The sequence below is a fragment of the Hetaerina americana genome, unplaced genomic scaffold, assembly GCF_022747635.1.
Source record: "Hetaerina americana unplaced genomic scaffold, ioHetAmer1.1.p SCAF_149, whole genome shotgun sequence".
In the NCBI taxonomy this organism is placed as follows: Eukaryota; Metazoa; Arthropoda; class Insecta; order Odonata; family Calopterygidae; genus Hetaerina; species Hetaerina americana.
In genome coordinates, this window is record NW_027286614.1 from 75001 (window position 1) to 132500 (window position 57500).

At 43.1% G+C, this 57500-nt stretch overlaps 2 long non-coding RNA genes across 2 annotated transcripts; one reads left to right on the forward strand and one right to left on the reverse strand.

The window, feature by feature from the left end:
* Positions 1 to 11352: 11352 nt before the first annotated feature.
* LOC139686708 (uncharacterized) lies at positions 11353 to 15782 on the reverse strand. Its single transcript, XR_011700541.1, has 3 exons — positions 15682 to 15782; positions 15468 to 15593; positions 11353 to 11404 (listed from the first exon to the last, which is right to left on the reverse strand). It is a non-coding gene; the product is annotated as an uncharacterized lncRNA (long non-coding RNA).
* A 2029-nt stretch (positions 15783 to 17811) lies between these two features.
* Positions 17812 to 33642, forward strand: LOC139686707 (uncharacterized). Its single transcript, XR_011700540.1, has 3 exons — positions 17812 to 17847; positions 18700 to 18928; positions 33602 to 33642. It is a non-coding gene; the product is annotated as an uncharacterized lncRNA (long non-coding RNA).
* The last annotated feature ends 23858 nt before the right edge of the window (positions 33643 to 57500 follow it).

Genomic DNA, 57500 nt, shown 5'->3' on the forward strand with positions numbered 1-57500 from the left:
GTGCTCTTCGGAACCTCTCTGTGTCAATAGCGAGGGTACACACCCAGTGTACTCTCGTGATTGCCCGAAGATGAAAGAAGAGAGGAAAGTCATGGAGATAAAAACACTGGAAAAAATCCCATATGCGGAAGCGAGGAGAAAATACAGGGCGCTAATCGCCCCAACTTTCTCCCGGTCCTTTGCTTCCGTTGCAACCACGCCATGTGTAAAGTGTACCATCGCCACGCAGACAGAGATCCCGAAAGAATCATCAATTGACTACACGCAAGTGCCTAAACCCAAAAGGGTGAAGGATGGAAAGAGTAAGGTGGACAAGGAGCCACCTACTCATGTGGGCCCTTCAAAGAAGAGCCCACAAAAAACCACCAAGGGGAACACGCGAAAAGGGCGCGAGAATACACCCTCTCCGCCGCCTCCAGTCAAGCCAAAGAAGCCGGAGGTAATTGAAGTGGACCAGAGTATCTCTGATACAGAGGTCTTCGCAAGCGAGTGGAAGAGGAAACATCGCTTCAAGCGATAACCTCAATAGAGTTGGTCATCTCCCTTTTTAATCAACGTATTTATTTATTTATTCATTTTAATTTAGAACTTTAAATGTTTTCCATATTGCAGTGGAACTGCAATGGCTTTTACCGGCACAAGGAGGAGCTGGCCATTTTAATCCAAGACTTAAAACCTTCTTGTATTTGTCTCCAAGAGACCCATTTTAAGGCTGAAGATAATGGTATTCTGAAGGGGTTCACTGTTTTTAGAATGGATAACCTAAGTGGCCAACGAGCCCAAGGTGTAGCAGACGTTGCGACCCGAGAGGCCCTTTACACCTCCCGAGTCCAACTGAACTCTCCATTCCAAGCCGTTGCTGTCACGGTCCACACCCCTGAGAGGATGACGTTATGTAACGTATATCTGCCAGAGGGTGCACCGGTGACCCGCCTGAACCTTGAAGCCATTGTCCGCCAGCTTCCTCGGCCGTTCATCTTGATGGGAGATTTTAATGACCATGATCCTCCCTGTGGAGGGCCAGAAATTTAAAGTAATAGGAGAGGTCGAATCTTATCCAACTTAATTGAGGATTTTAACCTGTTTTTATTAAATAGCGGCGAAAAAACCCGCTTTAACAGCTTCAAAGGGGAATTCTCAGCAATAGATCTTTGTTTATGCTCGAGAAGTCTAGCCCCAAAGCTGAAAATGTCCACCCACAACGATCTCTGTGGGAGTGACCATTTTCCTCTTCTTCTCGTTAAAGAAGACTCTTCGCCCAACATTTCAAAACCTCCGGAAAAGTGTCGTAATAACCCTGCGGACTTGCCACTTATCAAGCGTACGTTTACATATAAACATGACGCTAGTTTCGACGCGTTGCACAACGTCGAGAAGCTGAGTTCCACGCTCTTGGCGGCAGCTACCAAACGTATCCCTCGTATGTCCGGGAATCTTAACCGAACTCCTGTCCCTTGGTGGAACGGGGAATGCGACAGTGCGATCCGGGCAAGGAAAAAAGCGCTGAATATTTTTAAAAAATACCCCACGGACCCTAATCTGGCATCGTACCGCCGCCTGAGAGCGCCAGCTCGAAGGGCCGTCAAGGAGGCCAAGAGGGCTTCCTGGATAGAATTTGTCTCTACCATCAACCATCGCACGCCACTTGGTCAGGTATGGGGCAAAGTTAAGAAAATCTCCGGGTCCAAGGGCTCATTTTTCATCTCGCCACTGCTTGTTGCTGGCCGGGTGGTTACTTCACCTGCCGAAATAAGCAACATATTTGCCAGTCAGTTCGCGGCCAATAGCAGTGACGAGGGCTATGCCGCGGACTTTGCAAACATAAAGAGGCGATGCGAGAGAGTCCCTCTCAATTTTGGTGCAGGTCCTACATCTCAATATTACAATGAGCCTTTCACGCCCTGGGAGCTTAAATCTTCCATCGAAGACTTCCATAACACCTCGCCAGGGTAGGACGAAATCCACAACGCATTTCTCCGGAACATTCCGGAAACTGCAATTGGGGAGGTCCTAAATACCCTCAACCAACTTCGGAACGAGGGCAGTTTTCCAAATGCCTGGCGAGAGTCCATCGTGATACCAATCCCAAAACAGGGCAAGGACAAAAATGACCCGAATAATTACCGTCCCATATCTCTCACCAGCTGCGTGTGCAAGGTGATGGAACGGATGGTAAACCGACGTCTCATGTGGTGCTTGTAGAGTTGACACCTGCTCTCCGACGCTCAGTGCGGCTTTCGGCGTGGTAGGTCCACGACTGACCATCTGGGACGCACTGAGAACTTCCTCCAGGAAGCCTTTCTCCACCGTCAATACGTCATAGCAGTCTTCTTCGACCTGGAGAAGGCCTATGATAGTGTGTGGCGATAGAGAATCCTCAAGACGTTGCACAAGTGGGGATTTAGAGGCAACATATTTATCAGAAATTTTTTAACCAACCGCCTTTTTAAAGTAAGGACTGGGAAGCACTTTTCCCGATCTTTTACACAGGAGAACGGGGTACCCCAGGGTTCAGTACTGAGCGTGACGTTATTTGCCATTGCCATCAACGACGTGGTGGAATGCATCAATGCCCGTGTGATGGCATCGCTCTATGTGGACGACCTAGCCATATTTTGCCGGTCGACACGACTGCCAAACGCTTCCAGGCAAGCTTCGCGGTTACCACGTTACCCCGACCCTAACCCTTTTGGGTGGGATTCTTCCATTTGTGGAGTCCGTCCGCTTTCTCAGCATGATCCTGGACCAAAAGCTGAACTGGCTGGAGCATATCCGCGTGCTACGTGCGAGGTGTCGCCAAACCCTCAACGTTTTAAAGTTTTTAACTCACTCCACTTGGGGAGCAGACCGCACCACCATGCTTTTATTGTGCAGAGGCTTGGTGCGATCCAAACTGGACTATGTTTCCATAGTGTATTCCTCAGGACGAGAGTCTTACTTGAGACCACTTACATTTGTGCACAATGCTGGGATACGGTTGGCCACCGGGGCATTTAGAACAAGCCCAGTCCCAAGCTTACTTGCAGACGCAGGGGAGCCTCCGTTGGAAACCCGCAGGATGATTTTAATGGGCAACTATGCCTGTAAAATTTTATCAGAGACAAACCACCCTTGTTTTAACATAGTTTTTAACCAACGGCTTTTAGAATTATTTAACAGGCGGAGAAGGGCAACTAGGCCCTTTGCCGTTCGTTTTAATGATTGTATTAATGAGGTAAATTTTACATTTCCTCAAGTATGCCCCGTCTCCTATGCTAAGTATCCGCCTTGGTTAACACCAATGCCGGATATTAAACTCATTGCCAGTGCACGGCGCAAAGCCAAAACGACCGATTCCGAATACCAGCAGCTCTTCAGTGCCGTCCTCGGCTCACTTCCTGACTTTGTCCCCGTCTGCACCGACGAGTCAAAGTCAGAGTTCTCATGTTCCTATGCGGTCGTGTCCCACTACCATGGAGTCGTGAGGAAAAAACTGCAAACTTCTTGCAGCATTTTCACAGCCGAGCTGTCTGCCATAAGGACGGCCCTAGGAGAAATAAAAGAAAGCAATGGCTCTTTCCTCATCTGCACAGACTCGTTGAGCGCCCTAAAATCTTTATCGGTCTTTGCACCTGTGCACCCGATAGTCCAGGAGATCCATTATACCCTGTTGTCCCTTCAGAGAAAGGGGAACAGGGTCTCCTTTATATGGACTCCTGGTCACGTCGGCATAAGAGATAACGAAAAAGCTGACCAGGCAGCGAAGGATGCCCTTCGAAAACCCGAGACCGACTCCACCTTGGTTCCAATGGAGGACGTAAAGGCTGCCTTGCGGAACTCGGTCCTGCATCAGTGGAAGGAGGCTTGGCAGTCTCTACAAAATAATAAACTCAGGGCAATAAAACCGGTCGTTTCACCATGGCCCTCTTCCATCCGGAAAATTCGGAGGGAAGAGGTCATGATTACGCGCCTGAGAATAGGACACTCTGCCCTCACTCATTCGTACCTCTTTGCGGAGGTAAAAGAACAGCCCCGCTGCAATGAGTGTTTCCAACCCCTGACGATAAAACATATCCTGACGGAATGTACAACATACCAAAGGGCCAGAGACATGTTGAAGATAAGGGGAGACTTAAAAAAAAATTTAGGGGATGACTCTGGGTCTATAAACCGAGTCTTAAGTTTTTTTAAGGTCAACTGGTGTAATGTGGCAGCTTTAGCTTTGGAGCTCATAATTTTAATGCTTTTGATTTTAGCAATTTTTTTTTTGTTTATTTTACTTATTTATATATTTATTCGTATTTATTTGTTTACTTATTCCTTGTTTAAAAGGAACATAAGTTTTACGTTATGACAGTGGTGCAAAATGACCATAGCTGTCGTGGCACCCTACAAACCCTTAAAACTACTACTACAACTATGTGTAATATTTACCTTTAATTTACCTGTAATATTTACCTTTAATTAATTTACATTTAATTTTTATGTGTAATATTACCTTTAATAGATATTTTATCTTGTGCTGCATCTTCAACATATGGTAGCAGTGCACAATGTAATAGCTCTATGTAATGGTTATTTGGCCCTTGAGGCTCTCTTTTCCACGTGGGTTTTTCCAAGGAAATATGGGAATACAAAGCTGATAACCTCTTGGATGGTATTGGAGTCATGTGCCATAATATTGTTTTTAAAAATTATTCTGTCATGTTTTCATATTCAACTTTTCATGGTAATTTTAGCAGTCAAAGTAGTTTAATAAGTATTTAAAAAGAAAGCTTGTCCTTTAAATTTTGATTACTGAGATAGCATATTCTTTTCTCATATGTGCCTATCCTTACGTTGTACCATAATTCACATGTAATTCTTTTTCATCGTAGAGTCAGGAAATGGAAAATAAGGATCCATCTCAGAAGATTTTAATGCTATGAGGCAAAAATTGACATACCTCTTGTACGGCATTGCTGTAAAAATATGCAAAAAATTGTGAGGTCCATTTTTTAATAAATCATTGGTGGTTTCAAATTGTACTTGGGTTTCTCTCATCGTTAAATAAATTGTGAAGTTCAATGGAGAGATTTTTCTGTCTTTCGAAAATCGCCAAAAACACATCCTAAATTCGGGGCTTCGTTTTCCAAAGAATATTTAATAAATAATACAAAAGCACTGAATGGAAGATAGTTTAATTTAACATTAAAGTGTGAACACCAATTAAAGTCAACAAATTTGAAAAAAAATTCAACTCCCAAGATAATGTCAGAGCGTGGTAAACTGACTTCAGCGTCATCTATCCGCTACATTCATCATTGAATAACAGCTACCCTTACGTGCGACTATCAGTGGCTATTAGACGTATTCGGGTACTACTCCCCCTCCTGATTTAGGAGGGGGTTATCAGTCTGGATCCGTTAGATCTATTCATCGCTCATAGATGTCTCCCGGAAGTAGGGCCAGAGCTGGGTCGACTCCTCACACAGTCATACCTGTACCTCGATCGGTAGTCACGACGGGCGGTGGTAACACTTGGAAGAAGCTTGTTGTGTAGGTGAAGGCTACACAGTTGGTGCTATAGTGCGTACTATTATAGTTTTAGTAAATTCGGCATGTGGTGCATCTGATTGGAATACTTCCTAGAAGCTAGGAAGACGCTTGTTGTGTTTAACTGGCATAAATAGTCCATTGTCACGTAAAATAACATGTATGATTGAAAACTTGCTTTGAGTGCTTTAAACCCCTGACAATAAAACATATCATGACGGAATGTCGAAAATACCAAAGGACCAGAGACATGTTTAATATAAGGAAGACTTCAGTAATATTTTACGGGATGACTCTGGGTTTATAAATCGAGTCTTACTTTTTTTAAGGGCAACTGGTTTAACGAGATAGCTTTAGCTTTGGAGCTCATTATTTTAATGCCTTTTGATTTTAACAATTTTTTATTTATTTACTGATTTATATATTTATTCGTATTTATTTCCTTATTCCTAATTAAAAAGGAACATAAGTTTTAGGTTATGACAGTGGTGCAAAATGACCATAGCTGTCGACGCACCCTACAAACACTTAAAACTACTACTACGATAAAGCAAACGTTATTTGCAGTGAGAGCCACTACTATCCTGGGCCAATCCAAAAGGAAATTAAATTGACAAAAAAATCCAGACAACTACAACCAAGAGGACTGGAATGCTAGCCAATAGCTGGAAGAGGCTTACAGGATTGACACCAAGATACCTGCTCCACCAATCAGAGCCAACCTAGGGCTGCCAGTCCCTTAAATGGAAGAAGAGACAGCCAAAGTCTCAATCTCACCCAAATAAAACTTCTGACCTGAAGACACCAGCAGCATGATTGGAGAAACTGTTCTCGCCAATAGACACCCAAACATGGAGAAACATCAAAAAACCTTAACCTTTGTACATAAACGCCACATAACCTCAGTTTTCATATAGAAAGTGTTGGATCAATCAATTACATAATATAATCAAGGTGCACTTGGAAATGAATTAAGGGATTTTCTTGTAACCTCCTTTAGTGCTAACTAAATGTAGTTTTGCCAACAATAGTGGAAGAACGATTACATCCATATGCTTTGTTCTATTTTTCAAATATTGTCAATGTCTAAATATGTGTTGCATATTCCTATTTCTAAACACCTGAAGTATGTATTTTGCTGCTGAGATTCTGTGCCCAACCAGTTACATGAAAAGTATAAGACTAGCAAAAATGGTAATAGAACTGGAACATTTATAAAGGAATGGACATTTTGCACTAGCAGTTGCTATGCATTCTAATCATTTGCTAAAACTAGCTAATACATTTTCTAATTACCTATAAGTCATCAATTATTGAATTATAACTGAATTCATAATTCATGAATTGATCACAAACCTGGCAATAAATGTAAAAATTCAAAAATATTATATTAAATTTTTGGCCATGCTTTTCCTTATTTAACCTATTTGACTGCTTTTTTTTCCATTGAATTCCAAAATTTTAGTCTTTACATTAATTTCCAGCCCTTTAATTTAATTTCCTAAATCTTCTAATCCATGTACATTCCATGTAATTTTAATTCCTTCTCTAATAATGCAGATTTCCTCGAATTATTCGTAGTCTACATGTTCAACAAGCTGGGGGGTTGAGTATTTATGTTAATATTCTATGTTCTAAACTGCACTCTGTGATGTAGATTTTCAGTCCCAGCATAACACAAGGGTCTCTAGAGGTATTAAAACTCTTGTATCATTCTAATTTTTTTCTCCATGACATCATATCGAATAGTGCTCTGGAGATCATCTGTGTGCATTATGCACAAAGTTTTCTTAATTAAAAAAAAAAAGGTATCACCTGTTCTTGGTGGTTGTTTTTTAAAAAATTAAATGTTCTTACAATTCCATCAATTTATATATTTGCCATGTCTGTCTGCATCAAAAATAATATCCACCTCTTTCACAAAAATAGTGATATTCACTCTTATTCAACTGGAAATCATCACAACATCCACAAAAGTTACCATAAATCAGCAATTTCATTTTAAAGCCCAATGGCAATGGGTGTAAGGTTTTTTAAAAAAGTTACCACAGTCATTGAAACCTGTTGATAAATTATGCAATTTCAAATCGAAACTCAGGAAACTCCTGCTAATTAAGTTATCATTCATAGAATTAATCTTTAAATGGCAAGCAGTTATAATTCATCATGTTTTTATTACACACTTTAATGTATATGTTCTTTTTTAAGCATATCCATAGGGTACCTGTATTTTGTACTTTTCTTTGTATTTGACGACTCCTACACCTACAAGATATGCATGGTCAGTGGAAAATAAAATATTAATAATATTGTAATATTTTCCATTTTAATTTCACCAGTTCCAGTTTTCCATTTTGTTGACATGCTGTTGTTTCTCATTTGAATTTTAAACTAATTTACACTTTGTTATCATTCCGTTTATTATTGATATATTTGAGCTTTTTGATACTGACTTTTTATATTACATGGGATTTTCCTCCTTTTATTGAAAATCACTGCCCATGTTGATAGGCTAAGGGGTAAGTGTTATTTCCATCAGAGGGCTCACTTGAAGCTGCCTACACGTAAGGCATTGCCTATCCAAACGTTTACATATTTTTAAGTGCAGTTCTTGCTCATTTGAATTAAATACTTATGTCCACTTAATGAGAAAAACAAATTTGCACTTTTCCACAGATTTATTGATAACATACAACACATTTCAGTTCATAGAACCATCTTAGATACAAGGTTGAATGTTACCAATAAATCTGTTGAAAAGTACAAATTTGTTTTTCTCATAATGACCAACTTCCACTACATCTCACCTGAATCTGTTTAAAGTCCACTTTGTTATTATTTTGCTTATTGTTCTGTTATTTTAAGGTGTACGCTTGCTGATGTTTACACTATTTTTCTTGAGCAGTGCTTTGTTTCTGATAACTGCCTTTGCTGATATAGGGAGGTGTAATGGCTACTTCCTATGGTATTAAAAACAGTCTTTATAATTCATGATAGATAACAGTTCACTTCCTGAGAGGGTAGTCATTAATTTACAAATAGAAATATTATAGATGCAAATCAAAGTCGGCACTTCATCTAAGAAGATTTAAATTTAACTTATGATTAATGTGGATGAAATGATGTTCTTCATTATATGAAGCTCGTAAAGCCCAAAAATGTACTCAATTTTAAAATTGCAATGGACATAGCGCAGGAATAACTCCTCTATTACATGATATTCTCTGTTAAATTACCAGCAAACTGTTCAACTACCTTCACCATAAAAACTTGAATTATAGTCATATGCTGGCTGTGATAGTTAGATTGTCATAAACATTGATATTACTTTCCTACAGTCATATCATTAAAATTTGGTCCAATCATTAACTTTTTATACACAGAACAGGAGTTTCCTTAAATGCTTCAAGCTTCTGCTGGTTATATCTGCTTAAGTGTTTAGCAATCAGATAATCTTGTCACCTGGTGCTTCTGTTGCCAACGGAAATAATGAAATTATATTTTCCCATGGTAAGTTGCTAAAATAATGTTCTACCATTACACTTTTTGGAAAGAGAGCATTAGACTAACTACTCAAAAAATTTTCTTATATAATTTTTTTACGTCTTTAGCAATCAGCTACTCAAATCATCTAACAATACTGGAGTCAGTGATATGCTCATAGCAATAATTATTCGCTAATAGTGTAACAGGAATTTTTTTCCGAAATACAAAACGAGTTATGAGTTCCATAAATTTGTGGAACTCATAGCAACGACCATTTTCCATTTCATTGTGAAATGTCAATGCACCCGGTAAATATAGGCTCAAAAGTATTGTACCTTTATCAAGAAGGTAGATCAAAAATTTGGCTGCCTGTTAATTGGTGATGCGTGGAATATTTGCCTGAGGCAGTAAATGATCATGTTCTATCAAGTTTCCCATTATATAATACACAGAAAATACAAATTATTCAAAGATGGTGTTTGAATGATGGTGCTTTATTCAAATGATAAGCTAGTAAAAAGGAACGGCCAGCCAAAGCTCCTGAACATAATTGGGCACCTGAAACAGTAAATATCTGCCAAGAGCTGCTTTACTTGAATGCAGAAAGTGGTCACAAAATGAAAAAGGGCGGCTACACATCCATGCAAAATAAGCAATTCTTCGGAAGAGAAATGTAATTACTTTATTTCCTCATATGTTCAAAGAGAGGATTGGTGGGACACTTGGTTGGTATTCGGCAACTAAGTACACCACTGGCAAAATATCATCCTGATTAGGAGCAGTAACAAGAAACAAAGCAATAGCTCCGCTCTCATACAGAGGGGCAAAGTAATTTTGAAGTGCTCTGAAATTGATTTAAAAGAAGCAGTATACAGAGAAAAAAAGAATAATAAAAATTTATATCAAATTTGGCAGAATTTCATACCTAACCATAATTGTAGAATGCTCATGGTGGTATAAATAAAAAAAAATTTGGTATCATATCTACATTTATGAAGTAAGACACTTTCACTGTCTTGTCATCTGAGGTTGACAATGTGTAGTCCAGCTCGTTGTCAGATGTCACTTCTTTTCTTTCATCTTGATAGAAAAAAATTCTTTTTTACAAAGACGAGACAGTCAAAAAGGAAGTTCAAAAAGACCCATGGCAACTGATGACCTTTTTACTTCTACAATTTATCTAATTTCATTTTATGCTACTATCTTTTTGAAATGGTTTACTTTTCGTCTAAGAAGAAAATAAAATCAATAAGGAAGATCAAAATAATAACTTACCTTCAATTTCCATTCATTTTAGTGAAGTATTTATATTGGCACTTAGTAATGACATAAGCTTTTGAATGTATATTCTTACTAAAAAGTTTTTAATGTATAAACTTGTATTGTGTAACCCTAGAATAACACTTTATTCACTATTTCATGTATTTACACAGTGATGCAATGGATCTATTGGCAGGTCTTGGATCAATTGAAAGTTCCCTAAACAGCTATGCAATATAAAAAATCAAGATGATATTTCAGATCCAATCAACATATTCCTCTAATTAAAAGTTCAAACCTGATTCAAAACATAAATATAGGATATGTAGCATGTCTTTCTCTGTCCAACCCATGCTTCCACATCCAATATTTTACTTTCCTATACCAGTTGAATTACTCAACAGTTTTGAGATATTAAACAGGTGAGTAAACTACATAGACTGATTGATGAAGTCTTCCAATATGGAACCCCTGGCCTGGGGGAAGACCCAAGAAACCTTCATCAAGCAAATACGCCAGGAAAGCACCAGATTTTACTAGATAGACGGATGTTTTCAGATAAAACTTTTTTTTTAACAATGACATTTTATAGTTCATGGCAGAGAACATCTTGTTCTATAATTGAGGATACAATAGGAGCACTACATAAGTTTTACTACACTCATGGTGAAATTAGTAAGCAAGCAAGTACATCAACATGATTGATAAGTTTTATTACTGTACTTGGCTGCTGGACCAGGAAAAATTCACCAAATTTGCCAACATGTGAAAATCCCATTTTGAAAGGCAAATTCTGGGAGAAAAAGTTTTACTATCCACCTGAGAGAAGAGCCAGGTAAAAATAACATGACAATATGTGAATTCCCTCCCCGGACTACAACCTTGACGTGGTGGAAGGGCTTGTGCGTTCCGATGACCCCTAGAGCTGTGCTGGCGGGAGTAATAATTATTGCTCCTGGTAGGGTCACCCATGCCAGATAGGTCGAAGGTTAGGAGCCAGACGAAAGGTAGTCCACGCAGCGTCTGTTCCTCAGTGAGGCGGCTGCAATGGCGTCTGACCCCAGTGGGGCGGCCAGTAAGTGATGGTGTCACGTTAAAAACACTATTGAGGAAGGCAACGGGAAACCACCTCAATTATCATTCCCTAGAAAAATATGATGGACAATAGAGATATTTTGAGTCCTGGCAACCACGGGGCTCGGCCCAATCGGCCGTGTGTCGTGCCCGGCAGCGGGGGAGGCAAGGCTTCCGCGGTCGTCATCCCACGAAACCCTTGCAAGGGAAAACCAGCAGCAGCAGGACAGAAGACGCAGGAGAAGAAGACAAAATTAGTTAGAATAGGAACGTGGAATGTTAGGACAATGATGAGGACAGGGAAATTGGAGAATGTTAAGCGAGAGATGGAAAGGGGAAATATAGATATTTTAGGTCTATGCGAGGTGAGATGGAAAGATAGCGGGGATTACTGGAGTGATAAGTATAGAATAATAACCAGCGGCGGGGACGAGAGCCAACGAGGGGTTGCCATAGTATTAAATGAAGAGGTAGGAAGAAGCGTAGTCAACATAGAGCAGGTAACGGATAGAATACTACTAGTGGAGATAAAAGCAGAACCGACGAACTTAGTTATTATTCAGGTATACATGCCACCGAGCAACCATAAGGAAGAAGAGGTCGATAGGATATACGATCAGTTGGAGAACATGATCGCGTGTGTTCCTGCAGGGAAACATTTGATAGTGATGGGGGATTGGAATGCGACGGTAGGTGAAGGAAGAGATGGTGATGAGGTGGGGGACTACGGTTTAGGCACGAGGAATGACCGCGGGGAGAAAGCAGTTGAGTTCTGCAGGAGACAGGGGTTAGTCATCACCAACACGTGGTTTAGACACCACAAAAGACGCAGGTATACATGGAAAATGCCAGGTGACTCAGGAAGATATCAGCTAGATTATATCCTGGTTAGACACAGGTTTAGGAATAGTGTGATAAATTCCCACAGCTTCCCGGGAGCGGATGCGGACTCAGACCACAATTTAGTTGTTATGAAATGTAGCGTACGTTTCAAAAAGATAAGGCAGGGGCGGCGAGTTAGAAAATGGAATGTAGAAGCATTAAATGGGTTGAAAAGGAAGGAATACAAACAGGCGGTGGAGAAAATCATGGAGGATGGTAAAGAGCTAAGTACTATCGAAGAAAAATGGGAAATGATCAAGAAGGGGTTGTCTAAAGCCGCAAAAGACACTATTGGAACCGTTAACGCTAAAAGGACTAGGAAACCATGGATCACGGATGAGATGATTACAAAGATGGATGAGCGGCGAAAATGGAAGAATGTAAATACAGAGTTAGGCAAAATGAAGTACAAAGAATTAAACAATAAATTGAGGCGGGCAACAAATAAAGCAAAAGAAGCCTGGTGGAAGACGCAGTGCGAGGATATGGAGAGTCTCCAGAGGAAGGGTGAAATCGGTGCGCTGTACAGCAAAGTTAAATCGTTATCGGGAAGTAAGAAAGGAAGAGCTATGCTAACAGTTAGAGATAGGGCGGGTAAGGTAATAGTTGACGCAGGAAAGATCCAAGAGAGATGGCAGGAGTATATAGAAGAACTGTATAGTAAAGAACTCAGACCAACAAAGTTAGACATTGAAAAAGAAAATGACGTAGAGGAAGACAGCTTAGGTCCAGGCATACTAGACAATGAGATAGAAAGGGCATTAAGGGAGATGAAACTAAATAAGGCCGTGGGGGTAGATAACATTCCCGTGGAACTTTTAAAATGCTTAGGAAAATGTGGGAGGAAGAGGCTATATGGGCTGATCCGTAGTATTTATGAGGAGGGAATCTGGCCGGAAGACTTTGTGAGATCAGTTTTAGTTCCTATTCCGAAAAAGGTAAAGGCCACGTCATGTGAGGACTATAGGACAATTAGTTTGATATCCCACGCAGCTAAAGTTGTTCTCAGGATCATAAACAAAAGGATAGAGAGTAGGGCAAATGATTACTTAGGGGATGATCAGTTTGGGTTTAGGAAGGGGAGAGGTACGCGTGATGCCATTGCAGTAATGAGATTATTAATCGAGAGGAATTTAGAACACAACCAGGAGGTATTTGCCTGTTTCGTAGATTTCGAAAAAGCGTTTGATAGAGTGAATTGGGAAAAACTAATGAGTATATTGCAGAAAATAGGAATAGATTGGAGGGAAAGGAGGCTAATCCGCAACCTGTACATGTCTCAGACTGCTCAGGTGCGGGTGGGAAATGGGGAGTCAGAATGGGCAGTGTTAGGAAGGGGTGTAAGGCAGGGTTGCCCATTATCACCATTGCTGTTCAACCTGTATGCAGAGGAAATGATCAAAGAGGCATGGGAAGGACTCGAGGTAGGAATGAAAGTGGGCGGGGAATTCGTAAAATCAGTTAGGTTTGCTGATGACCAAGCTTTAGTTTGTCAGTCAGCCAAGGGGCTGCAAGCATTGCTGAGTAAATTGGAAATTCAGTGCGACAAGTATGGGATGAGAATCAACATTAGTAAAACAAAGGTTATGCGATTTTCTAGAAAGAAAAAGGCCAAGCTTAACATTAAAATAGGAGGGCAAAAACTAGAGCAGGTAGAACAGTTTACGTATCTCGGTAGTGTTTTGGACCAACACGGACAAAGTAGTAGGGACGTAAGGAGAAGAATTGCGCTAGGCAAAGAGGCTTTCACAAGGAGGAGGGAGTTGATGACAGGGACTTTGAGTAAGGATGTTAAGAAAAGACTCGTAAAAACTTTGATATGGAGCGTAGCTATGTACGGCGCGGAAACGTGGTCGTTGAAGCAGGAGGATAGACGTAGATTGGAGGCTTTTGAAATGTGGGTGTGGAGAAGAATGGAGAAGGTGAAATGGACAGAGAAGAAAACAAATGAGGAAGTACTTGGTATGGTGGGCGAAGAGAGGGGTTTGTTGGGAGCAATCCTATGGAGGCAGGGAAAGTGGATGAAGGGGGTGTTGACCGGCAGTGGGATGTTGAAGACTGTGATAGAGGGTAGAATGTTGGGCAAAAGAGGAAAGGGAAGGAACAGGATAGGGATGTTGGACGGGATGAAGGGAGGAAGAAAGTACTCAGAGATGAAGAGGGACCTGATATAGAGTAGGATGATGGATTTTTTTGTTTTGTTAGGAATAATAAAATGCCTGTTTGGTAGTTGTGTCCATCCAAAAACCTACCTTAACCGGTAGATTACCTTAAAAAAAAAAAAATATGTGAATTAGTGAATTATGCCAATATTAATATTTGGACTAGGACTAATCAGAATCGATCCTTTGAGTAAAATTTATGGCAACAATTTGCATAATCATTCAATAGGCATTAAACAAATTTTGTTTCTTGGAGATTAAAGAATTTCAATGTCATCAGTGCATATTTCAGTTGAATTGCTATCTGAATATTTGGGTACAAGTGCATGAATTTATATTATTTTTGGGTGTTCAAGTTCATTATTGCAGCAACACATGTAATGGCCATTTAGATGGTTGGCATAAAATCTTTACTTGATTCTAGGGCATTTCCATAAGTTGAGAATTTTTCCTTCTTCCAGTTAGAAATTCAAATGGTTCAGCAGAGGACTATAACTGACTCTTAATGAACAATGCCTCATAATTTGTCTGCAACATATAACTTTCATTTATCTAAAGCAATCTGTTCTGATAAACTTTTCAGAATGTTCGGATATTTTTGGAACAAACAATGGAGTAACACAAACTTCACAATCAAAGAAATACTTAATTTGAAAGAGTAAATCATTTTTGGTAAGTTTCAAATACATATCGCTATAACATGCAATTGTATTAGTTAGGATGAATCTATTTTGGGTTCAGGTTCTTTGCAAATGATCTTCTCCCTTCTCTTGAGCTAATATGAGCATTATTCAATTGAGGATATTGCATCTTATTGCAATGTAGTTTATCTTTTCCCAGATTTCATAGCGCCTATATTCATTTGAATGTGACCACTTTCTTCGCACATGTATTTTCATTAATTTTTAGCCTATCAATCCGGATAACTGTATCTCAATTACCATAACTAGCATTTATGTTTAAAATAATTATATTTGTGATGTGCTTCACATTCAATTAAATTCTGAAATCAAATCACATTTCACCGTCATTTTCAGTAGGGCCCACAGAGATGTTACATATATAATGTTTGAAATGCACATGGCTTACCTAAAATAGACAGAACATCCAGGCTAGTCACTTTAGACCTATGGGTAGACAAGAGGTATGGATCACCGCCTCTTACTTTTCACGATTTGATTTCCCCATTCAGCAATCCTACTACAATGGAATTACCTGGAAGTGTCAGTTTCATCAGCTAGCACAGTGGGTACATCTTCTTACTCCAGTTATGTCAAAGTCAAAGAGTAAATCATTATCTCACCGACAAGTTTTAAGCATGTAACACAACAAGTCTTGTGCTCTGAAAGTATGTCATTGTAGTACTGGAAACAATTGAGAACTTTCCAATGCAACCACGTTAGGTATAGGTCCTTCCAGTTTATCTGGCCATCATTTTCGCGGTTCGGTCGCCAATACGGATACTTCTTTACAGCATATTCCAGCAAGGGATCTCGTGATATTTCTTTGTCACATAAACTTTTCCAATGTGATTGTTTCTGTAATATTTGGTTAATCGTTTTTTAGTATTGTTTAATACAAATAAATAGAGAATCCTAATGCCAAAAATGAATCGTGCGTGAAAGAAACTTTTTCTCGTACAACCCGACAATATTGTACCTCGAAATATTTACATATTACGTTACAATACTAAGGATTATATTACCTCATCAAATAATGAAGCCACATCATTCCACTTCTTGCATACAGCCTTAGCGCGAATCAAGGAACGGCCATCCATACGACATATAGTATATACTCGAGAATTTCTATGGGCAAATTATCCATTTCTGTGAAGCCGATTTGCAGAATCAAGAAGCGTAATTTAAGCAGAAAAGCCTAACAAACGAAATTGTGGATATACAAGGAAACATAAAATTATTCCTTTTGGTAGCTTCCGTGTTAAGGATTTAAATAATTACTAGAAACATTAAAATTAATTGCGTTGCATTGGCATTATTCCGCTAGTAAACACACATGAAAATGTCCTTGGCCCAACCATAGGAATAACATCGAAGATTAAATCGCCTTTCAATTATTTGGAATAATCGCGAACAGTGCGCGTTGTTTCAAATCGTAATGTTGCAAATTGCTCTCTTAAATCACTTTATGGGGGGAATTTTGACTGCGTTGGCAAGAGGACGAGATTTAAATTTTATTTCATATTAACTGTACCACTCGATCTGAGTACATGTCGTATTTATTATGTTTTTCGTTTATTAGCCTCTTGGCCCGAATCAAGTGTAACGTGACCTGACGACTTAAATGCTGATTTTTAATGTAATTTAAGCCTCTTAACTGACCCCAAATTTTGAATTTGCATCCGAGATTTTTTCAAGAAATAAACTGCAGAAACCGTCGTGCAACTACCGTGGAAAAAAAATACTTGTGAAAGTGTACAGTATGCATAGTCGAAAACATAGGATTTCTGCCTTCAGAATTTATCCATTAATTATTGATATGATGTTCACATAAATATATAACATCAGTCATTGTTCTTAATATGAAAATGCATGCTCTAACTCTTCAAATGTAATGGTGTTGATGGAGCTTTTGGCTGCGGTTTGTTTATATGGACAGTGCACGCTGAGAAACAGCAAATTTATTTAGAGATGAACTACGAATGTCCACAATGCAGGTATAATTTTCATAAAGTGTTTTATTTCATGGCGCACGCGTCCTTGTTGTATTAGTGGTGACATGCCATTGTTGGTCTTGCATCCCCAAAAACACAGGTAATTAAAACCTACTACAGGTACGAAAACCTATTACTAATTATACATGTAGTAGTATGAATTAATGGTGGGAAGATAATTTGGTATGCTTCTACAATGAGAAAACTACATTCATCATTTTTAATCCACTTAAAAAAAATTATAGCCCACAAGGAATTTTTGTAAAAATAAACATATAGCTGTTAAGTCTATATTTTAATTATTTATCTGTCGGTTTATAACTGTACTTGTGGTTTCTTCATCGTTCAGTACAATGTAAAGGACAATGCTGAGGTTTTTCTCTCTGGCTAACGTAACTCAAATCACATCCTAATGTCAGGGCTTCGTTTTGGTGAAAAAAATTAACAAATAATTACTATACTATGGAGGACGGTGTATACTTTTAAAAATATACTCAAGCCCGAAGCTGGAGCTAAAGCGTGGTAAATTAACGCCAGCGTTATCAACAACCACATGGTTACTACATCTTAGTTTTATTTAATAACAGCTCCGCCTTCGGGAGATTATCATTGGTTATGAGACATTGGTTGAGCACCCACTCGCCATATTTATGAGGGGGGGGGGCTGTCTACATCCCTTGGCTCTGATTCCTCGTTCCTAGATGGCACTAAATAAGCACGAAGTTGGGTCGACCGTCGATCAGGGTACGTCTCGATTGGCAGCCTTGGCGTGAGGTGTTTGATGAAGGTGACACAGTAAGTGCAATAGTGCGTATTATAATAGTTTTCCAAAATTTGGGGAGTAGTGCATATGAGTGAATTAATTCTTTTATCCTTTGGAAGAAGCATGCTGTGTTTAACTGGCAGAAATAGTCCATTGTCACGTAATATAGTATGTATAATTAAAAACTTCGATTTTCCTGCACGAAACTGAGGACACAATTTTGGAATATTTTGGCACCTCGATTTCTCTGAAACTACCGTCAGTGCAGTTTTTTACCCTCGCTTTTAGTCCCCGCGTATGTTTTTGTGCTACCGTGCAGTTTTAGTGTCCATTGTGTCAATAGTTTTTACTTTGTAATATGAAATAAAAACACCCTGAAAAACCGATTTTTAGGTTCACATGAGGAATCGCCATTTTGCAGTGTCTACTATTTCTGTGATAAATAATTGTGAATTCGTCCCTCTGTTCGAATTTGGTGCTGACCTGCCTCCCTCACTCAGCCGGAACACGAGGTTCGAAACCGGAAGTGGCCGATTTATCCGTTCGGTTTGAGGATATTAGCAGCTAATTTTAAAAATATTTGTTTTGGTGTACTCTATTGTACCAGGCCTAATTTAATTTAAATTCCTTGATAAACAAAAAAGCTTAAATATGTTTCTAAATCCACGATTTATGTTGCGCTGCTTCGCATGCGTTTCCCTGCAAACATGATATTATTTGATGCACATTGGGTTATTGTTTTCCATTAAGGTTTTGATCAGTGAAGTTAAAATAGTGTTCCTGCATCTAATATTCATAATTCCATGTGAATTGTATTTATAGTGTTTGTGTTCAATTTTTTAGTTCAACGCCTGGTTTAATCAGGTTCCCCCGGTTTATTTCAGGAACCGCAAGTTTTGGGTCTCATGTTGCCGTGTAAAACTCTTGCTGTGAATACCTCCATGCACTGCGAATTTGCTGCTAATTGGAAAAAACCAAACTAATATGAAATCACTAAATTTAAATGTGCACCTCACGTGTGTTTATACTTCACATCTGGTGTTTTAAGCGGCACTACGTGTCTGCAATAACGAACGGGGACGATGTTTGGAGTGGCTGCTGCCCTCTGTCCATGTAAGTAAACAACTAACGAACCTGGCTGTTTCATTCTATGGCAATTTGCTGTACGTTTAGTTGAGTAGTCTTCGTCATTAGGGCCTGAGTTGTGTCAGTGATTGCCATTTTGCAATCTTGTACTGCACTGATAAGTGCTGTCATTGCTGATCACCTTACCCGGGGAGGAGGTCCTCTAATTGCTTAGAAACCATCTAAGTACCTCGAGGGATACTGTGCGCCGACTTAATACCAATGGAAACGTGATAGTTTGTTTTTAAGTTTCCCCTTTCATCCCTTGCCTCTCTTTCTGGCACCCTCACGCTGCCTGCCTGTAGCGTTGTCATATTTTCTACCTCTATCCTCGTCGGTGGAGACCAATGTCGCATATTCATGTCGTAGTGGAATTCCGCCTTCTTGGTTTTCAATATCTAGCATGAATTTTGACTACATTTTAAGGTGCATTTGTTTACTTAACTTACCTTGGGCCACGAAGATATAGCCCACCACTTCTTGGTCTCTTTCTTTTCATGAAATTGGCGTAGTTTCTGATAATATATACTTCAAACAAGAGGCATTATTTTTATCCCTTGCAAAATTCCAGTTGTGACCTACGAGGGAACTTTACCTCTGAGGGTTTAGTGGCAAAGCTTAATTTCCAAGACAAAATGATAATAATGCTGTTCAATAAACATCAAAATAATTGGTGCCTATTCGTGGTCAACTTCAGGAGTTTTATCCACTTAATTCAATCCATGTGGCAGCACAGATACAGATTATGCAAGGCATTTCAATTTATTCAAGACTTTCAAAGAAGTGGAATACCTTAAGTAAGGAAGAAATACGGCCGAGTAAATTGAGAGCATTAAGGGTGCCAATCGGCTAACAGCAAGAGAACCAGAAGTGTGGGGTCCATAGGTGTTTTCTCATAAATCAGCAATAAATATGGGAACAGAACAAGATCTTGATGTGAAGAGTACCAGAACAAAATCAAAACTAATATATTAGAGCCCATCCATAAAGTCAACGAAATATGTCCTTTGCGCGATATGGGTAAAAGCCATGCAAGTCAGACGTGCATGCGATGTGCATTCCCAATACTATCATCTTTCTTACGTAGGTGAAACTGCCACCGCTTCACATTATGAAAATATGGCTTGGTCGTGTGTACTGTGCACTAAAGGGATGAAATTAGATATTCAGTTACAAAAGATGGTGTACAGCTGATTCATTGGCCTTGTGACTATTCCTTCGCTGGAAATCTTTTATGCTTTGAAAGTGCATTATAAGAGGATAGCAGATTAATTTTGTTTAATTTCCTCTGGTACCAACGTCAACCTATGGTACTTACATTAACCTACTACTACAGGCCCTAAAGTGCATTCAATCGAAAGGAGCGGAGGATGGAAAGCCTCAGAAAAGATATCAGGGGAACCAATTAAATAAACAGAAAAGAAGGTGGCTATGTTTAAATAGGCACTGCAGTCCATTCAGTCTATCTGGAAAAGTGAGTGATGGAAAGCCTTGGGGAGGATTAAGTATGCTACACTATAACAAAGACGGTTGCATGATTATTTATATTTTTACTAGGTAATCTACTGGTTAAGGTAGATTTTTGGATGGACATAATTAGTAATTTAATGATTTGTGACCCCTAGCAAAACACAACATCCTAATTTTCATCAGGTCCCTCTTCAGCTCTGAGTACTTTCTTCCTCCCTGCATCCTGCCCAACATCCCTATCCTGTTCCTTCCCTTTCCTCGTTTGCTTAACATTCTCCCTTCAATTAGTCTTTAACATCCCCCTGCCGGTCAATAACACCTTCAGCCACTTTTCCTGCCTCCATAGGATTGCTCCCAACAAACCCCTCTCTTCGCCCACCATACCAAGTACTTCCTCATTTGTTTTCTTCTCTGTCCATTTCACCTTCTCCATTCTTCTCCACACCCACATTTCAAAAGCCTCCAGTCTATGTCTATCCTCCTGCTTCAATGACCATGTTTTACATAGCTAAGCTCCATATCAAAGCTTTTACGTGTCTTTTCTTAACATCCTTACTCAACGTCCCCGTCATCAACTCCCTCCTCCTTGTGAAAGCCTCTTTGCCTTGTGCAAGTCTTCTGATTACGTCCCTACTACTTTGACCGTGTTGGCCCAAAACACTACCGAGATACTTAAACTGTTCTACCTGCTCTAGTTTTTGCCCTCATATTCTAATGTTAAGCTTAGCCTTTTTCTGTCCAGAAAATCGCATAACCTTTGTTTTATTAATATTGATTCTCATCCCATACCTGTCACACTAAATTTCCAATAAACTAAGCAATGCTTGCATCCCCTTGGCTTACTGACCAACTAAAGCTTGGTCATCAACAATCACTGGATTTTACTAATTCCCCGCCCACTTTCATTCCTACCTCCATTTTTCCCATGCCTCATTTATCATTTCCCCTGCATACAGGTTGACCAGCAACGGTGATAATGGGCAACCCTGCCTTACACCCCTTCTTAAAACTGCCCATCCTGACTCCCCGTTTCCCACCCGCACCTGAGCAGTCTGAGACATATACAGGTTGCGGATTAGCCTCCTTTCCCTCCAATCTATTCCTATTTTCGGCAATATACTCATTAGTTTTTCCCAATTCACTCTATCAAATGCTTTTTCGAAATCTACGAAACAGGCAAATACCTCTTCGTTGTGTTCTATATACCTCTCGATTAATAATCTCATTACTGAAATGGCATCATGCGTAGCTCTCCCCTTCAGAAACCCAAACTGATCATCCCCTAAGTAATCATTTGCCCTACTCTCTATCCTTTTGTTTATGATCCTGAGAACAACCTTAGCTGCGTGGGATATCAAACTAATTGTCCTATAGTCCTCACATGACGTGGCTTTTAACTTTTTCAGAATAGGAACTAAAACTGATCTCACAAAGTCTTCCGGCCAGATTCCCTCCTCATAAATACTACGGATCAGCCCATATAGCCTCTCCCTCCCACATTTTCCTAAGCATTTCAAAAGTTCCACGGGAATGTTATCTACCCCCACGGCCTTATTCAGTTTCATCTCTCTTAATGCCCTTTCTATCTCATTGTCTAGTATGCCTGGACCTAAGCTGTCTTCGTCTACGTAATATTCTTTTTCAATGTCTATCTTTGTTGGTGTCAGCTCTTTACTATACAGTTCTTCTATATATTTCTTCCATCTCTCTTGGATCTTTCCTGCATCAATTATTACCTTACTCGCCTTATCTCTAAATGCTATCGTTGATCTGCCTTTCTTACTTCCCAATAAAGATTTAACTTTGCTGTACAGCGCACCGATTTCACCCTTCCTCTGCAGACTTTCCATATCCTCGCACTGCGTCTTCCACCATGCTTCTTTTGCTTTATTTGTTGCCTGCCTCAATATATTATTTAATTTTTGTACTTCATTTTGCCTAATTCTGTATTTATATTCTTCTATTTCCGCCGCTCATCCATATTTGTAATCATCTCATCCGTGATCCATGGTTTACGAGTCCTTTTAGCGTTAACGGTTCCAATAGTGTCTTTTGCCGCTTTAGACAACCCTTTTTTGATACATTCCCATTTTTCTTCAATAGTATTAGCTCTTTACCATCCTCCATGATTTTCTCTACCGCCTGTTTGTATTCCTTTCTTTTCAACCCATTTAATGCTTCTACATTCCATTTTCTAACTCGCCGCCCCTGCCTTATCTTTTTAAAACGTACGCTACATTTCATAACAACTAAATTGTGGTCTGAGTCCGCATGCGCTCCCGGGAAGCTGTGGGAATTTATCACACTGTTCCTAAACCTGTGTCTAACCAGGATATAATCTAGCTGATATCTTCCCGAGTCACCTGGCATTTTCCATGTATACCTGCGTCTTTTGTGGTGTCTGAACCAAGTGTTGGTGATTACTAACCCCTGTCTCCTGCAGAACTCAACTGCATTCTCCCTGCAGTCATTCCTTGTGCCTAAACAGTAGTCCCCGACCTCATCACCATCTCTTCCTTTGCCTACCGTCGCATTCTAATCCCCCATCACCATCTAATGTTTCCTTGCAGGAACACTTGCGATTATGTCCTCTAACTGATCGTATATCCTATGTGCCTCTTCTTACTTACGGTTGCTCGGTGGCATGTATACCTGAATAATAACCAAGTTCGTCGGTTCTGCTTTTATCTCTACTATCTCTACTAGTAGTATTCTATCCGTTACCTGCTCTATGTTGACTACGCTTCTTCCTACCTCTTCATTAAATACTATGGCAACTCTATGGCAGTTGGCTCTCCTCCCCGCCGCTGTATATTATTCTATACTGATCACTTCAGTAATCCCCGCTATCCTTCCATCTCACCTCGCATAGACCTAACATATCTAAATTTCCCCTTTCCATCTATCGCTAAACATTCTCCAATTTCCCTGTCCTCATCATTGTCCTAACATTCTGCGTTCCAATTCTAATTAATTTGGTCTTCTTCTCCTGCGTCTTCTGTCCTGCTGCTGCCGGTTTTCCCCTTGCAAGGGTTTTATGGGATAACGACCACAGAAGCCTTGCCTCCCCGACTGCCGGGCATGACACACGGCAGATTGGGCCGAGCCCCGTAGTTGCCAGGACTCAAAATCTCTGTATTGTCCATCATGTTAATCTTGGGAGTGATAATTGATGTGGTTTCCCGTTGCCTTCCTCAGTAGTGTTTTTAACGTGACACCATCACTTACTGGCCGCCCCTCGGGGATCAGAGGCCATTGCAGCCGCCTCACTGAGGAACAGAAGCTGTGTGGAATACCTTTTGACTGGCTCCTAACCTTCGACCTATCTGGCACGGGTCACCCTACTTGGGGCAATTTTTATTACTCCCGCCAGCACAGCTCTAGGGGTCATGAAAAAGAGGAAATGTTGGGCACTATGGGGCATGGTGATAAAGGATCACTGTAGGTAATGAATGCAGAGACAGTGTGATGAAGTTGGATAAATTTCATGATAGCAAGTCTACTATGAGATGTATGAGGAGGAAAAAAAGAAGGGGTATTAGTTAATATGAAATACGTAGTAGAAATAATGTGAAAGGCAACTGTCATTATGGGCCAAGTTCAGTGTCGTGTTGTAGTTACATTTGGTGGTTTTCAAGGAATACAGTTCTAGTTTAGCAGATATATTAAAAAACTTTTTCCTTTCGATGAAAGATGACTGGCTGCTTGGGATAACTTAAGTTATATATCTGGGGCCATGTGATATACTTAATGCTGGCCATGCAATTGCTAGTGATTATTGGGAGTATACCTGAGTGTAACATGTCCAATGTAGGGAGATAAATGCAATGGATTGGGAGGTTTCTCGCTAAATGTGTTCTATATGTGCTTGGTTTACGTAATGACCAAAGAAGAGATCCCGTGGAAGCTTACGATAAATTGCCTGTTCCTTTCCCTACATTAGAAAAGGAGGACCTCCCGTTCTAATCTAAGGGATTAGCTTGTTTCATTTTCTTGAACAGGATACTCATATCATTGTTATGCTATTGAATCATTCAAAAAAAATTTATTTATATATTGAAAAGAAATATGCAAGGATAGTTATCCAACTTATTTTGGTTCCAAGTCCAAAATGCTCTTTTAAATGCTATAAGTAGTGTCCTAGTAGTTTTAATGTAACAACATCATCATCAGGTAAGATTAATAAAACAGGCTCCAGTATTTGTTAAAAAGTAATTAGGTGGAGGATAGTGGAAAAGAGGGGGAAGAGTGAGGAAAGTTGGAAGGTAGCATGGGTAACTATATGTGAGTGGGGGTTGGGTAAACTAAGTAACTAGGTTCAAAAGACCTTCACAGTCTGGAAAGTCGTAGCTGGATGGAGGAGGATTTCCCATTTGGTATGTCCGATGTAGCAGCATTACTTTCTTAGGGCAGTGGAGGAAGTGCATGAGGTGGGGGGTTTTCCCTGGTGGTCCTTTACTGGGTGCATAGCATCAATGCACAAAGAAGCACTGCACAAAGGGTAAGAGCTTGTAATTAGGGGTTTTGGATGACTTGTAGATTATGGTTCTAAGGGGCATGCCCAAGCGAGAGTTGGCTTCAGGGTGGAGGGATTTTTTTCTCACTTGTAAAAAGTGAAGATGAGGGGTTGGGGGCGGTCCAGCAGCGTAGAAACTTCCTTCTAGGTCGGTGAAGAAAGTGGGTGGGTAGTAAGGGCTTCCCACCTTGTTTGGGAAAGCATGGTCTCCATACGCACAGGGTGGGGGGAGAAATTCCTATTAGTAGGGACAAGGGATCACATTCACCATGCAAAAGGCATGCCATGCAACATCATGACATGTCCATCTTCTTCCCGCATGCATAAGGGAAGCTGAGAATAAAAATTGACTTCATGTATGAGCTCAAGGCCTTTCTAGGTATGATTTCTATTTGTTCCATGGTTTCTAGATTCTTTCGTTTATCCAGTTTTTAAGCACTTTGTAATTGAAGTTATGGAATCAAGCAGATGTTTGGCAGATAAAGAAAGAGTGTGGCCTGTAATATAGTAATAGAGTTGATAAATTGTAAGATGATGTCTGTCCATTGCTGCTTCTCCAGCAGCACAAAATACCATCTGCATAACTAAACCAGTATAAAATATTATAGTTACAATTGTTTATCTCTTATATCTTATTCCCTAAATGATCCATGGATATTTCTGCAAGTAGTCTGGAAAGAGGTGGCCCCGTTGCCAATCCAGCCTATTGTTTATAGTAGGTGACACAAAATGAAAAGTAATTTTGGTTTGTACAAATTTTAAGAGGTGTAATTAATTCTTTAATGAGGTGTTGGTTCATTTTGGCATTGATTAATTTATATATATGAAACCTATATTACTTAGCATTGGGCGATAAGGTGAAGGGTAGATTATGTTCAGTTGGGGAAATGTAGTTTTCTATTGAGAATCTGTGTTTGAAGCCTGAGAATTGCTGATAAATGGAGCTTAATTTAATTGCTAGCTTTTGCACTGGAGCACTGACGCATGACAGGACTGGTTTAAAGGGTATGTGTTTTTAATGAATTATAGGTTAACCATAAAGTTTCCCCCCCGCGGGTAGGGAGATAGAGAATACTCCCGCAGTATCCCTGCTTGTTGTAAGAGAAGACTAAAAGGGCGGGGAGAAAACCCAGAAAACAAACCCCAAGCCAGCAAGGGATGCGTCCGGACAGTGCTGTGGATCCACTGTCTGCGAGCGGCCATACCATCTGGCCTGCGATCCACCCAGGTGTTTGCCGTTCCTGGAGACCCGTAAGGGAGAGAAGGGGATCCTGGAGGGTGAGCTTTCTGGTTCCCAGCAGGGTGTCGGATGCCCTCTATGGACCGGGGAGTGATACCCCTCTTCGGCCCCGGATTTCGTGCAAACGGGAGGCCGGGAGCTAGCCACTCCCGGTCAATCGGCTTCCGTCGCGATTTCGCTCCGGTGGCGAGTGCCAAGGTTGTGGGGGTCTGCGTAGGGAGGTCGGAGATGTAAGGGTTTTGGTGGGCCCTTGCACTGAAGATTCACCCCGAAACAGACAACCACTCCTGAAGCGCTATATCCCTCGAGTTAGCCCTGGCGACCGCCCCAGTCCAGCGGAGTGGCGTCCCAAATGTGTGGCTCTGTGGCGGGTGGGGAGGCCAAGGGACGAATCATTTATTATTTTGGAGGAAAAATCCTTTCCACCACTAAAAAGATCCCGTCCGGAAACCGGCGGGGGAGAAAAGTGTATTGGCGCATGTAAGCGCTATTTGATTATGTCGTGCATAAAGGAAGGTGAGACCTTGAAATAGGTATCTCCTTTCTTAATTCGCAGAGTTTTGTCACAGATTGTGCCTGGGGACCCAAAGAGCGTGAAGAAGCTCCGGGATGGTACACTTCTTATAGAGACCCTGAACGATACACAAAGCGAAAAACTGCTTGCTATGGGAATGCTCCATGACATTCCGATTAAGGTGGAGGTGCACCGCACTCTTAACACCTGTCGGGGAGTCATCAGTCACTACGACCTCCTATACGTGGACATCGAAGAAATCAAGAGAGAAATGTTCTCTCAGGGTGTGACTGATTGTAACGAGGATAAAGAGTGCTCTTCGGAACCTCTTTGTGTCAATTGCGAGGGTACACACCCAGTGTACTCGCGTGATTGCCCGAAGATGAAAGAAGAGAGGAAAGTCATGGAGATAAAAACACTGGAAAAAATCCCATGCGCGGAAGCGAGGAGAAAATACAGGGCACTAATCGCCCCAACTTTTTCCCGGTCCTTTGCTTCCGTTGCAACCACGCCATGTGTAAAGTGTACCAGCGCCACGCAGGCAGAGATCCCGAAAGAATCCCCAATTGACAACACGCAAGTGCCTAAACCCAAAAGGGTGAAGGATGCGAAGAGTAAGGTGGACAAGGAGCCACCTACTCATGTGGGCCCTTCAAAGAAGAGCCTCCAAAAAAACTACCAAGGGGAACACGCCAATAGGGCGCGAGAATACACCTTCCCCGCCGCCTCCAGTCAAGCCAAAGAGGCCGGAGGTAATTGAAGAGGACCAGAGTATCTCTGATACTGAAATCTTTGCAAGCGAGTGGAAGAGGAAACATCACTTCAAGCGATAACCTCAATAGAGTTGGTCATCTCCCTTTTTCATCAACGTATTTATTCATTCATTTTAATTTAGAACTTTAAATGTGTTCCATATTGCAGTGGAACTGCAATGGCTTTTATCGGCACAAGGAGGAGCTGGCCATTTTAATCCAAGATTTAAAACCCTCTTGTATTTGTCTCCAAGAGACCCATTTTAAGGCTGAAGATAAGGGTATTCTGAAGGGGTTCACTGTTTTTAGAACGGATGACCTAAGTGGCATGCGAGCCCAAGGGGGAGTAGCAGTTGCAACCCGAGAGGCCCTTTAAACCTCCCGAGGCCAACTGAACTCTCCATTCCAAGCCGTCGCTGTCACGGTCCACACCCCTGAGAGGATGACGTTATGTAACGTATATCTGCCTGAGGGTGCACCGGTGACCCGCCTGAACCTTGAAGCCCTTGTCCACCAGCTTCCTCAGCCGTTCATTTTGATGGGAGATTTTAATGCCCATGATCCTCTCTGGGGAGGGCCAGAAACCCAAAGTAATAGGAGAGGTTGAATCTTATCCAACTTTATTGAGGATTTTAACCTGTTTTTATTAAATAGTGGCGAAAAAACCCGGTTTAACAGCTTCAATGGGGAATTCTCAGCAATAGATCTTTGTTTATGCTCGAGAAGTCTAGCCCCTAAGCTGAAAATGTCCACCCACAACGATCTGTGGGAGTGACCATTTTCTTCTTCTACTCGTTAAAGAAGACTCTTCGCCCAACATTTCAAAACCTCCGGAAAAGTGGTTTATTAACCGTGGGGACTGGCCACTTTTCAATCGTACGTTTACATATGAACATGACGCTATTTTCGACGCGTTGCACAACGTCGAGAAGCTTAAGTTCAATGCTTTTGGGGGCAGGTACCAAAAGTATCCCTCGTACGTCCGGGAATCTTAATCGAGCTCCTGTCCCTTGGTGGAACGGGGAATGCGACCGGGCGATTCGGGCGAGGAAAAAAGCATTGAATATTTTTAGAAAATATCCCACGGCAACTAATCTGGCATCGTACCGCCGCCTGAGAGCGCGAGCTCGAAGGGCCGTGAAGGAGGCCAAGAGGGCTTCCTGGAAAGAATACGTCTCTACCATCAACCATCGCACGCCACTTGGTCAGGTATGGGACAAAGTTAAGAAAATCTCCAGGTCCAAGGGCTCATTTGTCATCTCGCCATTGCTTGTTTCTGGCTGGGTGGTTACTTCACCTGCCGAAATAAGCAACATATTTGCCAGTCAGTTCGCGGCCAATAGCAGTGACGAGGGCTATTCCGCGGACTTTGCGAACATGAAGAGGCGATGCGAGAGAGTCCCTCTCAATTTTGGTGCAGGTCCTGCACGGGAATATTACAATGAGCCTTTTACGCCCTTGGAGCCTAAATCCGCCATCGAAGACTCCCATAACACCTCGCCAAGGGCAGATAAAATCCACAACGCTTTTCTCCGGAACATTCTGGAAAATGCGATTGGGGAGGTCCTAAATACCCTCAACCAACTTTGGAACGAGGGCAGTTTTCCAAATGCCTGGCGTGATACCAATCCCAAAACAGGGCAAGGACAAAAATGACCCGAATAACTACCGTCCCATATCTCTCACCAGCTGTGTGTGCAAGTTGATGGAACGGATGGTAAACCGACGTCTCATGTGGTGCTCGGAGAGTCGACACCTGCTCTCAGACGCTCAGTGCGGCTTTCGGCGTGGCAGGTCCACGACAGACCATCTGGTTCGCACTGAGAACTTCATCCAGGAAGCCTTTCTCCAGCGTCAACACGTCATAGCAGTCTTTTTCGACCTGGAGAAGGCCTATGATAGTGTGTGGCGGTGGAGAATCCTCAACACGCTCCACAAGTGGGGATTTAGAGGCAACATGGCCCTATTTATCAGAAATTTTTTAACTAACCGCCTTTTTAAAGTAAGGACTGGGAAGCACTTATCCCAAACTTTTACACAGGGGAACGGGGTACCCCAGGGTTCAGTACAGAGCGCGACGTTATTTGCAATTGCCATCAACGACGTGGTTGGATGCATCAATGCCGCTGTGATGGCATCGCTCAATGTGGACGATCTAGCCATATTTTCCGGTGGACACGGCTGCCAAACGCTTCCAGGCAAGCCCAGGTGACTCTAAACAAACTGAGAGAGTGGTCGCGAAAGAACGGATTTCGTTTCTCCATGGAGAAAACGAAATGAATGCACTCACAGTCATTGCGGTTACCAGGTTACCCCGACCCTAACCCTGTTGGGTAGGATTCTACCATTTGTGTAGTCGGTCCGCTTTTTCGCCATGATCCTGGACCAAAAGCTGAACTGGCGGGAGCATATCCCCGTGTTATGTGAGAGGTGTCGCCAAACCCTTAACTTTTTAAAGTTTTTTACTCACTCGACATGGGGAGCAGACCGCACCACCATGCTTTTATTGTACAGAGGCTTTGTGCGATCTAAACTGGACTATGGTTCCATAGTGTATTCCTCAGGAACAGAGTCCTACCTGAAACCGGTTACATGTGTCCACAATGCTGGGATACGGTTGGCCACCGGGGCATTTAGAACAAGCCCAGTCCCAAGCTTACTTGCAGACGCTGGGGAGCCTCCGTTGGAAACCCGCAGGATGATTTTAATGGGCAACTATGCCTGTAAAATTTTATCACTGACAAACCACCCTTGTTTTACAATAGTTTTTAACCAACGGTTTTTAGACTTATTTAACAGGCGGAGAAGGGCAACTAGGCCCTTTGCCGTTCGTTTAAATGATTTTATTAACGCGGTAATTTTTACATTCTTAAGTATGCCCCTTCTCCTATGCTAAGTATCTGCCTTGGTTAACGCCAAAGCCGGATATTAAACTCATTGCCAGTGCACGGCGCAAAGCCAAAACGACCGATTCAGAATACCAGCAGCTCTTCAGTGTCGTCCTCGGTTCACTTTGTCTTTTTCCCCGTCTACGCCGACTGCGGGGCTGTTCTTTTACCTCTTTGCATAGGTAAAAGTACAGCCCCGCTGCAATGAGTGCCTCCAACCCGTGACGATATAACATATCCTCACAGAATGTAGAACATACCTTAGGACCGGAGACATGTGTAATATAAGGGGAGACTTAAGTTATATTTTAGGGGATGACTCTGGGTTCATAAATAGTCTTAAATTTTTTAAGGGCAACTGGTTTAATGAGGCAGCTATGGTTTTGGATCTCATAATTTTAATGCCTCTTTATTTTAACAATTATTTATTTATTTATTTAATCGTATTTATTTATTCCTAATTAAAAAGGAATTTTAGTTTTAATTTTAATGCGCGGTGCAAAATGACCTTAGCTATTGACGCACCCTAAAACTCTCAAAACTACTACCACTACCATAAAGTTTTGGGGACAAAGGGTTCATGGTGTTCAAGAATAACTTTTCTTTCTCATTGAATTTTTTAGCACAGGAATCATTTGCCTCTTTGGCATTCATTTAATGATTGGGGGTGGGATCCCTAGATGGAATATCAAAGGCATTAACTTAAAGCACTTGCTGGAGTGACTGTCCTTATCTAGAATGGCAATGCAGTTTCACTTGTGAGTATGAGTTGGTTTTCTTCCATTAACTTTGAGTTTGGTAGAATCTCGCCTTTTAGATGATGTTGACGAAGTACTGGAACAGTTCTCCATGTCTGTTGGAATGATGTCGGCAAACAAATTCTTGAGAACACGGGGTAGATAAGACAGAGCAACTTAGATTGAGATAGGGATTACGGGAACAAATTTCAATCCCTTGTATAATTTGAAATCAGTGTGCTGTAAAAGCTTATGGTCATTCACATTTTTAATCAGCAATATCGGCTATGAATGACCTCGTTTAATCAGTGATGACCCGAAATTTGACGCGATGGAGTTAGTTGCCGTGTTCAGTATGGAGGGGGTACAAATAGTTATTATTTAGTGTAATTACTGTTATCATATGTTCTTGATGTCACTTTTCCCACAGATTATTACAGATCAGAATAATTTTCTGTTCCCACATTATGGGGAAAACTGTTTTTAAGGGAAAAATTGTTTTTAATTGAAGGAACTAGTAGGGGGAAAACTGTTTTCAATCTGAAGGAATAAAGGGAATATCTAGAGGGTAAACTTTTTTTCATTGGGAAGACTTGGAAGCTTTGGAATTTGGAGTATAATGTTTACGTAATAATTCTAAATAATTAATAAGTTGGGGTATGATAACCTTATGGAGTGCATTTTGAGTGAGTATGCCAATAATCTGATGGGCAAGGTAAGCTTCGGACCCACTTGGATCCTTAATATAGCCAAAGGCTAATGCTGATACCAGCCTTCTCTCTATCCTTCATCCATTCCTATCCATCCGTGATTTTCCCCATGACCTTAGCTATCAGTCGCCTCCACTAAAACAACTACTGTTGGAAAGATACTCTATTAGGTTCCTCAAGGCCTGCCTTTCTTCCAAAAAGGGAATGTCTATTTCCCTAAAGGAAATCTTACGTGATGAAGCCGTAGCAATGCCCTCAAAATATAAAGAACAATGTGCTAGTGCTAAAAAACAGCACATAACAGACATGTCATGTATTCAAGAAAGGGTAATAAGGCAATTCCTAAGAGAGGTCTACGAAATGTTACTACCATCAGGAATTTTAGTACCATGGTAACTTAACTGGCTAAAACACTCAATCGGGTATTGAGGGATCTGTGTTCGAATCCCAGTCCAGGCGAATGATTTTTACTCTGAAATTGTTGCATTGAAATGCACATTATCGGATGACTGCATTAAAAGTTACTGTCGCGGCATCTCCGGCAGTTTCTTTGGAATTTACCATGAGGAAAACTAGGTAAGGAATATTGGTTTTCAGTTGGTCTCTGTAGCTTTTATTCCCATTTTATATATATCTATCTATTTTATATATGTATATATATACATATATACATATATATATGTATGTATTTACATACATATATATATGTATATATATATATATACATACATATATATACATATATGTGTATATATATATACATATATATGTGTATATATATATATACACATATATATATACTATATATGTGTATATACTATATATATATATATATAGCTATATATGTATATATATATAGTATATATATATACTATATATATATATATATATATATAGCTATATATGTATATATATAGTATATATACCACTTCTGAACCGCTCGTGCCACTGGTAAACGACCGTTTTTTTTAGAGAATCATTGCCGAAACACTTTTCCAACATTTCCAACGTCCGTGCGCCACTAAATCCGTTTTTTACGCAAAATTTAATACAAGTTCGTTGTTGCACATTTAAATCCGTTTCTGCAATATTAAAAAATCGCCAACACACACAGAGATAGATGTACTCTTGGCTACGTAACTTTTGCAAATGTCAAGTTATGATACTAAGATTTAAAGGGAATATCAACAACAGATGTACTAATTAAAAAAAAACAGAACTCAAATCGGAACGATGGGAGCGCCACACGGTGGTTATTCCGGGAACTTTTTGATCAAGGTAGTATATATACACATATATATATATATATATATATATATACACACAAATATATATATATGAGTATATATATATATATACTCATATATATATACTCATATATATACACTCATATATATATATATACTCATATATATATATATACAGATATATATATATACTCATATATATATATATACAGATATATATATACTCATATATATATATATACTCATATATATATATACTCATATATATATATACTCATATATATATATACACATATATATATACACATATATATATATATGTATATATATGTATAAATTTTTATAATTATTATTGCTGTTATTTACTGGGCAAAGGATTAAATTGACAATGGCCCATTTGGATTTAATCATACTTGAAAAAACCATTGAAAGTCGTTCGGGGTAGTTGAGGGTCGTGCCAGATTTTTATTGCCAAAGGTAGGAATTATTTCTTCTGGTGTTATGCAATAATTTGCAGATTTATTAAACCATAATGTACCAATGAATACTAATAATTATGACAAATAATGTTTTTTTTACAATAAGAGTCTTAAGAAGAAGAACGGTGAATCAGAAATCATGAAGGACCTGAAGAAACCATTAGAAAGAAGTTAAGGTGATGGAAGATGGTGTGTAAATGAAAAATAATTCAAATCGTGAGTAATGAGTGCTGAAAATAATTGATGATGAATGTTATATTTGAGTAGAAGAATTCTTGATAGTGCGATGTACGGTGAGAGTGTTATTAGAGATAATATACAGTAATAGCATGTAGTGGAATAACTTGGAAAGTGGAATTAACTTGAAGAGTAACACATTGTAAGGCAGAGTCAGTGCTATTTCACATTCACATTCATTGGTTCTCGGATCTTAATGTAGGGATTAGGTGTATGTACCCCAGACACGTTGCAAACAGAGAGAATAGTATTTTGTGTTAATGCTAAATTTCAAGTAGAAATTTTCTAATTTAGGTTATATCTAGTCCATTGTAATTTGTGGTCAAAAAGATGACTCCTTATGAATAATGGTCCGTGGATCCTAAACCCGGCAATAAGCATAATGCAACCATATACCTGCAAATGGGGGGAGTAGTGTGCTTGTTTGCTTACTTATGCCAAATTTCAAGGAAAACGTGTTTCAGTTTAAATGATAATGTCTAAAACTTTTTGATTTTACCATGACAGTAGAGTTTGTTTAGGCTAACTAAAGTTAAGTTGTCGTGGGAGGGCCCTGAATCATATTCTATGTAATGAGCATACAGTATTTGAGATTAGCAATTCCTGAGAGTACAAGTGAGTTTGAAATGCCCAATTTAATGAGGGAAATAGTTAATGAGATAAGGCCCTTTACTTTGTGTAAAATTGTTGGTATCACTGAAAAATCTTTCCTCCTCACTGGGCCAGAAGTGGTCATGGGCTAGCACTCAGTGAGACAATTTCAGTTACCTAAAATCAAAATGATTTATTCGTGGATAGCCATGCACAACCGGTGTTTAAATTTAGCGAAAGAAGTCGATTACAAATTAGGTCATATAGGTGGACCCGATCAGCAAGGAGTAGCTATTGAACATTGTTAGGGTATCCACTGAGTTCAGATCATGCAAGGTAAAGGATTTCATTACAACGACCAAGTAATGAAAGTAGTACAAATGCCTAAATTTCGGCACCCTCTTAAAAACTGCAATGTAGCTCAAGGTGTGCGAATACTGCTCTGAGAACCAGACGTATAGGAATTGCAATTCAGTGGGAAAATGTACATGCTATGCAAACTGCATTCAGCAATAGGAATGCAAATTCCTATAAATGCATGTGACCACTGAATGAAATGATAGACAATGGCAAATAGAAGCTGCATAATCAATCAAGGCCAAATAAACATTCAAAAGGTGAAATTTAATACTAACAATATGATGAAAGAATCAGCTGACCATGGGTTTGACATATTGTTGGTACATGTTCAAATGCATAGCAATCCGATAATATCTAAGGGAAAAGTGTTTTTTTAAGTCTTTTAAAACCTCACAAAACCTAAGACTTTCTTAGTTTAGGCAAATGTTAAAAAAATCCTTTGCAGCTGCATGTATAAGGGCAGACCAAAAGCTAATATTTCAAAAAGCAGGTTATATACCTCCTTCATAAGATTTAAAGAATCAAATAAAAGAGCCAAGGAGAAGTGTTAAAATTCAAGCATACAAAATAGTTACAGCCATAGATACCTAGTGGAAAAATTATCTGGGTTAATAGGGTAACAAAAATTATCGGGGCAGAGCTCTAGAAGAACTGTTAAACCTTGATGACATGTTTATCTTGAAGGACCTTGTGGAATCATTCACATTCTCGTGAATTATGGGCAGATCTTGAATCAACCTGTCCACGAAAAACAGAGCAGTTAGAAATTTTGAAATGTGTCTGTTGTAAAGATGAACTTGCCAACAAAATTTTTCATCCCTTTCACTTCCCGCTCCTAGATGTGCCACTCTTCTAAGCAAAAGACTTAATTCAGGTATATATAGACTGTGCTCCTATGAGGACCATCTGATGATGACGGCAACGTCAAAACCCGGGTCATGTTTTTTTTTAATGAAGTGTGTGGAATTACAAAGTAAATTATTTCATTTTAATTAACTGGTTTAGTAGGGAAAGTATTGATCAGGGCTGAGACCTAGAAGAACTGATAAACTTGGAGGACATGTTTATATTGAACAACCTTGTGGAACTATTCACATTCTCATGAACTATGGGCAGATCTTTAATCAACCTTTCCACGAAAAACTCAGCACAAATGGGACAATTGGAGGTGTAATGTTCATGATTAATCATTGATTAATGGCCACTGAGTAATTACATAGCAAATAGGCCATAATATTGAAAAGTTAAATAATCAATAGCAAAGCTAAATTATTGGCATTGCAAACAGGATTCAATTAAGAGGAGTATTCATTGAAACTTACCAATGTAAAACAATGCCTTGGGACCCAAGTAATGAAAATTGATTAGGGGAATGATTGATAGAATTGAGATGAAGCAAAATCTTAAATATATTCCCTGAGATATTCCGCGCAAGAATTGATACCCTCATAAAAACCATCAATTTTAGCAACCTGGTGGGGCAAGAAGCTTCATAGATGTAAATGAAATTGCTAACCCTGTAATATTGCCATTTCGGCATCCAGAAATGTTAATCCATGTACCAGTTCTTAATCAGGGATGTTTTGCAGAAATAGGAACTTCCCAACTAAAGGTAAAGATTTCTTAAGTAAATGACAGGAATAAAAGATTGAAGGAAATTGGTAGGGAAAAACACAAAGGATGAGTTAAATGTCATGGAAGGAAAGCGGACATTAAAGTAATGCTATGCTAGATAAATATAAATTTTTAAAACAACAAAAAAAGCATAATGCAGATCGTAAAGAAATAAATTGATGCACGGAAAATGATTTTTTGCTTTTGGCATTAAGAAAAAACAGGCTATTGGTGAAATATTAATTTTAGCAATTTGTATTAAAACATTTAATGATAAGTAGTTACGTTGAAAAGAAAAAGTATCCTAACAATTGCATAATTATTGGCTAAGGAATTTGTTCCATTATCTTCGGGATAAACATAGAAATACTAGATTCCCTAGTGAATGAGACTTAATTGATTCGTTGATTACTGTACTTGTCCACCATTTAGGAAAACTGCATCCAAGAGCAGGCTTGGAAGTATCAGCGGGGAAAGCAGAACCTGTTGATTTTCACTCGACTCCAGCCTGACATTGTAAGGAGACTTGGGGAAACGGTGGGAGCGACCGTTTGAAGATGGTAGAAAGACCACATAAGATAAAGGCGTAAGGTTTCCCGGTATTGCACCTGGCAATGTTCGATTGTAGTTTGGTTAGCACCCACCCTATCCCTAGTAGATTGGCAGTAGGCAGACCCACCAAACAAAAGATGCATGGTAGTCATACGATATGGTGTACATGAGGATTAGTCATGAACGCTGAAAGAAAATCCTGCGAAAATGAGTTATACGGCCAGACAGGAGGCATGAGAAATCAGGGTACCTTTGTTCTTCCCTCTTGGATTGCTTTAGTGAGGACTGGCATCTTGTCCATAAGTAGGTGTGCTGGGCTCATTCCTCAAATTTGGCCCATTCACTCATTCATGGTGAGCCTTAAATTAGATTCAAATAGTTGAAGAGATGTTTCATCATTGTACCAGCTTCTAGCAGGTGTTTTAGTGTCACTTGGGAAGCTGGGTGCTTTCAGCGTGAAACTAGTGATCTGAGCCTAGCGCGAGGTAAGAATGGTTTGTTTTCTCCCAGTGAGCACATTGATAATTGGGGCACCTCACCTTGGAGAGTGGTTCTTTGGTCACTCATCGAAAAGTCTTAAGGTGTGAGGGTTAACAAGAATGGGTGCCTGTTCTCAGAGAAAATAACGGGTTAAGATTATCAATGATGGCTCTCCTCAATCGGGACCTGTGGACCCACAGGCAGTCCACTAGTGCATTTTAATGTAGCCAAATGCCCATCTGTCCATGTAAAGACATCAATAAATGAGATAAAAACTTTCATTAAAGCAATACCAGTCATTTTCACTTGAGAACAGGGATATTCTATCCGGATAGGAAGCTAATCATTTATCATATTTTTAAGCAATGTCAAGGGGGTTTTGATCATTGGCATGGACACTTCTTTGTGTGATTTCTGGTTACCCAAAATTAAAATACATTCAGGACAGAATCTAATGAGAAAAATTCAGGAAGGGTCTAAAGCAATTATAAATACAAGGATTACTCCAGAAATGATGGCATCATTAAGATTAAAGCCATTACACAGATACTAAACAACGGCTAATAGACTGTCATATTGTCCTGGGCATTTTTAAAAGACTAAAGTATACCTTATTAATTTTACAGCCATTGACACCAATTCTATATGGACGTGGAAATTATGAAAAAATTTGAATAATATTAATAAAAAATAAATAACCCCTATAATGTAAGCTCAATTGCAGACTCAGCAAAGCATGGATAAGAGAAATGTCAGAATGAAATATTAAGACTGGACATTAAACTCAGCATGCCAGAGAAGGTAGCTCTATGTTATATCAATTAGTTTGGCTCAATGTATTATTAAATACTCTGCTAAAGCTTTGTGAAGTGTTCTTATAAAATAGCTGATTCTTCCTTAAATTAATTAAATCTGTAATCAATTTGGGTAAATAGTATTGTTGTGATATGATGCGATTATGACTTAAGATATTTTTTTTCTCTTGTCCTGTTATTCATGTTAAACAACTAAATACCTATGTACTATAATACTTTTAACCTTGCTGTTAAAATTTGTTCAGTTCCTTTGATTTATATTCATACTTAATGTACAATTGATAAATGTATCTTTTTGTCAAGTGTTAAATGTATGAAAAAATTAGCAAAAAAAATAAATATATGTGAATAAGTGGTAATAGAATACCAAGAAGAATTGTGCCAGAGCAGGAACTGCCTGAATGTATCAACAAGGAGTCACAATAGTTGAATCTGCAATAAAGTTTTAAATAGGGAAATTTCTTCACCACCTTTCTGACTTGTTTATTTAAACTAGCAAAACCAGTCAAGGTATGAGGCTTCGGAGAACTTGTGGGGAATGATGACCCTATTGAGCTTGAACATAGTCTGGCATTGTAAGGGGACATGCAAGGTAGTGTCAGTAGGAGCTATAGTTCTGGGGACTGCAGTCAATAATGCAATACCACTGCTTTGGTATTTTCCTCACCTACTTGGTGTAGCAAAGGTGTGCATTATGGTGCTCTCATTTCCAGTAATCAGGATTAAGAGACTATTGTCCGGGCTGGGATTCTGTCATACCTTCAATGTCAGCATCGTCTTACAGCTGCCTCAGCCCTAGCCTAATTATCCACCACACCACAGCAGTGGGATATTGTATGGGGTGGCAAATTTTTCACATCTCTGCTCAGTATGCTTAAAGGTTAAAAGCACAGGGTATTGATTCTTTTGGCTTGGAGTGTTTCCAGCTAGAGGTACCAAAAAAGAACATAAATGGCCAAATGTGATAGCTATGCCCCTTGTTGAACCTTCGGTGTATGCTGTTTCTATCAGTGTATTGCAGAATTAACCAAGTGTCTAATAGTAAACTAACCAATTCAAATGTGTGGTTTGGTTGGGCCATTGTGAGACAATTAGGTGTTAACACCATGATGATCAGTGGTAGCTGTAGTAAATCACAGTACAAAAGGATCTGCAGGTTCAGGGAAGGGTGGTCTGGCTCTTTTTCCATTTGTTTGTGAAATATCCTTCCCAAAAGTAGGTTGATATCTTTGCCAAGAAGCTCTCATTCTCACATTTGTGGTTTGACTGCTGTGAAATGGCCTGCCTGAACTGCGACCGTTGAAAAATGGATTTAGATAGCACAACAGTGCAAAATGTCTCTGTGTCGTAATAGGCCTCTCTGTGGTGGAGGCTAACAGAGACCAGGTGGAGTTCTAGGTGGTGTCATAAGGTCGCACTCTGCCAATGAGCAAGAGGGCTTGGACCTCCTAGCACTTCCAAGGCCACAGGGGAGTTCCTTTTATTAGGGCTATAGAGAGTAGGATAGGAAGATCCTTGACTCAGACCAGCTGTGCCCTGTCTGCCTGCCAGGCAGGATCGGTTGGGGGGGTCATGAGAGGATCTCAGAGATTTAAAATGCGTTCCCTTCCCCCTTTATGTTATTTAAAAAGTGGGAGACTTATGGGACATTATGATTAAATCTGCTATGAAACCAGCAAGAAGTCTAGTAATAACAAAATTTAGGGAAGCGCTCACGTCAACTTTAATGAATGTCAATCTGGTTCCCAGCTGAATATACTTACAAACAGGACCCAAAAGATAGCAGCATCCACTGTGAAAATATGGTGATAGAAAAGGAAACTGGAATTGACCAATCACTATTATCTGATGGTGTAACTAATAATGCAGACGACATCATACTAATAGAAACAAGTCATCCAGTTACAATAATGCCATACATTAATATGAAACCGCAATGCTATATAATGGACATGGCTTAAGGTTGTCAACTGCATTGCAACTGCTGTGTTGGTAACCATGAAAAAACTGGTTTGGGCATTTGAGGTTGCTTAGGGCTACAAGTCGCCGCGGTAAACCTAAACAACCTCATGTGCCCAAGCCTCAGACCAACCATAAGGTGTAATGGAGTGGCATATATGTGGTTTTCTTGGAAACAATGTATACTGGAATGGCTGAAGGTTATGTACCGCATTGCTTAAACGATGAAGGTAAAGATTGCCAGACGGTAAGGCTAACTAAATGTAGCATTTACTGAAGGGACAATGAAGCTAATGCATCCCCTGACTTATGGAATGTGGATAAGGAAAAGTCTTGCCGCTTACCAAGAAAGTAAATAATGTAAAGGGAGGTATAAAGGCTACTGTGGTCGAAATAATGAGCATTAGAGTTAATGAAGTTCCTCACCAGCTTTGGCACTAATAAACGGACAGGCCAGAAGGTGCTATGGACTGGCAAATGGGTGATTATTGTGGAAAATGTTGTAAGAGCTGACCCAGAAGCACTTACTGAATTTAGTGGATATAACGAAAGAAACAGATGTAATGGCCAAATTACTAGCTGCAGATCCCAACAGAATGCAATGAAAGAAGCAATCCCAATGGAATAAAAGAGACCAGATACCTTGAAAATAGGCAGCTACCAAATGCCTAATTAAAGAATGAAATATTTACAGAAGAAATTATTGCCAAATGGGCTTCATCTCTTTGAAACCAGTAGTGAAAGAACTGGGTAAAAAGAAACTAGCAATGTTACAGCAGAGAGTAGAGGTGGCAACATCAGTTGGATGGATCAATCACGCAAATAGTCATTTTACTCAGAAGGTGTATGACGTCCTTCCCCCCGTAGGTTGGGGGATGAAGAATACTTCCGCGGTGTCCCTGCTTGTTGTAAGAAGAGACTACAAGGGTGGGGAAAAACCCCCAAAACAAACCCCAAGCCAACAAGGGATGAGTCCGGAGCGTGCTGTGGATCCAATGTATGTGAGAGTGCCTAAAGACCAGTAAGGGAGAGAAGAGGATCTTGGAGGGTGATCTTTCTGGTTACCAGCCGGGGTTCGGATGGTCTGTATGGACCGGAGAGCAATATCCCTCTTCGGCTCCGAATTAATTTAAAAGGAATTTTAGTTTTAATTTTAATGAATGGTGCAAAATGACCTTAGCTGTCGACGCACCGTAAAACTCAAAACTACTACCTTCCCTCCATTTGGCTAAGCACCTCAGTACCGACAGTCCGCGACTGTCGGTCGGACCCCACCGGGGCCCACAATCGCTTGATTTTTATGGTGTGAGGGGGTGGCAATCCTCTGAAGCCCGGGGTTTAGTCCCTGTACCTCCCTGCTTAAATTTAAGGTGCTTCAACCATCTTCAGTACCGAAGGCAAGGCAGGTCACCTGGGGGACTGTCCCCGCGTGGCTGATTAGTTGAGGTGTTTGAATTGCTGCAAGCCATCCCCGTCAGCCTCCTTACTATAGGCGTCCCGACTCTCATGACTGTGACGTTGGGTTAGGCGCATGGGATTCAAAGGCTCTGCAATCATTTGAACATGGTCGGTTCCTTGGCCCCTTAGTTTAGTAGTTTCATAGTTATTGGCTACCAAAGCATGGCTAGCATTGGCTATCAAAGCAAATTGGCCATCCACTGTTGGTTCTAATACGCGTAGGCAGGGTTTTTTGGGGACTTTGTGAAAGTGGTTAAAGTCAAGACTGGGGAAACCCCGTGTGTGCACAGATATCCAGCTCTTTGAGAGAGTCGTCCGAGAACACTCCCTTAACCCCCTCACATCGGCAGAATGATGTAATTTTTTAGCAAACATGTTTTCACCACATACTTCATACTGGCTGGGATCTTATGGTGGGCCAAGATCTTGTTGGCCCACTTAAGCTGGCGTTGAACCCCGGAAGACTCTAAAGCCGCCCGTGCAACGTCCTACCAGGAGATGTTAAGGCGGTTTAGGCGGTCAATTTTCCAGGACGGATCCATATTTTAACTGGGAACACCATGGCCACCATCCCTTTGGGAAGCATGAAAATTCACCTTCGTAACATGCGGCAGGTGGAGACATTTCCTTACCAGAGCTCGAAGTTGACGATCCAATGTAATCAGACCCCCTTTAAATAGAGGATAAGGAGCTATTGGCTGTTGAACAAGATGTCACAAGGAAGAAAATCCTATAGCCAATAAATACTTCCTTTGTTGACCTACCCTGAGACCTGGGTGTGAGTCATCCTTGGTATGAAGAAGATCATCAGCAGGCGAAGCCTCTGCTGTGACTTCAGCAGGGACTTACTCTCACTCTGGATGTTTGGAGAGGCTTGGCTGCACCGGACCCACTCCACTAACCGGGCTATGCATTCCTCTCGGGCACTGCGAATGCCAGGGCGTTAACCTTGACATTGCACATCTGAGCTCAACCTCATTTGGTGTCGCTTGGAGTACTCGGTCGATGTCCCGATTACACGAGACGGGGCTAAATGGGTTCTCTTGCCTGACTCCGACGTACCACATTCCTAGTCTTCCCAAGCCCCCCGATTCATGTACTTGCTCGGTGGTAGATCCTCAACATTGCTTGTGGTATCCCAGCTCTTCCGTTATATTCGCGTGCCATATGCACAATCGCATCATGGTCTACTGTAACAAATGACTTAGACACATGCCAAATAGGCAGATGGACCTGGGCCCAACACGATCTGACATTCTGTGAAAGGAATCAAGTGGTGCCTCGTTCTCGCTCTCACTCCCAACACGGGGCCAAAAGCCCTCCGAATGGTGTCTCCATCGGTGTTCTTCATCAATCGGTGGCCAATATCTTGTTCATCTGCCGGAGCACTACTAACACTACTGAGAGTTGTCATAAGTCCCCAGGTTCCTTCGGTTCCAAAGACTTTGGAATGAGGACTTTTCGGCTAAGAGCTGAGTCAGAAGGGATCTCTCCTTTCTGCAAATGATGTTAAAAGTGTAGCGCGCAGATTTGGGGAAAGTTTTCTCCATTAGTCCACCTTAATACCGCCCAGACCAGGGGCAGAACATTTCTTCGTTTGCAACCATCTCTGCAATGACGGGCTTCAAGATTAGCAGAGGATCCGCCATTGGTAGGTGTTTGCCAACTCTGGGATTACCAGTACCTGGCATCTTTATGAGGTCATTCCATTTTCCCAACATCTCCCAAGAATCGAGTGGCCGGTAAACTGGGCTTTCCATCAAGGATGTCTGCTGCCCTTGTGTTCTTTCGCCTCAAGTTATGAATTTCTGCATACTCTCTGCGCCTTCGCATTTTCCTACATTCCAAAAGGGGAGGTCTCGTGATGTTATTCCGTTTCGGAAAAGCTTTCTTTGGGCACGGGAACGCTGCTTTCACCTAATCAGAGAGCAGGTTCCGACGGTCCTTTCCCTCGAGAGCGGATTGACAGATGTTCGCCAGCTGTTGGGGCAAAGGGCCCTCAACCCTCGAGAGCCGCAAGCATCTCGCAGCCATTTCTCGAAGGGACAAACACCTGTAGGCTGCATGGGTGTTAGCTCTCGCTGTTCGCCGGTTTAGGGAGATGAAGGGAGAGAAGAGGGAACTTCTTAGATAGACTTGAATTCAGACTTCTTTCGCTTATTCATAATTCGCTCCAAGATCCACTCAGGGAACTCTTGGGCGAGGTTTTGATTAAGAAATGGAACACCGCGGTCAATTGCTCTTTTCTCCGCTTCTGCAAGAAGCCGAAGCTCCTCGGTTTCCCACTGGGGCTCTTTCCTAACGGTTGAGATCTTAGCATCCGCCAGAACCCCTGATGTGGACTCCAAGGCCGGTTTTAGTGGTAAAGGAAACGCTACATTGTTCAAGGACATGTTTCAGGGTCGAAGGAAGTGGAAACGTGCTGTTCAAAGGCATTGAACTTGTTGGGCTCCCCTGCATTTACTCCACAGGAGCTTGCCGTGGTCCGCCATCCGAGAACGGAAGGGAGGAACGAACTTTCTTCTTTGTGTCGAAACCCAACAGATAAAGCACGTCCGGGGAGGCAACCCGGAGGTCCTGTAACTTGCCCCCCATTAGGCCGCTTACTCCCCCGGCAAGCCTCAGTTGAGAGGTTCGTCAGAGAAGCAACTTTTAACGACTCTCTCCACGAGGAGGAAGGGGGTAAAACGGGAGTGAGTGGACAACTTACCTCTCATCACGAGTAAGCCAGTAACGATTTTTTTTAACCGGAATGTGGAAATGCATTTACGCACGCCTGGGAAGGCAGCCCAGGCAGTGTGGGACACCACACTGTTTCCACTGGTTACTACCCACTAAAACCACACCCCCGCTCGTTGATACATCCGCTGATCCGGACGGAGCTACGGCTTCTTTACTCGCTGCCGCTTTGAAGATGGTGATGGTGCGAGTTTCCAATGTGCAGTTTTCCAGAGATCCTTTCCTCTTAACCAATCCCCTCTCCCGTTGACTCTCGTTGCGGACGACAGGTGTTTGTCATCTGATTGCAACGGTACCAATTGAGGTACGCCCCTTGTAGTATCCGTGTTGTTATGCCCGCCAGAAGTCCTTTGGTCAGTCCCAGGCTCCGCAGCTATTCGGCCGATTTATTTGACCATACCCCTCTCCACGAGATGGTGCAGGTCGCCACTTCTACCGCGTCCCTCGTTACGCCGCTTCGTGCCGCAACTAAATCCCTCAGCTACGGGGAGTTATACTTCCTCACCTTCCGCGTATGGGCGTCGGCTAAGGAAGTAACTCCGGAGACGATTTGCGCGTCGATGATCTTCACTGCGTGTTTCTTCTTCGCGACGAGGTCCGGTTTCTGTATGATGCTCCTTGGCCGGTAATGTGGCTGCTCCGACACTTCCCACCGTATCTGTTGTAGCCCGTTCTTTGTGGTCTTAACCACCGCATCATGACGCCGGATTCGGCCCTCATGCGTCCGAAAGCAATTTTGGATCACATGGGCGGCTGTCTCCGTTGCGGTGCACTTCGCCCGGCAGTTGATGAAGGCTTCTCCGTCCTGTCGCATTTTCCTTGACGTACGGACGTTGGTTAGGAGTGCGTTAATGTGCACCTGGTGGTAGTGTACGTAATCTCTGCCCGGTATCCCAAAACTGCCTCCGTCGATCCATCCCGTGCTGGCGCTCGCCTTCCCCGACTCCCTCAACTCAAAACCGTCGTTGGACCGATGCAGTGTGTCGGACCAGTAGCGATTCACTTGCTCTTTCGTGATCCGGGTCTCGCCCTTGATATTCAAGGCTTGTTCCGCCCACCTTATCCTTGATTTGTCCCATTAGTGTACAAATAGGGCTGCCGCCACTTCGTAGTTAGACGAATTGAGTGAGGTAAGTCTGTGCAGCATCAGCAACGGGATTGACGTTACGAAGGATGGGAGGCCCAGTCCACCCTCTGCATTGGGCATGGAAGTAGCCGATCGGAGTGTCGTGGGGCAGGGGCAACCATTTTCGGGCTGCACCCCTTAGTTGTTTGTCGAGGGGCCTAAGGACTTACTTAGTTGTACCCGCCAGGGTAAAAAGATGATAAAAACGGGGGACTAAGAAGCACCTGAGCAATTTCAAGCGCTGTTGTGGTTTTAGGGGGGCCGCTGAGTTGCGGCCAAGCTCAGTTTCAAGTGTCCCGCCGGCACGCAAGACCCCCGTGGGTGAGAAGTTCAGCCCAAGGTATCTCCAACTTTCAGAGGATCGAAGTTGTCGAATAAATTCGCCACTTGCAGTTTTGAACTGTGGCTGGGCGTCGATTTTAAAGGTCTTTTGTTTTCCGGCAGGAATCACTGGTAGTGCGACACACTTTGCTGCGTTATAACTTAGCCCCCGTTTTAATGCCTCCGCCTCAAGGATGGAAAGAGAAGTTTGTATCCCGGTTGCGGTGGACGCTATGGCAATGAGGTCGTCCGCGTAGGCCAGTGAGGTGACATGGGTCCCCGATATTTTGTACCCGATCTGCTTTGGCACAGATCGGAGTATCTCGTCGATCACCAGGCAGAATATGGGGGTAGACATGGGATCGCCTTGCCGAACCCCCCTGGTGATATTTATCAGGGTGGATGTTTTCCATTAACCTCGAGCACTGTGGTGCTGTCTCTGTACGATTGTATGATATATGCCACGAAGGTACGGCGTAGCCCCAGCCTCTGCAGTGTCGCCTTAATGGCCCCGTGGCTGACTGAGTCGTACGCCTTCGCCATATCTAGGGAGGCAACGTGCAACTCGCGGAGACTGGTATTTGCATCGCTCAGGATTGCGCCCAGTATGGTGATGTTCTACGCGCATCCATCTTCCATGCCGCGTTGCCGTTCCTCCACTAGTTTGGTCGCTACGAAGCGTCTGGCCAGGATCTTATTCAACTGGCGTACTACTACTGATGTAATGCTAATCGGCCTAAAATCTTCAGGGCTGGAGGCCCCGTCCTTTTTGGGGATGAAGGTTGTTCGACTTGTTTGGAGCCTGGCTGGAAAGGCTCCCAGAGACAGCATGATATTATAAATGTTAAGGGAGTCGTAGTTACTCCCGCCGTTTACCCGCGCTTGCTTGAATTTCTTCACCTTGACATTTATAGAACTGGGCAGAAATCACATTGCGTCAACATTCGCTTGGGCAATCGCAATGCTTTATTTTAAGGAGACAGTCGGATTCCCCCGGTCCGTGCCAGGTCTGAGCCAACCGAATGGCGACCAAAGAGGAGCACCGGCGGTGTCCCCAAATCGCACGAATGACGTACCACAGGGTCGCCACGCGCGTCCTTGCAGCAAGGAAGGTCCGCAAGAGCCAAAGGCACGGGCCCTAATTTGGATCCACGGCAAGTGAACACACTGATTCTTCTTCAGGTCCGGCACGTCAGCTATCAGCCCGACGAAGCTCGAGATGCCCGGACCCTCAGCGACAATGCTTATCCTGAAGTCAAGGATCTGATTTTCCGATTTCCCTTACATACATTATTATATCGACTAGAGGATTCTCTCCTTTAAAACTAGCTACGGAGATCGGTACAACCCGGCGTCACACCTCACTGTGGCCATCGGGAAATCACGGGCACCGCCGCAACTGCGGTGGTCTTCGCGTTCCAAACCCTACCGCCCTGCGAGATAATTCCATGGTAAAGGAACGCTCATGCAGAAAAGAACTTCCCTTTGCTCCCGATGACGTATACGGGTTCTTGTCTTGGCAAACTCGTTGGCAATGATTGGAAGCGCCAATATCGAAGGATGGTATAGCAATGTCGCTATGAACGCTTGGCCCCTGTGGTAACTCTTCTGACACCTCTTGCTGGAAACTCCAAGCCTAATAAATCAATAGGCCGTGCTTTCACAGTCCATAAACATGCAGATTATCAGGCTCAAGCAAGCATTTGCACTTTTTCTCAACGCGAGGTTTCTGTCCTAGCTTAGCTGGCCTAAGGACACTTCGCTATACTTTTGTAGATGTACTGCCCCAGTTAACTCCCTGCCTGTGTCCGCAGATCAGATCGTGCGGCATAAACCCAGGCTAGGGCCAGGGCGCCCAATATATGACGCCGCAGGCTGAAGATCACCCCCCGGCCTAGGCGACCGTCCCCAGACAGCCTGCGTCTTAGTATCGCCTACGACCCTGTCACCCTTGGATCAAGAACCCCGTGAAGTATTCGCGACGAATCGATGGCTCGGTCGCTCTACGCCCTACCGAGTAAGTGAACAAGCTCAGCTTATTTTTAGGAGTTCGTACCCCTGAGTGGGGTTCTTCATTTAGCCATGCCAATGTTAACCGATTCCTAACCTCAGCACGCGTCCAGCTACAATAGAAAATCCACAATCCCAGCAGGACGCGTTTTGTCAGTCTGGCCAGGGTTCTCTTTGGAGTCCCAGCACGCGGTTCTCAATCGACGAGCGCCCTGACCACACTCCTCTCCGTGACACGGCACAAGCGAGGACGCTGGCATCTTTCCGGGCCACTCTCCACCGGTCCGATATCTGGGAACGAAGGGTATCATTGTTCCCATAGTACTCATCCTCATTCCGATGTTACTCGTCCAAAGGTCGGGGGATGGACACCCCTTGCACGTCGATTACCACAAACTTCCCGTCCTAGGTACAGATTAAGTCCGGCATCCGGGGGCCAACGTTCGAAGGGTATACCCGCTCCCTCTCCATGGTGAACCCTTTCCCCATCAAATTTCCCGCAAGGAAACTGCATGCGTCATCGTGCCTTCGGATTCGAAGGCCATGGGTCCGGTGACAACCTGGACCACCTTGCCCGCTGGTTCTCGGATATTACATCCAGCGCGACATCTAATGTCTAGACAACCTGCGCGTCTCCCCCTCTTGGTCCGCATCCAGGTTGGCTGTGCGTTGACGCGCACTTGATGAAAGAGGCAATAGTCCCGCTCGGGGGATAGATGTTAGCGCATTTACACTCACGCAGGTCCCACCGTCGGCGGATATATGCAGTTTCACCAAAAAGCTTCCTCGCCGCCTCCTTTGAGTGAGCTGGGACCCCAGGGGTCTTTAGTCAAGGGTCTTAGAGGCCATATGGAGCTGGCGCTTGACCGCGTTTGATTCATACGCCAGCCGGGCAACTGCACTCAAGCTAGACTGGAGACGGCCTGGGCGTATCATTTTCCAGGCGGGCACCTCGGTATCGAGGTTTGGGATACCGAGACCAACATCCTGTATGGAAGCGTTGTAGTAACTCAAGTGAACGTCATGAGGCAAGTGTAACCATCGGTGAACAGCCGCCTTGAGCTTCCGATCCATTGAGGCCAGCTTTGTCTATGTGACTTGACCGAGCACGATACTGTGGAACAGTGTCGGCAGGATAACGCCCCCGAGCGTCTGAAGTCGTTGTTGGGGTTTCAGTGGGGCTTTACTCACTCTCTCAATTCCTTCAGAAAGTTCTGACCTCACATCTTTACTACTTGTCCCTTCTAGTCGTTTGACCCCCAGGTACTTCCGCCCACCTATGGCTGATAGTGTGCCAATAACTTCACCTGAGAGGAGGTTGTAAGGCTGGTCCGTGGCGACCTTCAACCTCTTCCCTTTCTCGTCGGGTACCTTGTAGAACGTTCGACCCTGAAGATGGCGATAGAATTAGACCCTGTATTTCTGACTCCTTCTTGAAACTGGCCAAGGCCCGCCGCATTCCCGAGCTGGTTTCCGACACGATGATGACATTGTCTGCGAAGGCGATTGCGTTGACGCGTTCACCCACCAGACGATACCCAACCTCGTTCGGCACAGCACGGAGCGTTCGGTCCATGACCTAGTTAAAGAAGGGACTTGGAGGGTCCCCCAGTCTAATCCTCCTCTGAACGATGAATTCCTTCGTCGCGCCTTTCCAGCTAAGGCGGGTTTTAAATGCAGAGGAGTAAAGTCCGACCAGGTACTCTGGTGGTAGACCAAGGGCTTGTGATACCTCACCAGCGGCGGCGATCAAGGCGGGATGTGCGACCGTGTCGAAAGCTTTTGCCATGTCTAGGATGGCCAGATGTAGTGTCCGCCGCCGTACTCTTGCGTCTTGGACGAGACGGTACAGGATGGCTTTATTCTCAGCGACTCCATCCTGGGGCCCAAAGGCTCTCTGTCTCTTATCTACCCGGCAGGTGGTCTGTAGCCTGGGAGCCCAGATCTTGTGGTGCTGCCTTAGGATTACCGACGCAATAGAATTTGGCCGGTAATTGCCCGGCTCTACCGGGTGTCGCACCTTTGGGATGAACACCGTTCGGGAGAGGGCCAGATTGTAAGGGATCCTCCGTTTATGCAGGAAGACGTTCTCAATAGCCGCGCGTAAGAGTGGCGCGACCGCCCTCCATTGTCGCACCGTCAAGCCGTCGGGTCTAGGACCTGACTCCGTTCTCAGGTCATTGACCGTCACCTCCGAAGGAGTAATCGGGATGACCTCGGTAAGCAAAGGGGAGGGCTGGTAAACCCCCTTCGCCGCCGGTGGCTCTTCACCGACTGGCGAAATTAGGCCAGTCCCAGGCTTTTCCATCAAGACCGGAACCTCCTTCGAGAACCAAGGGAGTCCGGAGTCGTGGACTTGTCGTCAAGGATTTACCGGGCGGCTATCCCTCAACATTTCTTGAACAGTCTGAACTCGCGCGTACTCGTTACGACTGCTAATCTTCCAACTGCTAATCTTCCAACTGCATACGGGCGTACATTTCGTGGTGTTAAATTGCCGAGAAGTACCTTTGTAAGTCCTAGGTAAGACCGTCACCACCCAATCAGAGATCGAGCTTTGCACATCCTCCCCATCGAGAACCTTTTGGCAGATTTTGGCCAATTGTGCTTTTTTGTGCTTACTTTCCTTGGAGAGCTTTGGAATCGAGTTCCTCAGGCCCTCCTTTAGTTGCAGTTACTACTGGCTGACTTGGGTAATGAATCTTGACTCATGGTCAGCGGAGTAAGTATGAGGGCGTACCTCCAGGCGAACGGCCGTTAAGTCATTAATTATCACCCAGTATCCTGGGGTCCGTCGCTTGGATTTTATCCTCTCCAGGGTCCACTGGGAATTTTCACTGGAGGTACTTGTTAATGAATCTCACTCCTTCACTGATATCCCTCAACTCTGCATTTGCAAGCAGACGTGACTCCTTCCACCGAGGCTTCTTCCTGGCCACCGACATCTTGTCATCCGCAATATTTGGATGTGCTCAGCGGATGTGGACACCAAGTCCGGTTTTCGTAGTAAACGACCGCCTGCAGGTGTCATAGACATGCTCTTGGAGATGGTGATCAGATGGATCAACAAGTCTCTCCTGGAATTATCATCACTGGGTTCCCCCGCCCTTCGCGAGTAAGTTTTTCCGACATCCGAGACCGGACGAGGGACGGAAGTATCATCTTTTTTCTGTTGTTACCCACGTGATACCTCTGGGGGTTGGCAGCCCCCTGATGGTGATTGGATCAACAGTGTCTTCTTTCCCCGCTGATTGTTCCAAGCCTGATCCCTTGGCTGTGGTTTAGCTAGATGGTAGATAGGGACAGTGGGAATATCGTTAATCCATTCATGCGCGTCACTTATTGGATGACGATGCATTTGGCTATTTTTTTTTTGAAACGGGAAGCGGAAATGCGTTTACGCACCCCTGGAAATGTTGCCCAGGGAGTGTGGGACTCGCTTCAGCGTGGCGACCGGGAAATACCCACTAAAACCACACCCCCGCTCAGGGTTCCGACCAATTACATTTGACTGAGCGACGGCTTTATTGCTCGCTGCCGATTTCTTGGTCTTATGGGTGCGAGTTACCCAAAAATGCCAGAGATCCCTCTACTTTATCCTACTCCCTCCTTGACTGATCCTTCCCCCCCGTGACAGGTGTTCGTCATTTGGTTCCATCGTGTCCAATTGAGGTGGGAGCCTTGAAGCACCCTGGTGGTAATTCCTCTTAGTAGTCCTTTCGTTATTCCCAGGGCCGCCAGGTGGTCGGCGGATTTGTGGTACCACACTCCCCTCCAAGAGATGGTGCAAGATGTTACTTCAACCGCGTCCCTCGATGTCTTCTCCTTCTGAGCTATGATGTCTTTTAGCTCCTGGGTGTTATACCTTCTGACTTTCCGCTCAAGAGCTTCAGCCAGAGAAGTAGCTCCCGACTCAACCTGAACATCAATCACCTTAACTGTGTCTTCTTTTCTGACCTCGAGGTCCGGTTTCTGCAACATTCCCTTGGGTCGGTACTGAGACTGCTCTGCAACAGTCCACCCGATTTGCTGTAACCCGTTCCTGAGTGTTTTGACGACCGCGTCATGACGGTGGATTCTTCCTCCATGTGTCCCGAAACAGCTCTTGATCACATGGGCGCCGGTTTCTGTGGCGTTACACTCGGCCCTACACTTGATTTGGGCTTCGTCTGTTCTTCGTCCCCTAGACGTTCGGACACGGGTAAGGAGTGCGTTAATATGCACGTGGTGGTAGTGCACGTAATCTCTTCCTGGGATTCCAAAGCTTCCCCCGTCAATCCATCCAGTGCTCAATGTCGATTTCGAAGACTCCCTTAACTCGAGACCATCGTTGGACTTGTTCAGCGCATTCGCCCAATACTTGTTCTCTAGGTCTTTAGAACTTAGGGTCTCACCCTTGATCGTCAAGGCTCGTTCCGCCCATCGAAGCCTTGACTGGACCCATTCATGCTTAAAGATGGCTTTCGCCGCCTCATAGCATGAAGTCTCGAGTATAGAGTCTCCGAGACATGAGAGACGGGATTGTCGTCTCGAATGATGGTAAGCCGAGGCCTCCCTCCTTACACTGCGCGTGGAAGTATCCGGTTGGAGTATCGTGGGTCAGGTGCAACCACTTGCGCGCCGCACCCCTTAGTTGTTTATCGAGAGCCCTTAAAACCTTCATGGTCGTTCCGGACAAGGTGAATAGGTGGAAAAACCTCGGGACTAAGAAGCACCTTAGGACTTTTAGGCGCTGCTGCGGCTTTAAAGGCGACGCCGAGATGCGGTTTAGCTTTACTTCCAAAGTTCTGCCGGCGCGCACAACCCCAGTTGGGGAGATGTTCAGCCCCAAGTAAGTCCATTTATCAGACGGCCGTAATTGACGTATATAGTCGCCATTGGCCGTCTTGAACGGCGGATTAGATATTATTTTGAACATCTTTTTGTTACCAGCAGGAACAATAGAAAGAGCTACGCACTTTTCCGCATTAAACCTTAGTCCACGCTTCCCTGCCTCTGCTTCAAGAATGCTAAGTGACGTCTGCATCCCAGTTGGAGTGGATGCTACTCTTATCAGGTCTTCTGCATAGGCCAGCGTGGTAATCTGGGTCCCCGACGTCGCCTGATCTGCTTAGGCACAGACCGGAGGATCTCGTTGATCACCAGGCAGAGGATTGGAGTCGACAAGGGATCACCCTGCCTGACTCCACTGGTGAGATTAATCGGGATGGATCTTTGCCCATTTACCTCGAGCACTGTCTTGCTGTTCCTGTACGATCGAACAATAAAATCCACAAAAGGAGGAGTAAAACCGAGCCCTTGCATCGTTGCCTTTATGGCACCGTGGCTCACGGAATCGTACGCCTTCGCCATGTCTAGTGAGGCTATGTGCAACTCGTGGAGATTGGATTTGGCGTCGTTAAGAATCGCCCCCAGTATGGATGTATTCTCCGTGCAGCCATCATGCATGCACCGTTGCCGCTCATCTACTAGACCAGTTCTTATTAGGCGACTAGCTAGGATCTTATGTAGCTGACGTACGACTACAGATGTTATACTAATAGGACGAAAGTCCTCAGGTTTGCTGCTTCCATCCTTCTTCGGGATAGATATTGTTCTGCTCGTATGGAGCTTTGATGGAAAGGCTCCCAGCATCAGCGTGGTGTTATAGAACAATGCTCGGACATTTGCTGGAACACTACGCCTTAAGCGAGGTGTTATTCCGTCAATCCCTGGCGCTGAATCGCCCGTAATAGGTGTTGATTCGACCTCGGTGGGTTTCACGGGATCTGCAAGTCAGCGCAAATCGCTTCTCTCTCCCCAGATTTCCTCCTCAGAGGATACAGGGGGAGTCTTTCCAGAGAAAATGGGTTCCCACTAGGCTTGCATGGGAGTCAAGTCTGGCAAGTTTGCCTTGATTTGGCCGTCCAAAATTATTTTGGCGGCTCTGCCCATATTTCTCTTGAAGAGCTTCTGTGTAGCTGCATACTCCCGCCGCCTTCTACGCCACCGCGCCTTTGAGTTGTCTGAGACGTTCTTAGCTTTCCTGGGCGTTAAGGCCTCTTTAATGGGAAATACCCTGTCCAACCAATTCAGCTCTTCAGGACTCTTAATGTCTCCCTTGAACACATTCGGCAATTCTGACTAGGTCAGCTGCCTTATGGGATTCTTAAGCGGATAAAATAATACTTTGTAATTCCACAGATTTATTTCACAAACACACGACCCGGGTTTCGACGTACAACGTCATCTTCAGGTGCAGACATACAGGCGACCAACATATATATTCCCTTAGACCGGGGGGGGGAAGGGGGAGGAAAATTGGGGGGAAGGAAAGATAAAAAAAGGGGGGGGTTGGGCAAGGCGCGCTTGTGGGTGGAGAGCCAGGCGGAATGAGTGGTTAATGGAGGGCCGAGGGAGAGGGGGGGGAAGGAGTCCCTACCGGATTATCCCTTTACTGGGAGTCCCCAGCGGGGGGGGAGGTTGTGTAATTTTTAGGTTCACTCTGGATATCTCGGAGGGAAAGGTTAAGGAGAGGGGAATGGGAGGTTTACAATAGGTCATTAACAATAATTTTTTCCTTGGAGCGAACATTTTAAAATCTCCAGTTGCTCTAAAGCGTCAAGTCTATACCCTTTCTTCTCAACGTGTAATATTTCTAGCTGAAAGGCACTGGTGGTGGTTGTCCAGCAAATGTTTAGCAAAATGCGAAGATGGCTTTTGGTTCCGCACACAGGCGTGGTGTTCCTTCACTCGCGTACAGAATTTCCTTCCTGTTTGACCCACGTACACTGCATCACACTCAAAACGTAACATATACACACCGCTCTTTTCTCCTTCTAAAATTTTGTCCTTTGCGTGTGAGAGCAGGTTTTTAAGGCTTGATTTATTATAATAAGCGATTTTTAACTTATCTTTTGGAATCAATTTGTAAATTTTTTCCAGGTTTCACCCAGATACAGGGTTCTTCGCCATTTGGCAGAGGAATCTTGTAGTGGCTGGGATTTATAAATTCTGTCAATTGCCTGTTTATTTTATCTAAATATAGTTTATCAATTAATTTATCATCGTAGCCGTTATTACGTGCTATTAATTTAATTGTTGACAGTTCTTTCTTGAAATTGCATAGAGACAAAGGAATGCTTGTCAGTCGGTGGATCATAGAAGGGAAGGCGGACAGTTTCTGGGAAAAACAGTGCCTTGAGTTACAATGAATAACTTGGTCTGTGTATGAAGTTTTCCGGAAAATGGAGAATTCCAAGTGATTTTTAACTTTTGAAATATTTAAGTCAAGAAAATTGAGTGAATTGTTTTCTTCTAACTCGCAGGTTAATTTAAGGTTCTTATTTAGAGAGTTTAAATGAGCTAAGACATTTTCAAGTTGCCTTTTTGAACCCTTCCACACACAAAAGACATCGTCTACTTACCGAAACCCGGGTCGTGTGTTTGTGAAATAATCTGTGGAATTACAAAGTATTATTTTATCCGCTTAAGAATGAACCGATTCCATAAAATAACGCCTGAAACCATCGATTGCCTTATGGGATGTTATTTTCCGTACTTCAGGGAGAAGATTTTCCATTACCTCTCGAATGATACTCTTTCCTTCTACTCCACTTGAAGAGGTCTCGGTGGCAACAGAATCAGGAGCACCCAGATTGACGCTTCAATCCTTGCTGGGGGGTCGCTTCTTCTACGGTGGATCCAGACGTTATCATCGGATCCTTGTTCTGAAGTTCCAGGAGGTATCGCGACACTCGGTCACGGTACTCCTGCTTCTTTCGCGCCCCTTTTATGCCTTCCAGGGTCCTGCCCTGGAGTTCTATCTTTTCCAGCAAGTATTGGTTGATATTAGAAACAATACCCTTGAGTGTTATTTGGGCCACTGTTAGAGCCGGCAGTTCAATCTCCTCACTCCATCTCTTCTTCTTCTGAGCCACGCAGATCTTTAAATTGACCTCAAGTTGTTTTTGCCTACGGTGGACGCCCAATCCAATCTTCGACCGAAAAGAACGCGGGGGGTGGCAGTCTGGGCACTGAAATTGGACACAATGAACCGCATCGCTAGAATCAGTCAAATTCTCTCCATCTCTCTGGCGTCGCGCCTTAAGAGAGTCATAGTTACTCCCGCCGTTTACCCGCGATTGTTAAGTCCCCCGTGGACTTCATATTTCTTTCAGCGATTCCGCTCGATCGATTTTTGGTCCACCATCCTATACGTCCACATTCTTGCGTTGGGTCGGTTGGCTCAGCGGGGGGCGTTGGATTGTCCTCCCCACCCAGTTCCTCCTCCGGACCACCCTACCGATGGCCATTTCGGGGGTGATTCATCTTGTTTGAGTGCAAACCTCCGCAGTGGTCGTCGAGACCGCGGTTTAACCGCTCACTGTTGATGCGTGGGCTGGCTGCGGCATCCTCGCATCTTGGGCTCCCCTTTATTTCCGTCGTGGGGACCCTTGTTGTTCTTGGCCGTTATACGGATCACCACCACATTAGAGACTGGTAAGAAAAATTGTCTCGTCACCGGTTCAAGCACTATCTAGATCCATAAAGCATGCAAGCATATTTAAGCTCGATTTAAGCGTATTTACTGATAGTGCTCGTAGAAACGCTTCGTCGCTAAACCGAGCTCTTTTAGGTGAGCCTTCGTTCCCTTAGGAAGGGCTCCCCGGGCCCCCACTACTATTGGCAACAATTTGCCTATCGTTGCCTCGAACATTGCTTTGGCTTGGGGTATCAGTCGCTCGTACTTGTTAAGTTTCTCGGAATGGGCAGCTTCCAGGGACCCTTCCGCCTCGAACCTGACGGTAGCGTCGATCACGTAGACCACGCCTTTCAACGCCACCACCAAATCGGGCATCAGGTATTCCCATTCCGTGCCCACCGAAAACCTTTTATCTCTCGCGACTTTTGCTTCAGGGATCTTCAGAAAGTGGTCCTCAAGGCTCGACACAATTGAATCGTGTCGTCGCATGCGAAGCCCTTTAACAGCGCCGCACTGGCCTTAGATGTGCCCGATCGTCTCGACTCGGGCTCCACACCTACGGCACAAGGGCTCACGCCCCTGATTTTGGCGACCCGGCTTCAGGGCCTCGCGTTTGGCTATGGTGTTCGTCCGGAGTTTGATCGCCTCAATCTCCCGCGAGGGGAGGAGGATCCCGCCCTCCGTGAGCCAACAATTGGCGTTGGGGTTGTCCTCAAAGTATGAGACGCCCACACCCTGCGACTTCCTCGAGGACCATTCCTTAATTTCCCTTTGGCAGAGAGTTTTTAATTACTGCTATCTCTCCCATGCCTTCGGGGGCTTTTATTCTTAGACCGCGGGCCAGGTGCTGTATGCGATCGTCGATCCTGCTTGCAGCTAATATGGACCGAGTCAGTTGGTCTTCAGATTCCTTCAGACGAAGCATCTACCTCTTGCTTGAGAGCGGGATTTCGTAAAGGAATTTGGGAATTATATAGGAGCGTATTAGATGTAATTTCTCGCTTGGTTTCAATGCGAGGCTCTTTGCTCGTTCAACACTGCTTTCCAGACATTTAGCAGTGGCTCGGTAGTCCGTTCTGTACCATGGGCTTGCCGGCATTCCCAAATTTGTGACCGATTTAACTGCGTCGGTTACAGCGACGAATGAGTCACCATTCATCAACATGGGGTCCTCAACGGCATAGGTATTGCTGAGCTTTTTTTTAGTATTACAATCCTAGAATTGGTGTACTGCAGCCCTCCATTCCATCCTATCCCATGCTAGCTCCTACACTTCCCTAT